This window comes from Schistocerca americana, chromosome 8 (genome assembly GCF_021461395.2).
Source record: "Schistocerca americana isolate TAMUIC-IGC-003095 chromosome 8, iqSchAmer2.1, whole genome shotgun sequence".
NCBI classification, from domain to species: domain Eukaryota; kingdom Metazoa; phylum Arthropoda; class Insecta; order Orthoptera; family Acrididae; genus Schistocerca; species Schistocerca americana.
The window spans coordinates 75,539,014-75,609,002 of record NC_060126.1 but is presented as its reverse complement, the minus strand read 5'-3'; positions in this window follow the sequence as shown (position 1 = coordinate 75,609,002).

The following is a 69,989-nucleotide window of genomic DNA, read 5'->3' as shown; positions in this document are numbered from 1 at the left end:
GCGTGAGCGGCGGGTTGCTCTGGTGTCGACACGTGGTGCTCTGGGTTGTTGTGTGGTGCCCTTTGGCCGGTGGGGGTGGTTCGCGTGTGTCTCGTTCGCGCTCGGTATCTGGTCGTGGTCGTGCTGCTCCCCCGTCTGTCGGCGGTTTTCGACGTCGTCTGTACGTTTTTGTTCGTTTGCGGCGTGCCTGCCGACGTCGTCCCGTCGCGACCTTTCAACCGAAAGTGTGGCGCCCGAAGGTGAACGAACGTAACCCTGACCTCGGCGCTTTACGCTGAGCCGAGCGAACCGAACCTAACCCGTGGTGTGGCGAGGTGAGCTCAGCCTGTGAGCCCCTAACGTCTACGTAAGGTAAGCTGTCCGGCTCACGCCTCACGTTTGAACGCTTTTTTTTTTTTTTAACCTACGTTTGACGCTTCTTAACCTAGCACTGACCCCTTAACCTAACCTAACGTGTAACCTAACCTAACCTAACCTAACCTAACGTAACCTAACCTAAGCTCTGACGCCTGACGTGTTTGAATGCTTAACCTAAGTTTGACGCTTAACCTAACCCAAGTCCCCTTAACGTAACCCACGTCCACCTAACCTAACCTAACCTAACCTAGACGTGTAAACGTAATGTGTAACGCGTAACGTGTAAGGTCGGCTGTCGTGTGTGCTGACGGCAGATTGGGTTGGTCTGTAGATTCGGATTGCGGTTTGCCTCGGTCGAGGGGTTGGGTCGGAAGCGGCGAGGGGCGGCGGCGCCTGTTGCGCAGGCGGCGTCCGTTTGCGGCGGGCAATTGTTGAGAAACGGCTGTGAATGTTGGCGGGCGAGAGGAGGAGGACGGCGCGCGATGTGGCCCGACGGCTGCGGGCCGATCGGGAAACGGCGGGAGGGCGACGGAAGGCGATGGGGCGGCGGAGGCGCGTTTGCACGGCCGTCATCGCCGCACGCCTCGGCTTGTGTGGCTGTGGCGCCGGCCGCGCTGGCCGGGCTGCCGCGGCGACGGTGTGGGAGTTTTGCCGAAGGTTTGGCCATTGTGGCGGGTCGTCGGCTGGGGCTGTGGGGGCGGCATTTGGGCGGGGGCGGCGATTCTCGGCGGGCCGACCCAGGCTGTAGCGCGCGGTAGCTGCAGTTTGGCCGTGGTTTGCGGCGCTGCCGTGGCGACTGGTTGGCGACTGTGGTGTGGCTGTGTGTAGCCCCATCCTCGGTGGTTTGAAAGGCGCGGGCGGTTGTGGCGCAGGTTTGGGGCTGCTCCGCACAGGCTGTCGGACGTTGGGCGGTAGCAAGCGCGGGAGGCGCGGCGCGGCGGCGCGCAGAGTGGCGGCCGCTCTCTCGGCCGTCCGCGCCCGCCCGCGACACTGGCTGGGCCTTGTGATTCTCTGCTCTGCTGCTGTGCTGTGCTTGCGTGCCTGCCTGCCGTCCCGCTCGCTCTCGCTCTCGCTGTGTGTTACGCGCGTCGTCGAAATGGCAGATCAGGCGGCTACGAACGAGACTGCTGCGGCACCCGCCGCCACCGGCACTACGAAGAAGGCCAAGTCTGCGTCGTCTGCGAAGAAGCCGCGCGCCAAGCCTGCGCACCCGCGCACCTCTGAGATGGTGACGGCCGCCATCAAGAGTCTGAAGGAGCGCGGCGGGTCGTCGCTGCAGGCGATCAAGAAGTACATAGCCGCGCACTACAAGCTGGACGCGGAGAAGCTGGCGCCGTTTATCAAGAAGTACCTCAAGTCGGCCGTCGTGGCGGGCGAGCTGGTGCAGACGAAGGGGAAGGGCGCGTCCGGCTCGTTCAAGCTTGCCGGCGCCGGCGGCGGGGGGGCGGCCGAGGGCGGCAAGGCTCGTGCTGGCGGTGCCAAGAAGAAGCGCGCCGCTCCGGCCAGCAAGGAGAAGAAGGGCGCCCGTGCGGCCGGCGCAAAGAAGGCTGGTGGCGTGAAGGCGGCGACCGGTCGGAAGGCGGGCGCCGCCAAGAAGGCGTCTGCGGCGTCGGCCGCTCCCGCGGGTGCGAAGAAGGCGGCTGCGGCCAAGCCGGCCAAGGCCAAGTCGCCGTCGAAGGCGAAGAAGGCCGCCAAGGTTCCGACGAAGAAGCCGAAGGCGCCGCGCCCGAAGAAGGCGACGACGCCGTCTAAGGCGAAGGCTTCGCCCAAGAAGAAGAAGTAGAGTAGAGGAGAAAGAGATGGGAGAAAGGAAGGGTTTGGCGCTTGACTCCGTCGTCCCCACCCCCCGTCGTCGTCTAGTGGCGCGCAAGAGACGCGCGGCCCAAAACGGCCCTTCTCAGGGCCATCAAAGCACGTCGGGGAAGGTTTTGATTGTCGTGTTGCGTCTGGTGTGGGTGTCTGTCTGTCTGGCGTTTCTGTATGCCCGTGGGGATGCTGTTTGCGTGCCGTGGTGGTTGGATTGCGGGGGTCGGTGGCGGGTGTGGGCGGCGGTAGCGGTAAGCGGTGTTGTTGTTGTTGTTGTCGTGGTTGATTGTCGCCGTGTTTGTGGCGGCGGCCGACGGTTGGTTTTCTGTCACGTTGTTTTGTTTGAATACGTTGGTTGGCTTGCCTGCGTTCGTTCTTCTCGGATGTCTGTCTTGTCGAGTCGTGTCTGGTCTTTGTTTTGTTTCTTTGTGTGTGTGTGTGTGTTATGTTTTGCAACGGGGGGCACGTTGAGATGTGGAAGGAGTCGGCGGGGGATTTCGGTGGCGTGTAGAGCGAGCGAGCGCGCCTGCCTGGCCGTTGGCCGTCGGAGTTGGAGTGCGGGTTTTTTTGTTTTCGAAACGAAAGCGGCGGCCGGCCAGCCACCCACCCGTGCGGTGTGACGTCGGCCGTTGGGTATTGTGCGCTTTGAGCGCCGGGGAGGGATGATGTGTGATTGTTGCGCGCTGCTAGCAGGCAGGCAGAGTGAGCGGGTGTGGCGGACGGACGGGAAGTGGTGGTTTTTGTTTTTGGGTTGCGGGGCGAGAGGCAGGCGACCGACAAAGTTTGCTCGCGACGGAGAGATGTTAGTGGCCCTGAAAAGGGCCGTTTTTGTTTGTGCGGTGCGGTGCCGCGGCGCGGTTTAGGCGCGCTCGCCGCGGATGCGGCGCGCGAGCTGGATGTCCTTGGGCATGATGGTGACGCGCTTGGCGTGGATTGCGCACAGGTTGGTGTCTTCGAAGAGGCCGACGAGGTAGGCCTCGCTGGCCTCCTGCAGGGCCATGACTGCGGAGCTCTGGAAGCGCAGGTCGGTCTTGAAGTCCTGGGCGATCTCGCGCACTAGGCGCTGGAATGGCAGCTTGCGGATGAGCAGCTCTGTGCTCTTCTGGTAGCGCCTGATTTCTCGCAGGGCGACGGTGCCCGGCCTGTAGCGGTGGGGCTTCTTGACGCCTCCGGTGGCGGGCGCGCTCTTCCTCGCCGCCTTGGTGGCGAGCTGTTTGCGCGGCGCCTTTCCGCCGGTGGACTTGCGGGCCGTTTGCTTTGTGCGGGCCATAGCGGTAGCGGTAGCGGAGCGGCGTGCGTGGAGGTTAGGTGCGGCGCGGCGTCCGGTGCTGCCTTGACAACGGGCCCGCGCGCCGCGAACCTGCACAATGGACTGAGGAAGATATCCTCGACTGAGGGCGAAGTACTAGCGCAACAAGGCGCTTCACCTTCTGGCATGACGGTTTGGCTTTCGAAATGTCATGGCGTTATTGTTCTGCTTGATTCTTTGTGCAATATTTTTTTTTTTTTTTTTTTTTTTTTTTTTTTGTTTTTAATTAAAAGAAAGAGGAAAGGATAGTAAGAGAGACAGTGAGAGAAAAGGAAAACGAACGGCCCAATTGACTGGCCGGGAATTACGATTAGTTACAGAAGAAAGGACAGAAGGAGGAATAGTGAGAGTGAGTGAAAGCGAACGGCCATTATCCTGGCCTCTTCTGCTTCGTAGCGGCGACGCGATGGCGGCGGCAGGCATTCTTGACATGGCGAATTGGGGGGAGGGGGAAAGAGAAAGAAGTCAGAGGGTGACAGTTGAAGAAGTGGAAAAAAGAAGGGCCTATCATGATTAGGCCAACATTGGGGGTAGTGTGGGGGGAAGGGGGAGGCGTGTTGGGGGAGCGAATGACATGGCATGTGGGGGGGGAATAATCTATGACGTGAGGGAGGTAGTCGGCATGAGATGAGGGGCCTGGTGCAGGCGAGGTCACGGGGGGCGAAATAAAAGGTCGGGCCATCGAGTGGTGGCTAGTCGGTGAACACGGGTGCCCAGGGAAAGGATTAAGGGATTAGGAGAGTGACGAGTTTTGTGGTAAAAGGAGTGGGCGGCGGAGAGGATGCGGGTACGAAGGAGCGGCACTTCAGCTAGGAGGTGGAGCTCGCGGGTTGGGAAGTCGAAGGGGAGGCGGAGGGCACGCCGGAGAGCCCGGTTCTGGACGGTTTGGAGTCGGCGGAGGTGGGTGGGGGCAGCATTGCCCCACACCACCACCGCGTATTCAAGGATGGGGCGAACAAGGGAGGTGTACAGTCTAACAGCAAGGTGCGTGGGGAGGGAAGAGGTTGGGTTGATGAGAGGGTAGAGCAGGCATAGCCGCCCCATTGCCTTACGACGCACCTCGTCGATGTGGGGGCGCCAGGTTAGGCGTTGGTCCAGGGTAACACCCAAGTACTTTGCAGTACGAGTCCAGGGGACTGGGGTACCAAGGACCGCCACCTGAGGGAGCCGAACGGGAATACGGCGTCGGCAGATGATAAGGGCTTGGGTCTTGGAGGGATTAAATGCCAGACGCCAGGTCCTAGCCCAGTCGGTTAGGGAATCTGTAGCCCCCTGGAGCCGCTGTTGAAGAACTGCCGCACTCCGAGAACGAGAGAAGAGTGCAGTGTCATCTGCGTAGAGAGCTAAATGTACCCTCGGCGCAGAGGGCAGATCAGCTGTGAAGAGGGAGTAGAGTAGCGGCCCAAGTACGCTGCCCTGTGGTACTCCTGCCCTGATGCGTCGTCGCGTGGATTTCCCGTCAGGGATCCTAACATGGAAGGTGCGACCTTCCAGGTATGTGGCTATTAGCCGTACATGGGACACTGGGAAGCCAAGGGAGAATAATTTGTAGAGCAGCCCTTCGTGCCAGACCGAGTCAAACGCCCTGGACACGTCGAGGAGTATGGCCCCGAAGTACTCCCTACGTTCAATGGCGTCCAGTGCCTCTTCTACTAGGCGCAGGAGTTGGTGAGTGGTGGCGTGGCCCCGCCTGAAGCCAAACTGCTCATCAGGGAGGACTCGTTCTCGGGCAATGTGGATGAGCAGTCGTTTAAGGTACAGCCTCTCGAACACCTTGGAGATGGCGGGCAAGAGGCTGATGGGGCGGTAGCTGGCAGGGGAACGAAGATCCTTCCCAGCCTTGGGTATGGCGACCACTTCAGCGTGTTTCCAGGCAGAGGGATATTGCCTGGTTGTGAGGATGTTGTTGAATGTGGCCGTCAGGATGGGAATAGAAGCTGGGGGTAATTGCTTGAGGAGGGCATTCGTCAGCTTATCGGGGCCGCCAGCTTTCTTGGATTTGAGGTACCGCAATTGCAGTGCAACCTCCTCTTCGTTAATGGGGGTGATTTCATCCTCAGGGTCCTGGACGGCAAGGAATTGAGGGAGGCGTGCCGTGACCAGGCGAATATGGTCGGGGTCAATGGGGTCATTGACCGGGGTGAAGTTGCGCGCGAAGACATCAGCCAAGGCGTTAGCCTTGGCGTCTGGTTCGGACACAAAGTCATTGCCGACCTGTAGGGGGGGGATCCGTTGCCCTCGTCTCAAAAGGCTTTTTGTGAGCCGCCAAGCAGACGGGTCACGCAGGTCAATGGCAGAGATTTTGTTCTCCCAAGCCTGATTGCGGTGGTCTTGTACCGCAGCCTTGATTTGGCGCTGTAATCTATTGATGAGGCGCTTGGTTGCCGGATTCCGAGTGAGCTGCCATTCACGGGTGGTCCGGTTTTTCTCTGTGATGAGAGCAAGGATGTGGGGGGGGAGCGGACGCAGATGATCCGGGGGCCGGTGCGGACGGGGAGGGGTCGCTGCTGTTGCAGCATCTAGCACAACGGTGGTGAGGTGGATGAGGGTACGATCTGCGTCCGTGTGATCGGCAGCAGGTAGTGTGGGTAGGGCTGCTTCGACCCGTCTCTGGTAGGACTGCCAGTCAATACCGCGGATGTCTAGGCCTTCCCTCGGCACGGTCGATGTTCCAGCGAGATCGATGGAACAGATGACCGGTCGGTGATCGGAGGCTAGAGCGATGCGGGTGGCTGCAGTGATGGGGTGGGGTAGACCTTTCACCACTGCGATGTCTAGGACATCTGGGGCACGTCCACCAGAAGGGTAAATGGTGGGGTCGTGCGGGCCGATGGTGCGGGCATGATGCCGCTCTGCGACCCGGAGGCCCGCGCGCCTCCGTGCTGCGCTTATATGCCCTCGGTTGCGCGTGGTGGGGGGAGGGCGGGCCAGAGTCTATATAGGGGGCGGCGGGCGCGCTGGGCGCAGACCGTAGCCGACTCGCCAGCCGCTGCAGCTGCTGTTTGTGCACGTTTTGCTTTGCCCGAGGAAGGAAGGATGACAGGCCGCGGCAAGGGAGGAAAGGGGCTCGGCAAGGGTGGCGCCAAGCGGCACCGCAAGGTGTTGCGCGACAACATCCAGGGCATCACGAAGCCCGCCATCCGCCGCCTGGCTCGCAGGGGCGGCGTGAAGCGCATCTCTGGTCTGATCTACGAGGAGACCCGCGGGGTGCTGAAGGTGTTCCTGGAGAACGTGATCCGCGACGCGGTGACGTACACTGAGCACGCCAAGCGCAAGACTGTGACGGCCATGGACGTGGTGTACGCCCTGAAGAGGCAGGGGCGCACCCTGTACGGTTTCGGCGGTTAGGCTGCGTCGCAGCGGGCGCTGGCCTTCCCGCGGCCGTGCTTGTGGGTGGGAGAGACTAGAAAACGGCCCTTTTCAGGGCCACCACACTGTTCGGAAGTTGAAAAGTGCGAAAGAGTCTGTGTTGTTGTTGCTGCGTGTGTGCGCTGTGTTGTTTGTTTCTTTCCGTTTGAGCGACGTGATGTGGCTGGGAGGGGAGAAGGAAAGGAAACGTGTCATGTGGCTGGCTGGCTGTGTGTGTGTGTGTGTGTGTGTGAGAGTGGAGCTGCTTCGTTTGTGTGTTTGTTATTGTGTGTCTTTGTATCGATCGCGATGGAGATGGCGGGCTGTGTGTTGTTGTGCGAGAGGCGGTGATTATTTGCTTGCGTGGTTTGGCTCTGTGCGTTAGGCGTGTGGGCATAGGCGGCCGGATCAGCTGTTTCGTTCGTGTCGACGGCCGTTGCGGCGCGCGGGAGTGGAGGGCGGTGTGTCGACACGCCTCCCTTTAACAATGGTCATTATTGCTGCCGTTGTCGTTTGGAAGGCGACTGCGACCGTGCAAAATGTGTGTGTGTGTGTGTGTGTGTTGGGCCACACGGGCTGTGTGGACGACAAGATGGCGGACGTGCGCCGGCGGCGGCTGTGCTGTGAAAGTGCAAAGTTAAAAACAAAACAAGGTGCGGCGAGGACGACTGAAATTTTGCTTTGGACGTAGGTTTGTGTGGTGGCCCTGAAAAGGGCCGATTGTTGTGGGCCGAGCCGAGCCGGCAAAGCGCGTTGCGTTCAGGGGAGCACGCGGCGCTGCGATTGCCTGGCCTCCTTTAGGCCTTCTTCTCGGTCTTCTTTGGCAGCAGGACGGCCTGGATGTTGGGCAGGACACCACCCTGTGCGATGGTGACGCCCGACAGGAGCTTGTTGAGCTCCTCGTCGTTGCGGATGGCAAGCTGCAGGTGGCGCGGGATGATGCGCGTCTTCTTGTTGTCGCGGGCCGCGTTTCCGGCCAGCTCGAGCACCTCAGCCGCGAGGTACTCCATGACGGCGGCGAGGTAGACGGGCGCCCCGGCGCCGACGCGCTCTGCGTAGTTTCCCTTGCGCAGGAGGCGGTGGATTCTGCCGACCGGGAACTGGAGCCCAGCCCTGCTTGAGCGGGACTTTGACTTGCCCTTGACTTTGCCTCCCTTTCCGCGTCCGGACATGGCGATTGGGCTAGCGACGGTGCACACGAAACGGAAACGAAAACGACCGGTGCGAGCGGCAGCGAGTCGAGCAGCGGAGTGCGTGCCGGCGCAGCTGCTGCTTCTCTCTTTTATTCCTCTACCTTTAGAGGGTGTGCTGGTGGAGGTTGTTGTCACATTAGGACATTTCCTCCTCTTTTCTTTTGTGTTGTTTTTGTTTGTTTGCTTTTGTTGGTTGCTGTTCGTTGAGAGTTTTCTTTAGTTGTTCTTTTTCTGCTACTGCAGGAGTAGCGACTTGGGTCTGTTATATCTCTGCCTATGGGGTTCGTATTGCCCAAGGGTGTTGATTAATTCGTTTTCTGACTTCCGCGCCGTGGCGTAGAACACTTCTGCCAGGGCGCGGAATCTTGTGGTGATTGGCTCTATGTCTGCGGCTTCGTGCAAATCTGCCGTGGGGAAGCGCGTGGGGACGTGTAGGGCTCGTCTTAACGCTCTGTTTTGAGTCTTTTGTAAGCGATCTATCGTCGATCTGGCTGCGTAGCCCCATACAGGGCACGCATATTCCAGTATCGGTCGAATTAGACTTCGATAGATCGCTACTCCTGTTGCGGGGTCGAGGGAACTGGTGCTGTTCAAGACAGGGTACAGAATCTGCATCCTGGCGTGAGCCTTTCTGCGAAGCTCCTCTATGTGGCACTTCCATGTCAGGCGTCTGTCAAGTGTGACACCGAGGTACTTCGCAGAATTTCTCCATGGCAAATTCTGCCCCTGCAATCTCAGCAGTTGGTATGGTCTTCTTGGGGGTCGGCGTTTCCCATAGCGTCTGGTGAGCAGCATGGCTTGTGTTTTCTCAGAGTTAATTGAGATGCGCCACTGCTTTGCCCAGTTTTCCGTCCTGTTTAGGGCGGTTTGCAGACGCCTTGTAACCAGGTTCCTGTTTGTCGAGCAGGAGAAGAATGCAGTGTCGTCTGCGTACTGTGCAGTGTTTACATGCTGAGTCGTAGGGATGTCAGCAGTGTAGACACTGTAGAGGACGGGTCCCAGGACTGAGCCCTGGGGCACGCCTGCACTGATTCTTCTCCTGGTCGACAGGGATCCATCGATCTTGACTGAGAAAGTCCTACCGGAGAGATAGTTTTTAACGATTTTGACTATCTTTCCGGGGAAGCCTAGGGTGTACATCTTGTGTAGTATCATAGTGTGCCAGACTGAGTCAAAGGCTTTTGCTACGTCTAATAAGACAAGCCCGCAGTAGCCCTTTCGGTTGAAGCTGTCCGTGGCTGCTTCAACCACCCTCATGATTTGCTGTGGGGCGGAGTGTCTTTGCCTAAATCCGAACTGGAATTTCGGCAGGATCTGCTCTCTTGTGATATAGTCCTGTATGGGGGTTAGTAGGAGGCGCTCGTAAAGTTTACTGAGGGTAGGCAGTAGACTAATTGGTCTGTAATGTTGCGGGAGCACCGGGTCTTTTCCTGGTTTCGCGATCGCAATGACAGCCGGCGCAGCAGGGGTGGGGGTGCTTTATGGGCTCGGGTGCGGCGGCCGGTTGCGCGCGCGCCCCATTGGTCGGCGGCCGCAACAGGGCGAGCTGGTAAAGGTGCGGCGGCGGCTGGCGGCGGGTGCCACTGTGTGGGGAGACGCTGACTAGAGCGGAGCGCTTGCTACTGGTGTTGCTGCTGCCGTACGTTCGTTCGAGATGCCGCCCAAGACTAGCGGGAAGGCCGCCAAGAAGGCTGGCAAGGCGCAGAAGAACATTTCGAAGGGCGACAAGAAGAAGAAGCGCAAGAGGAAGGAGAGCTATGCCATCTACATCTACAAGGTGCTGAAGCAGGTGCACCCTGACACGGGCATCTCGTCGAAGGCGATGAGCATCATGAACAGCTTCGTGAACGACATTTTCGAGCGCATTGCGGCCGAGGCTTCTCGCCTGGCGCACTACAACAAGCGCTCGACCATCACGTCCCGCGAGATCCAGACCGCTGTGCGGCTGTTGCTGCCTGGCGAGCTGGCCAAGCACGCCGTGAGCGAGGGCACGAAGGCGGTGACCAAGTACACGAGCTCCAAGTAAGGAGGTGGCTCTGGAATGGAAGGATGGAGAAGGCTCCTCCGTTGCGAGAGCGGCAAAACGGCCCTTTTCAGGGCCACCAACTTGCCTTTTGCGGGAAGGGCGGAATTGTTGTTGTTGTTTGTGTGGACGGCTGTGATGTATGTGTGCATTTTGATTGTGGGTGGGGGGGGGGGGGGGGGGGGCGCGTCAAAGCGTGTTGCGGGGTACGGCCACGAGGTTGGTCGCCGTGGCGTGGAATGGTGGCACGCCTCGTTGGAGTGGTTTTTGACCCATTGGTGTTGGGGTGTGTGTGTGTGTTACCTGTCTGCGAGGGGGGACAGTGCGATCGGCGACTTTTGTGTCGCCGTAACGACGGCCGTTTGCGGGTTTGTTTTTTGCACATCATACATGGCGAGGGTGAAATGTGAAATGTTTTTGTTTGGTTGTTTTTGCCGCCCACTATTCCCTTTGCTGTACGCCGAGTTTGACAATGGTGCGACGCAACTGCAGCGTGGAGGTGTGTGAGTGACGTTGAAATGAACGTGCCATTAAGACGCATTCTTGTTGTTTTGTACTGTACGTGTACGGCGACACGCACGATGATGTACCATTCGACTCTGATTTTTGATAGCCGTGTCTGACTGATTGCGTACGACGCACGCACACCGATGTCGTCATTCAAGATGCACGCGTGTCCAGTGCAGTACAGTAAGCGCGACGCTAGACGACGACGACGGCGGCGGCGGTCGTCGTTTGTTTGGCGAATGTCTGTACACGTGTTTGTCTGTGTCCATCCGGTATGTATGTATTTGTTTGTTTGAAAGTGTTTTGTGTGTCGGTGACGTGGTCCGATCCGTCGCCCCCTGAGTAACTGTCGATCGGCGCGATAGACCGGCGTCACGCAACTGAACCGAAGTCTTGGGCACACCCGTCATACTGTTGTACACCGTCGCGCTGAGAACGGTAACGAAAGGTTGACTTTGATCGGTCGAATGTCTGGGCAGAACGTGAGGAATGAGGCAAGAGTGCAAGGAGGAAAGGACAGAGGGGGGGCAAAAGAGAGAGGAAGGGAAAAAGGGGAGAAACGCATTCGTAGAGCAACGGAACGTTCCCGCGTCGGAGGCGTATTGGAGCCGCACTGAAATGCGTTTAACGGCGGCGCGGCTGCAAGTGTCTGCCGTGGTGAACGTTACCTTTGACGGCTGCATTGGGCTTTGCCTTTGCTTTCGCTTTCGCTTTCGCTTTCGCTTTCGCTTTCGCTTTCCCGGATGTACGTAACGTTTGTTGATATGGTTCTGAGGAAGAGTGTATGACAGTGCCGTGCCGTCCATGTTCGTGTGCCCTCCCATTGTGTGTATGCTATTGTCTGTGTACTTGAATGATGTATGTAGGTGTTGGTGGACATGTTGTACCAGTGGGGGGAAATGGATCGTCGATAGTTGCCGTCACTCTGTCACGGTCGAGATGACGCACCCTCCGTACAGAAAGGTGTCGAGAAAGTGTGTGTGTGTGTGCGTCCGTGAATTGGCAGTGTTTGGAGGTGGGCGTGCCCTGCATGTGGCCCGGAAGGCTGTTCGTTTGGCGGTAGTGTTGTGTGGACAGGGGAGGGGCATGCGTAACGCTGCTGGCATGGCATTTCGGGAGATGGGAGGGGGCAAACGAGGAAACGAGGAGCGGCGGCCAAAGACGGGACGGGGAGGGGCGCGGTGTGGGTGGCTTGCGCCTGTGCTCGGCGTTGTGGTTTGTGCAAAAGAGGAGGAGAAAAACAATGAGTTGCCAGGGAGGGGAGCGGTGTTGTGGTGTAGCCGCAGACGCGGCTGTCAGTGAACGTGGCGAGACGGACGGATATGCGCGGAGGGGCGGGGGCGGCGCATTTCGCCGGTGCCGTGCCGTGCCTGAAAGCCGCGTGGTCGCTGTGTTGTTGGTGGCGTGGGGGCGAGGAGAGTACCGTACGGGTGTGCTTGTGCGCCGGAAATGGCACACTGCGCCTGCCCGTCTTGGAGGCTGATGGCTGTGGTGTGGAAATGGGGCGCGGTGATGTTGAAGCAGTTGAAGAACAGAAAAGAAACCAAGAAAACGGAAGGCGTGATGCGGCGGTGGTGGTGAGAGCGGGAAAAACAAAACAAAAAAAAAACAACAAAAAAAAAAGAAGGAAAAACAACAAGAAACAAAAAAGAACACAAAACGTCTATCAATATTAAAATGTAAATGGAAATGGAAATGGACCCAGGTATAACCTCCCTGCACAAATAGCAGAGAGTCCGATGATAATAAAAATGTGCCAGAAGAATGTTAACGTCCCTACAAAACAAACCCAACGATAAGATTAATGAAAGAATGAACCGTATGTAACATTGCAACAGACATAATGAAACGTGATAAATTGTATAAGGGCAGCAGCGTTGACCTTTGGCCCTGTATTCAGAATAAAAAGAGCCAAAGATCGTTACCCCAATGAAAAAGACACTGAAACACGTATGTAATGTAACATAGCAGCGATGGCGAGACATTGTAGCATCTGTGACCAGAGAGTTTGCGCTGGACCGCGCGAGTGTTGCGAGCGGTTCTCAGTCAGTCAGTCAGTCAGTCAGTCAGTCGTTGCGAGTCTGTAGCTCTGTCTAGTTGAGGGCTGTACTCTGTCAGTAGTCGTCGCGTGCAGTACGCTAATAGTCGTCATGCAGAGCGGTCGGTCAGTAGTAGCAGCCGAGTGCGGTTGTGTGATGTAGGCGGTCGGCAACACTGGTCAAGATGGTGAATAAGGTATACTGTTAATTAATATAATCATTAGATAATGAAGAATTTTATTTATTGTAATTATTCTCCAACAAGTTCCCCAATAATAATTTCTATTTCAAAAGCATTTTTCAAACATTTAATTTTTTTATTGAACTAAAGAGTTCGTTGCACTTCACATTTCATTCCACTTCTTTGAAGAAAAATTTCACTAGAATCACAAAAAAAAGAGAATATTATTATTTGCAATGCAGTTCCTCCAAGCGCTGCGCAACAACAAGAGCAGAAATGTGACATCCATTTATTCTGAGGTAAGACTTTAATTCTGATTGTTTTGCACAGGGCCAAAGACCGATATTTCGGTTTAATTGAAGTTTCCTGTCGCTGAACGGACTTTAAATGTTGTGAAGAATTTATATTTGAGTCAGATTGCGAATGTCACATTTTTGTTGCCATTTTCAATACCTCTCATTGTGGGCGAGGTTACAATTAGCGCAATGTCCATTAGCGTCCGTAAATAACATTGTCCATTAGTTTAAATTTAGCGGGGAGGTTACAACACACACAAAAAAAAAAAAAAAAAAAAAAAACAAAACAAAAAAAAAATTGCATTTATATCCGCCCCTCAATTGTAGATACCCCTTACACAGCTGTGTGCAATGAATGAGTGCTGGCTGGTAATTAATTGCACTCCTTGGAGGGAAATGCCATAGGAAGTAGTCTTTAAAAAGTGAATGTTTTTCGTTAAAAGACAAGAGTTACTTTAGAAAAAAGTAATAGTGGGGCTTTTGTTGTTGAACAAAATAAGTACAATGAACATACGTTATCAGATTTGCGCAATGCAGCTTCACACTACCTTTTGATTATAACACAATATACTATACATCGTCCCGAACCGTGACCAGAGTCGCGAGACGAGCAGAGCACGCCGCCGACGCCCGCTCAGTACAACCGTCCACCCGCTACTACTGTCGACCGACTACTACCTCTCCCGACTCGCGCTACAATATATATAACAACTGTTCCTGGCGACCCGGTGCGTGCCACTACTGTCGTCTGGCGCGGTCCAAGCGCCGACTAGCAACGATAAATAACTCTCTGGTCAGACAGAGATGCTGTCATGCCTCGCCATCGCTCTGGTAATGAATACGTACGTGTTGCAGCGTGCGTACCACCGGAACACGCAGTGGCGGAGCCAAAGACTGTGTTGTCGAGGTCGAGTGCGAGCGGGAAGAGAGGCAGCGCCGGCACGGAGATGCAAGCGAGCGCGAGACGCACGGGGGCTGCGGCGTGGCGCGTTTGCGGTCGGCGCCTTTGGTGGCAACGGCCGGGACAAGCAGCGGTGTATGGTGTGGTGCGGGGCGGACAGGGGCGGCGGTGGACGGGGAGGAGGCGGCGCGACGACGGCATGGGGGCGAAAACGGGACGGGGGACGGCGGATGTTGAGAGGCGTCACGCGCGGACAGGACACAGAGACACACAGATTGGAAAGGGAGGGTGCGCGGTAGTAGTTGGGAATGTGCGTACCGTGCGGGATGGGAGTGGGCGAGGAACACGGTCGTGGCCCCTGTTTTGGGTGCGTGTGGTGACGTCGGTGTGTTGTGGGAAGGGAAGGTGCTGTGGCGGCGGCGCGTAATGGGCGTAGGCCGAAAAGAGAAAGGAACGTGGGCAGTGTGTTGGCAAGCGTCGGTTCGACTGCGACGTTGATGGGCAGGGCAGGGCAAGGTTAATGGTGGTAGGAGTAGGCTTGTGGGCGCAAAAAATCTGCCGCTGCAGGCGGTGCCGTAACCGCCATGGCGGGAAGGAGAGAGGGCCAAAGAAAGAAAGAAAGAAAGAAAGAAAGAAAGGAAGAAAGAAGAAAACAAAAAAAACAAAGAAAAGGAGGGGGGGGCGAAAGTGGAGAGGCGGTGGTGTGAGAAGGGCGGGGGCGGAAGGAAGGCAGGAAGGACAAGAGGCGAGGCGACGGCTTGCTTTGTGTACCGGTCGGTCTCTGGCTATGCTTCGTTTTCTGCAGCAGGGTCGGTGCGCGGCGTGGCTCGCGGCAGTGGGAACGCCTGGCGGCTGGACGGCCAGCAATGCGGTTGGATGGGCGGCCACAGCACCGCACCTGTGCCCGAGGAGGAGACGCTGGCGGCGGGCCCTGAGGTGAGGCCGGCTCGGCTGGGGCTGTGGATGTGTAGGTGTGCGCCGCTGCTGCAACAACGAGTAAAAACGCGAGAAGAAGGGGTGGCGGTAGAGAGGAAAAAAAAAAAAAGGTCGTGTTGTGTTGATGCGCAGGCAGACGCGTACAGAGAGACGAGCCCGGTCTGCAGCAGGGTGTGGCCGTGCCGAGTGCAGAGCAGCGGCGGCCCGGTTCGGTTCGGTTCGGCCCGGCCCGGCGGGCCGCGCTGTTGTCGCGGACGTGAGCGCCCCCTGGCGGGTGGCCGGAGGCGGCGCGGCGTGTTGGACGTGTGGCTGGTGGCAGTGCACAATTTGCGAGTGGCTGGCGGTGTGGTGTGGCGGTTGGCGCGTCGGGCGGCGGAGAGAGAGAGGGAGGAGAGGTATGTGTTGCGGGCGCCCTTTGCTGCGCTGCGTCGTTGCGTGTGCCGTACAGGGCGGGCGCTTGTCGACTGTGTGGGCGGTGTGGCGAATTGGCGTGAAACGGCTGCCGAGAGGTGTGTGGTAGCGAGCCGGTCGGTGTCAGTGCGAAGGGGAATGTGCGTGCGTTTGGCGGTTTCGGTGTGCTTTTTGCGGCGTGAGAGTGGGAATTAGTGGGGCCGGCTGTTGTGTTGGTTCCTTGTGTCTTGTGTCGCGTAGCTTGATGGCAACGTGGAAGGACGCCGGTTTCGTTTCGAGCCGTGCGTGTGGTTGTCGACGTTGACTGGTTGGCGTGTGCCGATGCACGTGCATGTGTGGGTCGCGAGTGCGTTTTTGGCTGGCTGTGTGTGTGTGTGTGTGTGTGTGTGTGTGTGTGTGTGTGTTTTGGGGGGGAAGGGGGAGGCGGTGGTGGAAGTGCAGTCGTTGCCACGGGCGTCGTCGGGTGGGGCTGGGGCTGTGCGTCGTGGCGGAAAGGTGGTAGGTTGCGGGAAGCGAGCCCGTCGTTGACGGTGTCGCGTGAGTTGTGAATCGAGTGGGGCGCGGGGCGCGGGACAGGAGCAGCGTGCCGCTGCGTCGTGGTCGTCAGCAGAGGCTGTGCGTGTGCTTGTCCTTTTTGTGGGCGGTTCGTGCGAGGCGTTTTTGTTTTGTGTTGCCCTAGTTGTTAGTTTATTTTGTTTGTGTTTGTTATTTTGAGACGACGACTGGTTGGTGGCGTGCGCGCGAAGTGGCGGTGTGCGCTTCCCGTGTCGTTTGTGTTGTTTTGTTTTTGTTGTGTTTTTTTGTTTTTGTGTGTTTTTTTTTTTTTTGCACTGGGCCCCGGGGGGGTGGGTGGGTGGGTGGGTGGGTGCGTGTGTGTCGATTGCCGGCTGGCGAAAGGTGCGCCATCGGCGGGGTGGGTCGCCGGCACAAGTAGAGGCGGCGGCGTTGTTGCTGTTGTTGTGTGGTGTTTGTTTTGTTCGGCTGTGTCGGCGAGCTGTGTTGCGGTGCGTGTGAATGGTGGTGCAAAAGTGCTGGCGTTGGGGCTGCGGCTGCGACGGCGGCGAGCCGCGGGCGCGCATGATAGTGATGTTGTGAACAGCGGCTGTGTACGGTAGTGGTGTTGTTGTAGCACGACGTGCATCCGGGCCGGCGCGGAAAGCGCAGTTGCGGGCGGTTGCCCTTCGGTGCCAGCCATGTCGCGTGAGCGGCGGGTTGCTCTGGTGTCGACACGTGGTGCTCTGGGTTGTTGTGTGGTGCCCTTTGGCCGGTGGGGGTGGTTCGCGTGTGTCTCGTTCGCGCTCGGTATCTGGTCGTGGTCGTGCTGCTCCCCCGTCTGTCGGCGGTTTTCGACGTCGTCTGTACGTTTTTGTTCGTTTGCGGCGTGCCTGCCGACGTCGTCCCGTCGCGACCTTTCAACCGAAAGTGTGGCGCCCGAAGGTGAACGAACGTAACCCTGACCTCGGCGCTTTACGCTGAGCCGAGCGAACCGAACCTAACCCGTGGTGTGGCGAGGTGAGCTCAGCCTGTGAGCCCCTAACGTCTACGTAAGGTAAGCTGTCCGGCTCACGCCTCACGTTTGAACGCTTTTTTTTTTTTTTAACCTACGTTTGACGCTTCTTAACCTAGCACTGACCCCTTAACCTAACGTGTAACCTAACCTAACCTAACCTAACCTAGCCTGTGACGCCTGACGTGTTTGAATGCTTAACCTAAGTTTGACGCTTAACCTAACCCAAGTCCCCTTAACCTAACCCACGTCCACCTAACCTAACCTAACCTAACCTAACCTAACCTAGACGTGTAAACGTAATGTGTAACGCGTAACGTGTAAGGTCGGCTGTCGTGTGTGCTGACGGCAGATTGGGTTGGTCTGTAGATTCGGATTGCGGTTTGCCTCGGTCGAGGGGTTGGGTCGGAAGCGGCGAGGGGCGGCGGCGCCTGTTGCGCAGGCGGCGTCCGTTTGCGGCGGGCAATTGTTGAGAAACGGCTGTGAATGTTGGCGGGCGAGAGGAGGAGGACGGCGCGCGATGTGGCCCGACGGCTGCGGGCCGATCGGGAAACGGCGGGAGGGCGACGGAAGGCGATGGGGCGGCGGAGGCGCGTTTGCACGGCCGTCATCGCCGCACGCCTCGGCTTGTGTGGCTGTGGCGCCGGCCGCGCTGGCCGGGCTGCCGCGGCGACGGTGTGGGAGTTTTGCCGAAGGTTTGGCCATTGTGGCGGGTCGTCGGCTGGGGCTGTGGGGGCGGCATTTGGGCGGGGGCGGCGATTCTCGGCGGGCCGACCCAGGCTGTAGCGCGCGGTAGCTGCAGTTTGGCCGTGGTTTGCGGCGCTGCCGTGGCGACTGGTTGGCGACTGTGGTGTGGCTGTGTGTAGCCCCATCCTCGGTGGTTTGAAAGGCGCGGGCGGTTGTGGCGCAGGTTTGGGGCTGCTCCGCACAGGCTGTCGGACGTTGGGCGGTAGCAAGCGCGGGAGGCGCGGCGCGGCGGCGCGCAGAGTGGCGGCCGCTCTCTCGGCCGTCCGCGCCCGCCCGCGACACTGGCTGGGCCTTGTGATTCTCTGCTCTGCTGCTGTGCTGTGCTTGCGTGCCTGCCTGCCGTCCCGCTCGCTCTCGCTCTCGCTGTGTGTTACGCGCGTCGTCGAAATGGCAGATCAGGCGGCTACGAACGAGACTGCTGCGGCACCCGCCGCCACCGGCACTACGAAGAAGGCCAAGTCTGCGTCGTCTGCGAAGAAGCCGCGCGCCAAGCCTGCGCACCCGCGCACCTCTGAGATGGTGACGGCCGCCATCAAGAGTCTGAAGGAGCGCGGCGGGTCGTCGCTGCAGGCGATCAAGAAGTACATAGCCGCGCACTACAAGCTGGACGCGGAGAAGCTGGCGCCGTTTATCAAGAAGTACCTCAAGTCGGCCGTCGTGGCGGGCGAGCTGGTGCAGACGAAGGGGAAGGGCGCGTCCGGCTCGTTCAAGCTTGCCGGCGCCGGCGGCGGGGGGGCGGCCGAGGGCGGCAAGGCTCGTGCTGGCGGTGCCAAGAAGAAGCGCGCCGCTCCGGCCAGCAAGGAGAAGAAGGGCGCCCGTGCGGCCGGCGCAAAGAAGGCTGGTGGCGTGAAGGCGGCGACCGGTCGGAAGGCGGGCGCCGCCAAGAAGGCGTCTGCGGCGTCGGCCGCTCCCGCGGGTGCGAAGAAGGCGGCTGCGGCCAAGCCGGCCAAGGCCAAGTCGCCGTCGAAGGCGAAGAAGGCCGCCAAGGTTCCGACGAAGAAGCCGAAGGCGCCGCGCCCGAAGAAGGCGACGACGCCGTCTAAGGCGAAGGCTTCGCCCAAGAAGAAGAAGTAGAGTAGAGGAGAAAGAGATGGGAGAAAGGAAGGGTTTGGCGCTTGACTCCGTCGTCCCCACCCCCCGTCGTCGTCTAGTGGCGCGCAAGAGACGCGCGGCCCAAAACGGCCCTTCTCAGGGCCATCAAAGCACGTCGGGGAAGGTTTTGATTGTCGTGTTGCGTCTGGTGTGGGTGTCTGTCTGTCTGGCGTTTCTGTATGCCCGTGGGGATGCTGTTTGCGTGCCGTGGTGGTTGGATTGCGGGGGTCGGTGGCGGGTGTGGGCGGCGGTAGCGGTAAGCGGTGTTGTTGTTGTTGTTGTCGTGGTTGATTGTCGCCGTGTTTGTGGCGGCGGCCGACGGTTGGTTTTCTGTCACGTTGTTTTGTTTGAATACGTTGGTTGGCTTGCCTGCGTTCGTTCTTCTCGGATGTCTGTCTTGTCGAGTCGTGTCTGGTCTTTGTTTTGTTTCTTTGTGTGTGTGTGTGTGTTATGTTTTGCAACGGGGGGCACGTTGAGATGTGGAAGGAGTCGGCGGGGGATTTCGGTGGCGTGTAGAGCGAGCGAGCGCGCCTGCCTGGCCGTTGGCCGTCGGAGTTGGAGTGCGGGTTTTTTTGTTTTCGAAACGAAAGCGGCGGCCGGCCAGCCACCCACCCGTGCGGTGTGACGTCGGCCGTTGGGTATTGTGCGCTTTGAGCGCCGGGGAGGGATGATGTGTGATTGTTGCGCGCTGCTAGCAGGCAGGCAGAGTGAGCGGGTGTGGCGGACGGACGGGAAGTGGTGGTTTTTGTTTTTGGGTTGCGGGGCGAGAGGCAGGCGACCGACAAAGTTTGCTCGCGACGGAGAGATGTTAGTGGCCCTGAAAAGGGCCGTTTTTGTTTGTGCGGTGCGGTGCCGCGGCGCGGTTTAGGCGCGCTCGCCGCGGATGCGGCGCGCGAGCTGGATGTCCTTGGGCATGATGGTGACGCGCTTGGCGTGGATTGCGCACAGGTTGGTGTCTTCGAAGAGGCCGACGAGGTAGGCCTCGCTGGCCTCCTGCAGGGCCATGACTGCGGAGCTCTGGAAGCGCAGGTCGGTCTTGAAGTCCTGGGCGATCTCGCGCACTAGGCGCTGGAATGGCAGCTTGCGGATGAGCAGCTCTGTGCTCTTCTGGTAGCGCCTGATTTCTCGCAGGGCGACGGTGCCCGGCCTGTAGCGGTGGGGCTTCTTGACGCCTCCGGTGGCGGGCGCGCTCTTCCTCGCCGCCTTGGTGGCGAGCTGTTTGCGCGGCGCCTTTCCGCCGGTGGACTTGCGGGCCGTTTGCTTTGTGCGGGCCATAGCGGTAGCGGTAGCGGAGCGGCGTGCGTGGAGGTTAGGTGCGGCGCGGCGTCCGGTGCTGCCTTGACAACGGGCCCGCGCGCCTCCGTGCTGCGCTTATATGCCCTCGGTTGCGCGTGGTGGGGGGAGGGCGGGCCAGAGTCTATATAGGGGGGCGGCGGGCGCGCTGGGCGCCCCCCAAATCAGAGGAACTCGCAAAGCAAGAGAACAAAACCGAGCCTTACCACGGAAAAAGCATGTCTCTGACAGTGCAAAATCTTGCAGCAGAAGAAACCCAAAAATCATTTTGCTATGCACTAAAGGCGTTAAACGTGGCACAGTACATAACCGACGTAGTGGTACATCGAAACAGGTCCGCCACTATACATAGCACACACCAAGATATTAAAAACAGAATCGATAAGTTCCTGTCTCACCACCGCCCAGAAGCCAGCTGCACTATCAGAGAATACCGCACGCCGAAAGGCCAAAAGGCCAACTCTAAACCATGCATGTGCGTGGTAATTAAAAACATTGACTTCGATGTTACCACGGCGGAGATCGAAGAAGAACTCACCTCAATGGGGTACAGTTTCGAGCGCGCGGTTCGCATAAGATCACGAAACACGTCGGAGCTCACACCCAACATTAGGGTACTGACCAGGGAGCAAAATACGGTGGACAAACTTCTGAGCGAGCACTTTAGAATTCATATGCGATCGTATAAAGTAGAACCGCCACACCTGCCTCCTCCACAACCAGCTCACTGTGCTAAGTGTTTCAGCTATGAACACACAGCCGACAAATGCAACCAGTCGCCAAAGTGCGCCAGATGCGCTGGGGCGCATTTCGCAAGCGAATGCAACTCGAAAGAGGAAAGGGTTAAATGCGCGAACTGCGAAGGCGACCATCACCCCATGGACCTCAAATGCCCGAAAAGGCCAGCAGCACCCACAACCCTAGAAACTACTCTAACAATAAAGTGCATAGACAAACCGGCACAAGAGGAGTTGCAAACACCCACGAACGACCAGTACGTCAAAACAGACGACCTAATAAGGGCGATCACAACAGCAATGATCAACATCGTACCGGACAGGAAATCAAAGGTAGTGGAAGCAATGAAAGAGGTGTCTAAAACTTTCTTTGGCAGAAAGCTCGAAACAGTCCCAGTAGGAAACAAAATACACTTCCATCTGCAGCCCACGAAGACGACAACAGATTCCCGCCACAACGGGCCAGTTGAAGAGGCGCCAAGCACATCTACACAAAGTAGAACACAACCACCTGCAATAAGGGAAGCCACGACTCCAGCCACTCGCAATAGTGAACCAACAACGCAAGAACATACAACACGCAGCTCAGACAGCCAACAAACGTCTCTTTCCGTGCAGGATGCGCCAGCGCACAAACCAAGGCCGTCACAATTGTAACCAGGGCACACACTAGACAGAAGACACACTCAGGATGGAGGACATACACGAAGACGACATAAACATTGGCTTCGTCAACGCCAATGGCTTCAGGACGAAGCACCCAATGTTGGAAATGCTAGCCACCAAGGAGAAACTAGCCATCCTAGGTGTCCTTGAAACGAGGACAACGAGCTACCCGCTACGCATACTTGACTTCGTCACACACGAACTGAAAGCCATTCCCGTACCCAGAAGCACTCCCAAAGGCGGCGTGGCAGTTTTCCACAACAAGAAAACCCCAGCTATAAGGGTCGAATTACCGCCACAGTTCTCCCATGTCCAAGCTATCCACCTAAAGCTACAAACACGTGCAAGGAAATTCCTACACTTAATTACCGTATATATCCCACCTGGCGACGAAATCCCTACTGAATTCCTTCTATACATCAGAAACTTAGGCGACTTCGTAATCATGGGGGATTTCAACGCAAGGTCGGAAGCATTTGGAGACACCAACAACAACAGGAACGGAAGAGCATTAACAACGCACCTGGAAGATATCGAAAACGGGGTAAGACTGCCCTACAACAAACCAACATTTATCAACCACCAGGGAACTTCCATTCCTGACCACTTCATTTGCGCAAAATCCATATATACGCACTTCAGCCCTCCATGGGCAGGGGACAGCACGGGGTCAGATCATCTGCCGCTAATAACACGAACGCACCTAATGCACTCACCACTTAACAACAAAAACAGAAAAACCATAATCGACATTAAACAGCTAAACGTTCAAAAATACGAAAAGGAACTCAAGGAGAGCCTACCACCAGCTAAAGAAATCGCAAGCGTTGAAGAGCTGGAACAATATAACAACAACATCATACAGGCAATCACGAATGCGACAACAAACAACGCGCCGATCAAAGTCATTAAACCCAACGCAGACAGAATACCGCAGAGAATACTAAGCACAATTAAAGAAAAAAGACGCATCTACAAGCTCTTCAAACAAACAGCTGACTGCGAATATAAACGGGAATGGAACAGATTAAACAATTTGGTCAGGCAGCAGCTAAAAGAGTTCAGAGCAGACAAGTGGGCAGAAATAAGCAAGAACCTAGATCACAGGCAAACAAATAGATACTGGCAAGCCTTTAGAAAAGTAACAGGAATCCACCACAAATCAGATCCACCCCTTTACCATGAAGGAAATATTATAACAGACGATAAACAAAAAGCTAATATATTTAGAGAAGTTCTAGACGAAGTACACAGTTTCCCAACCGACCCAAAATTCGACCTAAGACACGAAAGAGAGATCACCCTCGAATTAGATAAACTGCAAAAAACCGTCATTACACCGACAGAAGCCGAAGCAGCGCTAACGGCAGAGATTTCAGACTCAGAAGTGGAGGAAGCCATCCTGAAAGGAAAAAACAGCGCCCCAGGAAAAGATGGCATCAAAAGACTCCAGATACGATTGGCCCCAAGAGAAAAGATAATAACCTGTCTAAAGACCTTATACAATGCGACGTTGAAAATAGGCAACATCCCATTACACTGGAAACAAGCGAAAATAGTAATGCTCCCTAAACCAGGGAAACCACCCAATGACCCAAGATCTTATCGGCCCATCACCCTACTTCCTGTAATAGGAAAAGCTTTCGAGACAATAATCAAGAACAGACTAATCGCCTTTACGGATACAAACCACCTAATACCTGACTGCCAATCAGGATTCAGAAAGAATCACGCCACCATAGACCCAATAGTACAGCTATGTAGCGGCGTCACAAGAGGCCTAAACCTCCTGGACTGTGCGGCTGCCATATTTCTAGACATTGAAAGGGCGTTCGACAAAGTGTGGCACAAGGGCCTATACTACAAGCTCCTGAAAATGGGAGTACCAGTGAAAATCACCACACTCTTGTCGAACATCCTCGAAAATCGCCCATCCAAATTCGTCGTCAACGATGCAGAGTCAGACCCATTTACGCCAAAAGCGGGAGTCCCACAGGGAGCCATCATATCTCCCCTGCTATATACACTGTACACGGCAGACATCCCACTACCCAACAAGTGGAACGAGGGTCTGACACTGTACGCTGACGACACAGCATACTGGTGCCATACACCAACAACACAAGATAGCAACAGACAAACTCAAAACTACCTATCCCTTCTAGAAAGCTGGCTCAGCCAATGGAAAATTAAGCCTAACGCAAATAAGACACAACTTATTCTGTTCAAACACAAACGAAACCACACGCGCAAACAGAACCAAGAAGACTGCAGGTTACAACTATGGGGACAAACTATAAAAGCGAAAGACACCGCAAGATACCTGGGCATTACACTCGACAAATATATGTCATGGGAGGCACACTCAAGAGACATCACGATAAAAGCTAAAACAAGACTCAACCTACTCCGCCTACTCAGAGGCAGAACAAACGGAGCCAAAAGGGATACAATGATATACACCTACAAAGCTTTTATCCGCCCCATACTGGAATATGCCGCTCCGGTATGGATGGCGAACAAAACAGTGACTCGGAGATTAATGGCAACAGAAAGGAAAATATTAAGGACAACAGGCCAGATGAACTCCAGGACACGAAACGAAGTAGTATACAGGAACGCACAAGTGTACCCCCTAAGGAAGAGATGGCTAGAATTAACCGCTAAAATCGGCACCAACAGATTACGCAATAGAACAGCCACAACAGACATTCTCATAAGAAATTACCCCGTTTTTAGATACCCACAAACAAAATACCCCTATCCGCCAACAGTAATCAAAACAAGCATTAAGACAATTGATCCGAATTCAGCAACAAACTTCACTGATGACGACATACAACAGGACATGATAAAACACCTACAAGACGAAGAATCAGAAGAGGAAGACAACACATAAAAAGAGCACGAAAATCACGACCACACACTAACAAGACAACAAAGAAGAGAAAACAACAAATCACAAGAAAGAGAACTTTCAACAGATCCTTGCTGAGGTTTTAGGGAGGTTTCCCTCAGCACACGGGCAAATGCCAGGATCTCAATACCCTCCCACGCGACAGAAAGCGATAGCTTATGACACGAGAGAGTCAGAACTAGATTAGGAACCCCAAACCCCAAATCTCAAAATAAAAAGTGCCACCACAGCATACCTTAAGTTAACATAAGGCACCAAAGAGCAATAGGCTCTCCATGTGCCCGCCTCACTCCCTCAGGGTGAGGAATGAAAGATGAAAAAAAAAAAAAAAAAAAAAAAAAAAAAAAAAAAAAAAAAAACCGTAGCCGACTCGCCAGCCGCTGCAGCTGCTGTTTGTGCACGTTTTGCTTTGCCCGAGGAAGGAAGGATGACAGGCCGCGGCAAGGGAGGAAAGGGGCTCGGCAAGGGTGGCGCCAAGCGGCACCGCAAGGTGTTGCGCGACAACATCCAGGGCATCACGAAGCCCGCCATCCGCCGCCTGGCTCGCAGGGGCGGCGTGAAGCGCATCTCTGGTCTGATCTACGAGGAGACCCGCGGGGTGCTGAAGGTGTTCCTGGAGAACGTGATCCGCGACGCGGTGACGTACACTGAGCACGCCAAGCGCAAGACTGTGACGGCCATGGACGTGGTGTACGCCCTGAAGAGGCAGGGGCGCACCCTGTACGGTTTCGGCGGTTAGGCTGCGTCGCAGCGGGCGCTGGCCTTCCCGCGGCCGTGCTTGTGGGTGGGAGAGACTAGAAAACGGCCCTTTTCAGGGCCACCACACTGTTCGGAAGTTGAAAAGTGCGAAAGAGTCTGTGTTGTTGTTGCTGCGTGTGTGCGCTGTGTTGTTTGTTTCTTTCCGTTTGAGCGACGTGATGTGGCTGGGAGGGGAGAAGGAAAGGAAACGTGTCATGTGGCTGGCTGGCTGTGTGTGTGTGTGTGTGTGTGTGTGAGAGTGGAGCTGCTTCGTTTGTGTGTTTGTTATTGTGTGTCTTTGTATCGATCGCGATGGAGATGGCGGGCTGTGCGTTGTTGTGCGAGAGGCGGTGATTATTTGCTTGCGTGGTTTGGCTCTGTGTGTTAGGCGTGTGGGCATAGGCGGCCGGATCAGCTGTTTCGTTCGTGTCGACGGCCGTTGCGGCGCGCGGGAGTGGAGGGCGGTGTGTCGACACGCCTCCCTTTAACAATGGTCATTATTGCTGCCGTTGTCGTTTGGAAGGCGACTGCGACCGTGCAAAATGTGTGTGTGTGTGTGTGTGTGTTGGGCCACACGGGCTGTGTGGACGACAAGATGGCGGACGTGCGCCGGCGGCGGCTGTGCTGTGAAAGTGCAAAGTTAAAAACAAAACAAGGTGCGGCGAGGACGACTGAAATTTTGCTTTGGACGTAGGTTTGTGTGGTGGCCCTGAAAAGGGCCGATTGTTGTGGGCCGAGCCGAGCCGGCAAAGCGCGTTGCGTGCAGGGGAGCACGCGGCGCTGCGATTGCCTGGCCTCCTTTAGGCCTTCTTCTCGGTCTTCTTTGGCAGCAGGACGGCCTGGATGTTGGGCAGGACACCACCCTGTGCGATGGTGACGCCCGACAGGAGCTTGTTGAGCTCCTCGTCGTTGCGGATGGCAAGCTGCAGGTGGCGCGGGATGATGCGCGTCTTCTTGTTGTCGCGGGCCGCGTTTCCGGCCAGCTTGAGCACCTCAGCCGCGAGGTACTCCATGACGGCGGCGAGGTAGACGGGCGCCCCGGCGCCGACGCGCTCTGCGTAGTTTCCCTTGCGCAGGAGGCGGTGGATTCTGCCGACCGGGAACTGGAGCCCAGCCCTGCTTGAGCGGGACTTTGACTTGCCCTTGACTTTGCCTCCCTTTCCGCGTCCGGACATGGCGATTGGGCTAGCGACGGTGCACACGAAACGGAAACGAAAACGACCGGTGCGAGCGGCAGCGAGTCGAGCAGCGGAGTGCGTGCCGGCGCAGCAGGGGTGGGGGTGCTTTATGGGCTCGGGTGCGGCGGCCGGTTGCGCGCGCGCCCCATTGGTCGGCGGCCGCAACAGGGCGAGCTGGTAAAGGTGCGGCGGCGGCTGGCGGCGGGTGCCACTGTGTGGGGAGACGCTGACTAGAGCGGAGCGCTTGCTACTGGTGTTGCTGCTGCCGTACGTTCGTTCGAGATGCCGCCCAAGACTAGCGGGAAGGCCGCCAAGAAGGCTGGCAAGGCGCAGAAGAACATTTCGAAGGGCGACAAGAAGAAGAAGCGCAAGAGGAAGGAGAGCTATGCCATCTACATCTACAAGGTGCTGAAGCAGGTGCACCCTGACACGGGCATCTCGTCGAAGGCGATGAGCATCATGAACAGCTTCGTGAACGACATTTTCGAGCGCATTGCGGCCGAGGCTTCTCGCCTGGCGCACTACAACAAGCGCTCGACCATCACGTCCCGCGAGATCCAGACCGCTGTGCGGCTGTTGCTGCCTGGCGAGCTGGCCAAGCACGCCGTGAGCGAGGGCACGAAGGCGGTGACCAAGTACACGAGCTCCAAGTAAGGAGGTGGCTCTGGAATGGAAGGATGGAGAAGGCTCCTCCGTTGCGAGAGCGGCAAAACGGCCCTTTTCAGGGCCACCAACTTGCCTTTTGCGGGAAGGGCGGAATTGTTGTTGTTGTTTGTGTGGACGGCTGTGATGTATGTGTGCATTTTGATTGTGGGTGGGGGGGGGGGGCGCGTCAAAGCGTGTTGCGGGGTACGGCCACGAGGTTGGTCGCCGTGGCGTGGAATGGTGGCACGCCTCGTTGGAGTGGTTTTTGACCCATTGGTGTTGGGGTGTGTGTGTGTGTTACCTGTCTGCGAGGGGGGACAGTGCGATCGGCGACTTTTGTGTCGCCGTAACGACGGCCGTTTGCGGGTTTGTTTTTTGCACATCATACATGGCGAGGGTGAAATGTGAAATGTTTTTGTTTGGTTGTTTTTGCCGCCCACTATTCCCTTTGCTGTACGCCGAGTTTGACAATGGTGCGACGCAACTGCAGCGTGGAGGTGTGTGAGTGACGTTGAAATGAACGTGCCATTAAGACGCATTGTTGTTGTATTGTACTGTACGTGTACGGCGACGCGCACGATGATGTACCATTCGACTCTGATTTTTGATAGCCGTGTCTGACTGATTGCGTACGACGCACGCACACCGATGTCGTCATTCAAGATGCACGCGTGTCCAGTGCAGTACAGTAAGCGCGACGCTAGACGACGACGACGGCGGCGGCGGTCGTCGTTTGTTTGGCGAATGTCTGTACACGTGTTTGTCTGTGTCCATCCGGTATGTATGTATTTGTTTGTTTGAAAGTGTTTTGTGTGTCGGTGACGTGGTCCGATCCGTCGCCCCCTGAGTAACTGTCGATCGGCGCGATAGACCGGCGTCACGCAACTGAACCGAAGTCTTGGGCACACCCGTCATACTGTTGTACACCGTCGCGCTGAGAACGGTAACGAAAGGTTGACTTTGATCGGTCGAATGTCTGGGCAGAACGTGAGGAATGAGGCAAGAGTGCAAGGAGGAAAGGACAGAGGGGGGGCAAAAGAGAGAGGAAGGGAAAAAGGGGAGAAACGCATTCGTAGAGCAACGGAACGTTCCCGCGTCGGAGGCGTATTGGAGCCGCACTGAAATGCGTTTAACGGCGGCGCGGCTGCAAGTGTCTGCCGTGGTGAACGTTACCTTTGACGGCTGCATTGGGCTTTGCCTTTGCTTTCGCTTTCGCTTTCGCTTTCGCTTTCGCTTTCCCGGATGTACGTAACGTTTGTTGATATGGTTCTGAGGAAGAGTGTATGACAGTGCCGTGCCGTCCATGTTCGTGTGCCCTCCCATTGTGTGTATGCTATTGTCTGTGTACTTGAATGATGTATGTAGGTGTTGGTGGACATGTTGTACCAGTGGGGGGAAATGGATCGTCGATAGTTGCCGTCACTCTGTCACGGTCGAGATGACGCACCCTCCGTACAGAAAGGTGTCGAGAAAGTGTGTGTGTGTGTGCATCCGTGAATTGGCAGTGTTTGGAGGTGGGCGTGCCCTGCATGTGGCCCGGAAGGCTGTTCGTTTGGCGGTAGTGTTGTGTGGACAGGGGAGGGGCATGCGTAACGCTGCTGGCATGGCATTTCGGGAGATGGGAGGGGGCAAACGAGGAAACGAGGAGCGGCGGCCAAAGACGGGACGGGGAGGGGCGCGGTGTGGGTGGCTTGCGCCTGTGCTCGGCGTTGTGGTTTGTGCAAAAGAGGAGGAGAAAAACAATGAGTTGCCAGGGAGGGGAGCGGTGTTGTGGTGTAGCCGCAGACGCGGCTGTCAGTGAACGTGGCGAGACGGACGGATATGCGCGGAGGGGCGGGGGCGGCGCATTTCGCCGGTGCCGTGCCGTGCCTGAAAGCCGCGTGGTCGCTGTGTTGTTGGTGGCGTGGGGGCGAGGAGAGTACCGTACGGGTGTGCTTGTGCGCCGGAAATGGCACACTGCGCCTGCCCGTCTTGGAGGCTGATGGCTGTGGTGTGGAAATGGGGCGCGGTGATGTTGAAGCAGTTGAAGAACAGAAAAGAAACCAAGAAAACGGAAGGCGTGATGCGGCGGTGGTGGTGAGAGCGGGAAAAACAAAACAAAAAAAAAACAACAAAAAAAAAAAGAAGGAAAAACAACAAGAAACAAAAAAGAACACAAAACGTCAATCAATATTAAAATGTAAATGGAAATGGAAATGGACCCAGGTATAACCTCCCTGCACAAATAGCAGAGAGTCCGATGATAATAAAAATGTGCCAGAAGAATGTTAACGTCCCTACAAAACAAACCCAACGATAAGATTAATGAAAGAATGAACCGTATGTAACATTGCAACAGACATAATGAAACGTGATAAATTGTATAAGGGCAGCAGCGTTGACCTTTGGCCCTGTATTCAGAATAAAAAGAGCCAAAGATCGTTACCCCAATGAAAAAGACACTGAAACACGTATGTAATGTAACATAGCAGCGATGGCGAGACATTGTAGCATCTGTGACCAGAGAGTTTGCGCTGGACCGCGCGAGTGTTGCGAGCGGTTCTCAGTCAGTCAGTCAGTCAGTCAGTCAGTCGTTGCGAGTCTGTAGCTCTGTCTAGTTGAGGGCTGTACTCTGTCAGTAGTCGTCGCGTGCAGTACGCTAATAGTCGTCATGCAGAGCGGTCGGTCAGTAGTAGCAGCCGAGTGCGGTTGTGTGATGTAGGCGGTCGGCAACACTGGTCAAGATGGTGAATAAGGTATACTGTTAATTAATATAATCATTAGATAATGAAGAATTTTATTTATTGTAATTATTCTCCAACAAGTTCCCCAATAATAATTTCTATTTCAAAAGCATTTTTCAAACATTTAATTTTTTTATTGAACTAAAGAGTTCGTTGCACTTCACATTTCATTCCACTTCTTTGAAGAAAAATTTCACTAGAATCACAAAAAAAAGAGAATATTATTATTTGCAATGCAGTTCCTCCAAGCGCTGCGCAACAACAAGAGCAGAAATGTGACATCCATTTATTCTGAGGTAAGACTTTAATTCTGATTGTTTTGCACAGGGCCAAAGACCGATATTTCGGTTTAATTGAAGTTTCCTGTCGCTGAACGGACTTTAAATGTTGTGAAGAATTTATATTTGAGTCAGATTGCGAATGTCACATTTTTGTTGCCATTTTCAATACCTCTCATTGTGGGCGAGGTTACAATTAGCGCAATGTCCATTAGCGTCCGTAAATAACATTGTCCATTAGTTTAAATTTTGCGGGGAGGTTACAACACACACAAAAAAAAAAAAAAAAAAAAAAAAAAAACAAAACAAAAAAAAAATTGCATTTATATCCGCCCCTCAATTGTAGATACCCCTTACACAGCTGTGTGCAATGAATGAGTGCTGGCTGGTAATTAATTGCACTCCTTGGAGGGAAATGCCATAGGAAGTAGTCTTTAAAAAGTGAATGTTTTTCGTTAAAAGACAAGAGTTACTTTAGAAAAAAGTAATAGTGGGGCTTTTGTTGTTGAACAAAATAAGTACAATGAACATACGTTATCAGATTTGCGCAATGCAGCTTCACACTACCTTTTGATTATAACACAATATACTATACATCGTCCCGAACCGTGACCAGAGTCGCGAGACGAGCAGAGCACGCCGCCGACGCCCGCTCAGTACAACCGTCCACCCGCTACTACTGTCGACCGACTACTACCTCTCCCGACTCGCGCTACAATATATATAACAACTGTTCCTGGCGACCCGGTGCGTGCCACTACTGTCGTCTGGCGCGGTCCAAGCGCCGACTAGCAACGATAAATAACTCTCTGGTCAGACAGAGATGCTGTCATGCCTCGCCATCGCTCTGGTAATGAATACGTACGTGTTGCAGCGTGCGTACCACCGGAACACGCAGTGGCGGAGCCAAAGACTGTGTTGTCGAGGTCGAGTGCGAGCGGGAAGAGAGGCAGCGCCGGCACGGAGATGCAAGCGAGCGCGAGACGCACGGGGGCTGCGGCGTGGCGCGTTTGCGGTCGGCGCCTTTGGTGGCAACGGCCGGGACAAGCAGCGGTGTATGGTGTGGTGCGGGGCGGACAGGGGCGGCGGTGGACGGGGAGGAGGCGGCGCGACGACGGCATGGGGGCGAAAACGGGACGGGGGACGGCGGATGTTGAGAGGCGTCACGCGCGGACAGGACACAGAGACACACGGATTGGAAAGGGAGGGTGCGCGGTAGTAGTTGGGAATGTGCGTACCGTGCGGGATGGGAGTGGGCGAGGAAGGGCGGGGGCGGAAGGAAGGCAGGAAGGACAAGAGGCGAGGCGACGGCTTGCTTTGTGTACCGGTCGGTCTCTGGCTATGCTTCGTTTTCTGCAGCAGGGTCGGTGCGCGGCGTGGCTCGCGGCAGTGGGAACGCCTGGCGGCTGGACGGCCAGCAATGCGGTTGGATGGGCGGCCACAGCACCGCACCTGTGCCCGAGGAGGAGACGCTGGCGGCGGGCCCTGAGGTGAGGCCGGCTCGGCTGGGGCTGTGGATGTGTAGGTGTGCGCCGCTGCTGCAACAACGAGTAAAAACGCGAGAAGAAGGGGTGGCGGTAGAGAGGAAAAAAAAAAAAAAGGTCGTGTTGTGTTGATGCGCAGGCAGACGCGTACAGAGAGACGAGCCCGGTCTGCAGCAGGGTGTGGCCGTGCCGAGTGCAGAGCAGCGGCGGCCCGATTCGGTTCGGTTCGGCCCGGCCCGGCGGGCCGCGCTGTTGTCGCGGACGTGAGCGCCCCCTGGCGGGTGGCCGGAGGCGGCGCGGCGTGTTGGACGTGTGGCTGGTGGCAGTGCACAATTTGCGAGTGGCTGGCGGTGTGGTGTGGCGGTTGGCGCGTCGGGCGGCGGAGAGAGAGAGGGAGGAGAGGTATGTGTTGCGGGCGCCCTTTGCTGCGCTGCGTCGTTGCGTGTGCCGTACAGGGCGGGCGCTTGTCGACTGTGTGGGCGGTGTGGCGAATTGGCGTGAAACGGCTGCCGAGAGGTGTGTGGTAGCGAGCCGGTCGGTGTCAGTGCGAAGGGGAATGTGCGTGCGTTTGGCGGTTTCGGTGTGCTTTTTGCGGCGTGAGAGTGGGAATTAGTGGGGCCGGCTGTTGTGTTGGTTCCTTGTGTCTTGTGTCGCGTAGCTTGATGGCAACGTGGAAGGACGCCGGTTTCGTTTCGAGCCGTGCGTGTGGTTGTCGACGTTGACTGGTTGGCGTGTGCCGATGCACGTGCATGTGTGGGTCGCGAGTGCGTTTTTGGCTGGCTGTGTGTGTGTGTGTGTGTGTGTGTGTGTGTGTGTGTTTTGGGGGGGAAGGGGGAGGCGGTGGTGGAAGTGCAGTCGTTGCCACGGGCGTCGTCGGGTGGGGCTGGGGCTGTGCGTCGTGGCGGAAAGGTGGTAGGTTGCGGGAAGCGAGCCCGTCGTTGACGGTGTCGCGTGAGTTGTGAATCGAGTGGGGCGCGGGGCGCGGGACAGGAGCAGCGTGCCGCTGCGTCGTGGTCGTCAGCAGAGGCTGTGCGTGTGCTTGTCCTTTTTGTGGGCGGTTCGTGCGAGGCGTTTTTGTTTTGTGTTGCCCTAGTTGTTAGTTTATTTTGTTTGTGTTTGTTATTTTGAGACGACGACTGGTTGGTGGCGTGCGCGCGAAGTGGCGGTGTGCGCTTCCCGTGTCGTTTGTGTTGTTTTGTTTTTGTTGTGTTTTTTTGTTTTTGTGTGTTTTTTTTTTTTGCACTGGGCCCCGGGGGGGTGGGTGGGTGGGTGGGTGAGTGCGTGTGTGTCGATTGCCGGCTGGCGAAAGGTGCGCCATCGGCGGGGTGGGTCGCCGGCACAAGTAGAGGCGGCGGCGTTGTTGCTGTTGTTGTGTGGTGTTTGTTTTGTTCGGCTGTGTCGGCGAGCTGTGTTGCGGTGCGTGTGAATGGTGGTGCAAAAGTGCTGGCGTTGGGGCTGCGGCTGCGACGGCGGCGAGCTGCGGGCGCGCATGATAGTGATGTTGTGAACAGCGGCTGTGTACGGTAGTGGTGTTGTTGTAGCACGACGTGCATCCGGGCCGGCGCGGAAAGCGCAGTTGCGGGCGGTTGCCCTTCGGTGCCAGCCATGTCGCGTGAGCGGCGGGTTGCTCTGGTGTCGACACGTGGTGCTCTGGGTTGTTGTGTGGTGCCCTTTGGCCGGTGGGGGTGGTTCGCGTGTGTCTCGTTCGCGCTCGGTATCTGGTCGTGGTCGTGCTGCTCCCCCGTCTGTCGGCGGTTTTCGACGTCGTCTGTACGTTTTTGTTCGTTTGCGGCGTCCCTGCCGACGTCGTCCCGTCGCGACCTTTCAACCGAAAGTGTGGCGCCCGAAGGTGAACGAACGTAACCCTGACCTCGGCGCTTTACGCTGAGCCGAGCGAACCGAACCTAACCCGTGGTGTGGCGAGGTGAGCTCAGCCTGTGAGCCCCTAACGTCTACGTAAGGTAAGCTGTCCGGCTCACGCCTCACGTTTGAACGCTTTTTTTTTTTTTTAACCTACGTTTGACGCTTCTTAACCTAGCACTGACCCCTTAACCTAACGTGTAACCTAACCTAACCTAACCTAACCTAGCCTGTGACGCCTGACGTGTTTGAATGCTTAACCTAAGTTTGACGCTTAACCTAACCCAAGTCCCCTTAACCTAACCCACGTCCACCTAACCTAACCTAACCTAACCTAACCTAACCTAGACGTGTAAACGTAATGTGTAACGCGTAACGTGTAAGGTCGGCTGTCGTGTGTGCTGACGGCAGATTGGGTTGGTCTGTAGATTCGGATTGCGGTTTGCCTCGGTCGAGGGGTTGGGTCGGAAGCGGCGAGGGGCGGCGGCGCCTGTTGCGCAGGCGGCGTCCGTTTGCGGCGGGCAATTGTTGAGAAACGGCTGTGAATGTTGGCGGGCGAGAGGAGGAGGACGGCGCGCGATGTGGCCCGACGGCTGCGGGCCGATCGGGAAACGGCGGGAGGGCGACGGAAGGCGATGGGGCGGCGGAGGCGCGTTTGAACGGCCGTCATCGCCGCTCGCCTCGGCTTGTGTGGCTGTGGCGCCGGCCGCGCTGGCCGGGCTGCCGCGGCGACGGTGTGGGAGTTTTGCCGAAGGTTTGGCCATTGTGGCGGGTCGTCGGCTGGGGCTGTGGGGGCGGCATTTGGGCGGGGGCGGCGATTCTCGGCGGGCCGACCCAGGCTGTAGCGCGCGGTAGCTGCAGTTTGGCCGTGGTTTGCGGCGCTGCCGTGGCGACTGGTTGGCGACTGTGGTGTGGCTGTGTGTAGCCCCATCCTCGGTGGTTTGAAAGGCGCGGGCGGTTGTGGCGCAGGTTTGGGGCTGCTCCGCACAGGCTGTCGGACGTTGGGCGGTAGCAAGCGCGGGAGGCGCGGCGCGGCGGCGCGCAGAGTGGCGGCCGCTCTCTCGGCCGTCCGCGCCCGCCCGCGACACTGGCTGGGCCTTGTGATTCTCTGCTCTTATGATCATCAAGGGCGCTCGCCTGCACGTCACGGCCGGTACGCGGCCAAAGATGTCCTCCGACCACGTACCGGTCATATTTGACCTCGACGCCGACGCTCTCCCAAGACAGCGGAGAGGGCTCGACATACGAGACATTAGCTGGGACGAGTTCCGCAACGCCGTCGCCGATTCCCTTGAGGCCACACCGGACGCGGCGGAACAAGGAGCAGACGCAGCACTTCAACACATCAGGCAGTCGATAGTTGACGCCGCGGCAGCGGCCACGCCTGTCAGAGACGACGCCAACATCGACTGCCGGCCACACCCTCTGCCACGACACATCCGGGAGGCTATAGCGCAAAAGAACCGACTACAGCGCGAGTGGCAGAGGACAAGAAATCGAGCCACAAAGCGAGAATTAAATAGATTGTGCCGGCATATCAAGGCTGATGTCGACACGCACCGCAATCAGGAGTGGGCGCGCAAGGTGGCGCAACTAAACATCGAAGACGGCTCGGCGTGGAAAGCCGTAAAATGCTACCTGCGCCGTATGCAACGGATTCCGCCGCTGCAAGTGGGAGCCGAATTCGTGAGCGAGCCGAACGCGAAGGCAGAAGCCCTAGCGGACGCGTTCGCCGCGAATTTCACTCCGGTCGACGACCCGATAGACGCCGCCCACATCCAGATGGTAGAAGAACGCCTCCCCGTCTTCCTCGATGCGGAGTATGACGAGGTAGAAGACGCCATTCCGCCGATAACAGCAGACGAAGTCAAGCTGCAACTTCGCCACCTAAATGCTAAAAAAGCAGGTGGACCAGATGACGTAACGAACTTAATGCTGAAGCAGCTACCAGACACGGCAGCCGACGTCCTCGCGTCAACCTTCAACCAGGTGCTGCTCAGCAAACAGTTCCCGTCGTGCTGGAAGCATGCTGAAATAGTAGCCCTCCCCAAGCCAGGGAAGGACATTCGAAGGGCGAAAAACTACAGGCCAATCAGCCTGCTTCCGGCACTTTCGAAAATATTCGAACGCCTGTATCTGGTCCGCCTGCGGGCGCTCATCGAGGCAGAACAACTCCTACCAAAAGAACAGTTTGGCTTCAGGAGTCAACACGCCACGACACACCAGCTGCTGCGCCTAACAGAGGAGGCGTTCGGTGCCATCGACCGACGCGAGTATTTCGGCGCTCTCCTGCTCGACGTGTCGCGTGCCTTCGACTCCGTGTGGCATCGGGGCCTCCTGTTCAAACTATTTGACCTGGGCGTCCCGGTGTCGCACGTGAAGCTCTTACAGAGCTACCTCGAGGGCAGAACGTTCCACGTCAGAGCAGATAGTGGAATCTCCACGGAGCGTCGTATACTCGCGGGTGTACCTCAAGGCTCGGTCGTTGGGCCGACGCTCTACTCTCTGTACACGGCCGACCCACCGCGCACAGCCCACGTCAACCTGGCGCTGTATGCGGACGACACAGCTGTGTACAGCCGCAGCAGATGCGTCGAGGCGTTGCAGCGGAAACTTCAGACGGCCACCGACGCCCTCACTGACTGGGCGAAAAAATGGCGCCTGGCCTACAATGGGGAGAAGTCCCAGGCCATCATCATTGCGACGAGACACGTCAAGGACGACGCGCCCACAGTCTCGGTCCGAGGCGTCCCGGTCCCGTGGAACGGTACTGCGAAGTACCTGGGCGTCACACTGGACCGGCGCCTCACCTGGAGGCCACACGTGGAGAGCATCAGGGGCAAAGCACTGGGTAGACTAAGACTCCTCTACCCACTGCTAAACCCCACTACGACGCTGCCTACCTGCGTCGGCCTCACGCTATATAAGTCCGTAATTCGACCTCTCCTCGAATACGCGGCGGTAGTGTGGGGCAACACGGCGCAAACTAACCTGGAGCGGCTGCAAAAACTGCAGAACAGGGCTCTCAGGTTAGCTCTTCACCTCCCAAGGGACTTCCCGACGGAGGACACTCACGTGGTCGCAGACATCGTACCGCTACGCAGGCGGTTCGAAGAAGCGGCCACAAACTTCTAAAACAAAGCGGGTACATCCACCAACCCGCTGATAAGGAATCTGGGACAACGTCCACACTGGCGACGCACACTCCGCTGGCCGGACCTGCTGAGACGGCCAGCAGACGTTGCCGCCCTACCAGATTAGAAGACATTGCTACGTAACAAGTAGCGCCTAGCCACATCTGCTGCGGAAAAAAAAAAAAAAAAAAAAAAAAAAAAAAAAAAAAAAAAAAAAAACCGCAGCAAGCATCAATTATCAAATTGCCCACGAAGCAGGGCAGCATAGACACCCAAAAGCTTCTCTCTAAGAAAAACCTGGAAGGACACTGATGTCCCACTTGTTGAAGGAAGGGTAGAGCGATTCTACCAGAACTTCACCCACACACCAGTAGTGTCAACCTAGAGGACACTACACCATGATGCGACAGCCATTCTCTGCTCTGCTGCTGTGCTGTGCTTGCGTGCCTGCCTGCCGTCCCGCTCGCTCTCGCTCTCGCTGTGTGTTACGCGCGTCGTCGAAATGGCAGATCAGGCGGCTACGAACGAGACTGCTGCGGCACCCGCCGCCACCGGCACTACGAAGAAGGCCAAGTCTGCGTCGTCTGCGAAGAAGCCGCGCGCCAAGCCTGCGCACCCGCGCACCTCTGAGATGGTGACGGCCGCCATCAAGAGTCTGAAGGAGCGCGGCGGGTCGTCGCTGCAGGCGATCAAGAAGTACATAGCCGCGCACTACAAGCTGGACGCGGAGAAGCTGGCGCCGTTTATCAAGAAGTACCTCAAGTCGGCCGTCGTGGCGGGCGAGCTGGTGCAGACGAAGGGGAAGGGCGCGTCCGGCTCGTTCAAGCTTGCCGGCGCCGGCGGCGGGGGGGCGGCCGAGGGCGGCAAGGCTCGTGCTGGCGGTGCCAAGAAGAAGCGCGCCGCTCCGGCCAGCAAGGAGAAGAAGGGCGCCCGTGCGGCCGGCGCAAAGAAGGCTGGTGGCGTGAAGGCGGCGACCGGTCGGAAGGCGGGCGCTGCCAAGAAGGCGTCTGCGGCGTCGGCCGCTCCCGCGGGTGCGAAGAAGGCGGCTGCGGCCAAGCCGGCCAAGGCCAAGTCGCCGTCGAAGGCGAAGAAGGCCGCCAAGGTTCCGACGAAGAAGCCGAAGGCGCCGCGCCCGAAGAAGGCGACGACGCCGTCTAAGGCGAAGGCTTCGCCCAAGAAGAAGAAGTAGAGTAGAGGAGAAAGAGATGGGAGAAAGGAAGGGTTTGGCGCTTGACTCCGTCGTCCCCACCCCCCGTCGTCGTCTAGTGGCGCGCAAGAGACGCGCGGCCCAAAACGGCCCTTCTCAGGGCCATCAAAGCACGTCGGGGAAGGTTTTGATTGTCGTGTTGCGTCTGGTGTGGGTGTCTGTCTGTCTGGCGTTTCTGTATGCCCGTGGGGATGCTGTTTGCGTGCCGTGGTGGTTGGATTGCGGGGGTCGGTGGCGGGTGTGGGCGGCGGTAGCGGTAAGCGGTGTTGTTGTTGTTGTTGTCGTGGTTGATTGTCGCCGTGTTTGTGGCGGCGGCCGACGGTTGGTTTTCTGTCACGTTGTTTTGTTTGAATACGTTGGTTGGCTTGCCTGCGTTCGTTCTTCTCGGATGTCTGTCTTGTCGAGTCGTGTCTGGTCTTTGTTTTGTTTCTTTGTGTGTGTGTGTGTGTTATGTTTTGCAACGGGGGGCACGTTGAGATGTGGAAGGAGTCGGCGGGGGATTTCGGTGGCGTGTAGAGCGAGCGAGCGCGCCTGCCTGGCCGTTGGCCGTCGGAGTTGGAGTGCGGGTTTTTTTGTTTTCGAAACGAAAGCGGCGGCCGGCCAGCCACCCACCCGTGCGGTGTGACGTCGGCCGTTGGGTATTGTGCGCTTTGAGCGCCGGGGAGGGATGATGTGTGATTGTTGCGCGCTGCTAGCAGGCAGGCAGAGTGAGCGGGTGTGGCGGACGGACGGGAAGTGGTGGTTTTTGTTTTTGGGTTGCGGGGCGAGAGGCAGGCGACCGACAAAGTTTGCTCGCGACGGAGAGATGTTAGTGGCCCTGAAAAGGGCCGTTTTTGTTTGTGCGGTGCGGTGCCGCGGCGCGGTTTAGGCGCGCTCGCCGCGGATGCGGCGCGCGAGCTGGATGTCCTTGGGCATGATGGTGACGCGCTTGGCGTGGATTGCGCACAGGTTGGTGTCTTCGAAGAGGCCGACGAGGTAGGCCTCGCTGGCCTCCTGCAGGGCCATGACTGCGGAGCTCTGGAAGCGCAGGTCGGTCTTGAAGTCCTGGGCGATCTCGCGCACTAGGCGCTGGAATGGCAGCTTGCGGATGAGCAGCTCTGTGCTCTTCTGGTAGCGCCTGATTTCTCGCAGGGCGACGGTGCCCGGCCTGTAGCGGTGGGGCTTCTTGACGCCTCCGGTGGCGGGCGCGCTCTTCCTCGCCGCCTTGGTGGCGAGCTGTTTGCGCGGCGCCTTTCCGCCGGTGGACTTGCGGGCCGTTTGCTTTGTGCGGGCCATAGCGGTAGCGGTAGCGGAGCGGCGTGCGTGGAGGTTAGGTGCGGCGCGGCGTCCGGTGCTGCCTTGACAACGGGCCCGCGCGCCTCCGTGCTGCGCTTATATGCCCTCGGTTGCGCGTGGTGGGGGGAGGGCGGGCCAGAGTCTATATAGGGGGGCGGCGGGCGCGCTGGGCGCAGACCGTAGCCGACTCGCCAGCCGCTGCAGCTGCTGTTTGTGCACGTTTTGCTTTGCCCGAGGAAGGAAGGATGACAGGCCGCGGCAAGGGAGGAAAGGGGCTCGGCAAGGGTGGCGCCAAGCGGCACCGCAAGGTGTTGCGCGACAACATCCAGGGCATCACGAAGCCCGCCATCCGCCGCCTGGCTCGCAGGGGCGGCGTGAAGCGCATCTCTGGTCTGATCTACGAGGAGACCCGCGGGGTGCTGAAGGTGTTCCTGGAGAACGTGATCCGCGACGCGGTGACGTACACTGAGCACGCCAAGCGCAAGACTGTGACGGCCATGGACGTGGTGTACGCCCTGAAGAGGCAGGGGCGCACCCTGTACGGTTTCGGCGGTTAGGCTGCGTCGCAGCGGGCGCTGGCCTTCCCGCGGCCGTGCTTGTGGGTGGGAGAGACTAGAAAACGGCCCTTTTCAGGGCCACCACACTGTTCGGAAGTTGAAAAGTGCGAAAGAGTCTGTGTTGTTGTTGCTGCGTGTGTGCGCTGTGTTGTTTGTTTCTTTCCGTTTGAGCGACGTGATGTGGCTGGGAGGGGAGAAGGAAAGGAAACGTGTCATGTGGCTGGCTGGCTGTGTGTGTGTGTGTGTGTGTGTGTGAGAGTGGAGCTGCTTCGTTTGTGTGTTTGTTATTGTGTGTCTTTGTATCGATCGCGATGGAGATGGCGGGCTGTGTGTTGTTGTGCGAGAGGCGGTGATTATTTGCTTGCGTGGTTTGGCTCTGTGTGTTAGGCGTGTGGGCATAGGCGGCCGGATCAGCTGTTTCGTTCGTGTCGACGGCCGTTGCGGCGCGCGGGAGTGGAGGGCGGTGTGTCGACACGCCTCCCTTTAACAATGGTCATTATTGCTGCCGTTGTCGTTTGGAAGGCGACTGCGACCGTGCAAAATGTGTGTGTGTGTGTGTGTGTTGGGCCACACGGGCTGTGTGGACGACAAGATGGCGGACGTGCGCCGGCGGCGGCTGTGCTGTGAAAGTGCAAAGTTAAAAACAAAACAAGGTGCGGCGAGGACGACTGAAATTTTGCTTTGGACGTAGGTTTGTGTGGTGGCCCTGAAAAGGGCCGATTGTTGTGGGCCGAGCCGAGCCGGCAAAGCGTGTTGCGTGCAGGGGAGCACGCGGCGCTGCGATTGCCTGGCCTCCTTTAGGCCTTCTTCTCGGTCTTCTTTGGCAGCAGGACGGCCTGGATGTTGGGCAGGACACCACCCTGTGCGATGGTGACGCCCGACAGGAGCTTGTTGAGCTCCTCGTCGTTGCGGATGGCAAGCTGCAGGTGGCGCGGGATGATGCGCGTCTTCTTGTTGTCGCGGGCCGCGTTTCCGGCCAGCTCGAGCACCTCAGCCGCGAGGTACTCCATGACGGCGGCGAGGTAGACGGGCGCCCCGGCGCCGACGCGCTCTGCGTAGTTTCCCTTGCGCAGGAGGCGGTGGATTCTGCCGACCGGGAACTGGAGCCCAGCCCTGCTTGAGCGGGACTTTGACTTGCCCTTGACTTTGCCTCCCTTTCCGCGTCCGGACATGGCGATTGGGCTAGCGACGGTGCACACGAAACGGAAACGAAAACGACCGGTGCGAGCGGCAGCGAGTCGAGCAGCGGAGTGCGTGCCGGCGCAGCACGCGCGCTCGCACCTTTTGTACCCTGGCCTTCAGGGTGACTAGTGGTGAAGTTTTTGTCCTTGGACATTTACTTCGAATTGGGAATGTGTGATTGTTGTGTTGTGTCTTAACTTTTGCGGTATGTCTTGTGTGTTTATGTGCGTATTTGCTACTTAACTTGTACTGCCTGATCTATGGCGGTTTTTGGGTGATGATGTTGGCGAGTTGATGGGGGCTGAGAGAGGGTGATGTGATGGTGGGCGAGTGTGTGTTCAGTCAAAGAATATTGACCTGGGAGTTTTGTGACGCTTGATGGTGGGGTCATATTGACCCAGTGAATTGATGAGGGGGTTTGTTGACCTGCTGGCTGTTTCGTAGAACGCTTTAGCCAGGTCAGCAAAGCGCTGTTGTAGTCGAATTACGTCCGCAGACGCGTGTAGGTCGTCTGTGGGGAATCGGGAGGGGAGGTGTAAGGCTCGTTTGAGGGCCCTATTTTGAACCCTTTGGAGTTTGAGTATGTGCGTCTTGGCCGCATAGCCCCATACTGGGCACGCGTATTCCATTATGGGGCGTATGAGGGTGCAGTAGACGCGTACTCCTAGGTCTGCTGTTAGCGCACTACTGGTATTAAGGACTGGGTATAGTACGCTCAAGCGAGCGCTGGCTCGGCGGCGCAGGTCATCGATGTGCGCCTGCCATGTCAGCCTCTTATCTAAGGTCACCCCTAGATACTTTGCGGTGTTTCGCCAAGGGAGTTCTTGGCCGTTTAATCTTAGATTTAAGGGTGGTCGCCTGCGTGGTCCTCGCGGTCCTAATCGGCGCGTAATCACAATTGCCTGCGTTTTCCCGCTGTTTATTGTGATGCGCCACCTTTTGGACCATTCCTCTGTGGCGTTGAGAACTCTTTGGAGGCGTCTTGTGACCAGATCCCTGTTTGGGTTGCGGGTGAAAAATGCTGTGTCATCTGCATATTGTGCAGTGTGCACCAGGGGTGAGGTGGGTGTGTCTGCCGTGTACAGGCTGTACAGGACAGGCCCTAGCACCGATCCCTGGGGCACCCCTGCACGTATGCGTCTTTTTGTTGACAGGGAGTTGTCAACCCTGACGGAAAATGTCCTATTCGAGAGATAGCTTTTCAGCAGCTTTACTATCGTCCCGGGGAAGCCTTGTGTGTATAGTTTGTACAATAACCCATTGTGCCATACGGAATCGAAGGCCTTGGCTACATCAAGTAGCACTATCCCACAGTAGCTTCTGCGGTTGAAGGCCTCGGTGGCTGCTTCAACAACTCTCATGATCTGTTGGGGGGCGGAGTGTTTCTGCCTGAATCCAAACTGGAAATCAGGCAGAACTTGCTCTCTGGAGATGTGTTGCTCAATAGGTGTGATTAGGAGGCGCTCGTAGATTTTACTGAGAGTGGGCAGAAGACTAATCGGTCTGTAGTGCTGTGGGAATAATGGGTCCTTACCGGGTTTAGCTATCGCGACCACCTCCGCGTGTTTCCAGCACGCTGGAAACTCGCGGGATCGAGTAATCTCGTTGAAGACGTTCGCGATGTGTGTGATTGCCAGTGGCGGGAGGTTCTTAACTAACTGGTTTGTGAGCCGGTCGTGGCCTGGGGCCTTTTTGTTGGGCAGGGACCTAATGACTTTTGCCACGTCTTCTGGGGCGAAAAGTGGAGTGTGTTCATTCTCGTCGTCTTCAGCTGCAAGGAATACTGCAAGCTGCTGACGGACTATGATTTCGTGGTCCTCGTCCTGCGCCTCTGCTGGTTGAAACTGTTGTTCGAACGAGTCGGCGAGCGCGTTGGCCTTGTCGACAGGGCTGAAGACAAGGCTTCCACGCTCGCCGTGCAGAGGTGGCATACGCGCGCGTGTACGTGTGAATTGCTTGGTAGCTTGCCATAGGCTGTTGTCGTCTACTTTGAGGGCTGATAGGCGGGCAGACCATTGCTGGTTGCGGTGCTCATTGAGTGCTACTTTCAACTCTCTCTGTAGACGGTTGAGCAGCCTCCTAGTTGCCGGATTTCTTGTTATTTTCCATTCTTTTGCGACCCTGTTTTTGTGCCTAATTTGCGCAAGCAGGTGCTCCGGGAGTTGTATTTGAGGAGGAGGGCCTTCCCGCTGCCGGGGTGTGGCCTCCTCAGCAGCCTGCAGGATCGTGTTGGTAAGGTCTTTAAGCGCCTGTTCTGCAGTATCTGCAGTTGGAGGCGGGGCGCGAGCTATTTCAGAAGCGACATTTACCTGAAAGTGCTCCCAGTTCGTGTGCTTATACGACACCTGGTGTTGTGGGAGAGCTACCCTTTCTCCCACGTCGACCTCGATTATAACTGGGTTGTGATCGGAGGACATTCTATTTATTGTTCTCGCAGTCACGAAGCCTGTTATTCTCCTTGTGAGAGCTATGTCAAGGACGTCTGGCCGGCCTCCGTTTTTAGGGAAGTGTGTCGGCTCTTCTGGGCCCCAGACGTCGAACTGGTGGTCTCGCGCGAGTCGCTGCAGTTGACGACCGGCTCTGGTCGTGAGTCTAGAATGCCAGTCTGCGTGTTTTGCATTGAGGTCTCCTCCTATTAGGAGCTTGCCTCTGATTTGTGCTAGTGCGGGAATGTCGTCCTCATCTAAGGTTGGGGTCGGTTGGCGGTAAGCTGCAACGACTGTGAGGGGGCCTGTAACTGTGGCTATTTCCACAGCTACCGTTTCTAACGAGCGGGTAGCTGGGGGGAATATCTGGTGATGGGGGATCCCTCTCTTTGCGTATATGGCCACCCCGCCTCCTGCGGTTGGCCTGTCTCGTCTGTAACTGTTATAGTTTGGGACTGCCGCTTTTACTCCCGGTTTTAGGTGTGTTTCTGACATCATGCAAACGTCGATATTAAGCTCCTTCATGAGCTCTCGGAACTCCATGACTTGGTTGAAGATGCCGTCTGCGTTAAAGACGCACATTTTCAGACCTTGGATATGGGGGCGTCTATCCATGTTTGGCTGTTGTTGTTGCTTGGGAAGTCGCTGAGGGATGCGACTGCTTAACTGCTGCTTGTAGGGCGGCGAGGATCTGTGCATTTTGCTGCTGAATCTCCCGCATCATCTGCGCGAGGAGATTCAGAGTTTGGGACATGACTCCCAGCACAGGATCGTCTGTGGAGGGCGAGGGCGCAGCTTCGCTCAGACTTTGAGTGACAGGATGTCTGCCAGCGGTCTGACGGTCCGCGCCCTCTGCCCGCCGCAGACTGGTCTTTGGGGCAGGGGTTAGGACTTCCCTAGGGCATTCTCCGTCGTCAGGGATCTGGTCAAGGAGAGGAGTGTCCTGGGTTGTTTCCGGGGAGCGTCGGCCGCAAGATTCCGGTCCCATCTCGGCCGGCAGAGGGGCGCTACTGCGCGCCTCAGTGTCGGCCGCGATGTTTGCGAACGTCGCGGCGGCCGTCACCTCACGCGATTTGCCTCTGTAGGGCGGCCTATCTCGTCTTGTGATTTCAGGTCGGTTTGGGGGTTTAGCTTGGGGTTTGTTTGGGGGTGCATTCGAGCCTCGCCAGCGTTGGGCGTAGTTCTTATGAACCCTGCATCCCAGGTAGCTGGCGGTGTGCCCTTCGCCGCATAGCGCACACTTTATTCTTGGGTCTTCTATTTTAATTTGACAGGTCCTGGAGTCGTGTCCCTCCGCACACTTCCTGCATCGTACAGGCATGTCGCAGTGTGAGGCCACGTGTCCCAGTCCCTGGCACCTAAAGCATTGTTGAGACCGATTTTTCTTTTTTAGCAGCTCGGTGGTTATGGGTATCTGCAGGACACTCCTCATAGGCTTTTTGTTTATCGGTATGTCTGGCATTACGGCGAGGTAGAGGGGCCACTTGTTATTTGAACCGGGTGGTTTCATTTGTGTGACTGTCTTAACATCGAAATTTTGGCGGATCAGGTCTTCCTTTATCGCTGAGGGCGATAGTTTGCGCGGTAGGTCGCGGATAACTATATTTAGGTTCCTGATCCTTTCGGTCGGGAAAGTGTAGTGCGGTATTTTCTTATCTCTCAGGAGTTGTTTTACCGCCATGTATTCATCCATGGAGTGGAGGGTGAGCTTTATTTTATCGCCCCCTGCCGGTTTGGCTTCGAATCTATCACCTACTGAGCTCTTCACTAGATCATAGAGCTCCTTGTAATCCTTGTCAAATTCAGCGACGATTGGGGGGAGGTATGCTCGTTTCTGCGAGCCCACTGGTTGTTGGGGTGGCGCTTCATTGGTCGTGGGTTCGTCGTCTATGGCGGAAAAACGGTTAGATGTTGGTGCAGCCTCCGTGGCCGGCGGGGGTGTGGGTTGGCGGATGGTTTTTCTGGCTAGTTGGAAGCCGTCACCTTCACCGCTAGTAGCGGTTTCCCCTATCTCGTTTTCCTGCTCCTGCCTGGACTCATCGATAACCAGAGGGCTATCTGATTCGGAATCGTGTTCCTTTTGTTTGTTCTCAGCTTCCGGAGATTGGCTGGAAGCTTTGAGTCGCTTTACGAGGTTTTTACGCCTGCCTCGGTTCTTTTTCTGGGTCCTGGAAAGTTTAACTTTAGGGGACGGTGGGAGGGTGGATTTGAGGTTGGGAGTGGTTTTGCGGGCAGGTTTGGGTTGGGCTTTGGAAGAGGGTTTCGGGAGAATTTTTACTGGGAGACGATTCCCTTTTTCACGCCTGCGGGACGCAAGATAAGGGAGGAGGTTATTCTGTGCGTTTTCTAGTAGTAGTCTGTCAACGTCTGGATTTGGGGAATTAGTGGCGCTGCTCATACTGACAATGAAAGACGTAGTGCTGGTTTGTTGTTTGATGGCGTTAGGCGCCCTATTGATCTCGTTGGGGGCGGAAGTGGAAGCAAAGTCGAGGGCTGCCTTGGGTATGCCAGACGCCGCCTTCGTTGCCGACACCGTTAGGTTTCCGGCGGCTGTGCTTGGCCCTAACAAACTGGCAGGCGCGGGACACTGGCCAGTGACCAGGCCCTGACCTGCAGAGTCCCTAACACTCGGGGGAGCAGAGCATGGCTCTGCGGCAGCAGAAGTACCCGAACCGCCCGGAAAAGCGGCCCGCGACATCGAGGAGACGACATCGACGCCGCCAGCAGCGAGCTGCTGGGACCCCGAATCGTCACCGCAGATTGAAACCGCACACGACAATTTGCTCATCGTGCAGCCTGACCGTGCTGCGCTTCGACGTGTGCACCCGTCAACGCTTTAATAAAAGCGAAGCCGAAGAAGCACCTGGATTGTCACCCGTGCAAGCGGGGGCCTATGGCTTTGCGTAACAGACGCACGGAGACTAGCTCAACGTTCGACTGCCGCTCGGCGAGTGCCGGCGCAGCAGGGGTGGGGGTGCTTTATGGGCTCGGGTGCGGCGGCCGGTTGCGCGCGCGCCCCATTGGTCGGCGGCCGCAACAGGGCGAGCTGGTAAAGGTGCGGCGGCGGCTGGCGGCGGGTGCCACTGTGTGGGGAGACGCTGACTAGAGCGGAGCGCTTGCTACTGGTGTTGCTGCTGCCGTACGTTCGTTCGAGATGCCGCCCAAGACTAGCGGGAAGGCCGCCAAGAAGGCTGGCAAGGCGCAGAAGAACATTTCGAAGGGCGACAAGAAGAAGAAGCGCAAGAGGAAGGAGAGCTATGCCATCTACATCTACAAGGTGCTGAAGCAGGTGCACCCTGACACGGGCATCTCGTCGAAGGCGATGAGCATCATGAACAGCTTCGTGAACGACATTTTCGAGCGCATTGCGGCCGAGGCTTCTCGCCTGGCGCACTACAACAAGCGCTCGACCATCACGTCCCGCGAGATCCAGACCGCTGTGCGGCTGTTGCTGCCTGGCGAGCTGGCCAAGCACGCCGTGAGCGAGGGCACGAAGGCGGTGACCAAGTACACGAGCTCCAAGTAAGGAGGTGGCTCTGGAATGGAAGGATGGAGAAGGCTCCTCCGTTGCGAGAGCGGCAAAACGGCCCTTTTCAGGGCCACCAACTTGCCTTTTGCGGGAAGGGCGGAATTGTTGTTGTTGTTTGTGTGGACGGCTGTGATGTATGTGTGCATTTTGATTGTGGGTGGGGGGGGGGGGGGCGCGTCAAAGCGTGTTGCGGGGTACGGCCACGAGGTTGGTCGCCGTGGCGTGGAATGGTGGCACGCCTCGTTTGAGTGGTTTTTGACCCATTGGTGTTGGGGTGTGTGTGTGTGTTACCTGTCTGCGAGGGGGGACAGTGCGATCGGCGACTTTTGTGTCGCCGTAACGACGGCCGTTTGCGGGTTTGTTTTTTGCACATCATACATGGCGAGGGTGAAATGTGAAATGTTTTTGTTTGGTTGTTTTTGCCGCCCACTATTCCCTTTGCTGTACGCCGAGTTTGACAATGGTGCGACGCAACTGCAGCGTGGAGGTGTGTGAGTGACGTTGAAATGAACGTGCCATTAAGACGCATTGTTGTTGTATTGTACTGTACGTGTACGGCGACACGCACGATGATGTACCATTCGACTCTGATTTTTGATAGCCGTGTCTGACTGATTGCGTACGACGCACGCACACCGATGTCGTCATTCAAGATGCACGCGTGTCCAGTGCAGTATAGTAAGCGCGACGCTAGACGACGACGACGGCGGCGGCGGTCGTCGTTTGTTTGGCGAATGTCTGTACACGTGTTTGTCTGTGTCCATCCGGTATGTATGTATTTGTTTGTTTGAAAGTGTTTTGTGTGTCGGTGACGTGGTCCGATCCGTCGCCCCCTGAGTAACTGTCGATCGGCGCGATAGACCGGCGTCACGCAACTGAACCGAAGTCTTGGGCACACCCGTCATACTGTTGTACACCGTCGCGCTGAGAACGGTAACGAAAGGTTGACTTTGATCGGTCGAATGTCTGGGCAGAACGTGAGGAATGAGGCAAGAGTGCAAGGAGGAAAGGACAGAGGGGGGGCAAAAGAGAGAGGAAGGGAAAAAGGGGAGAAACGCATTCGTAGAGCAACGGAACGTTCCCGCGTCGGAGGCGTATTGGAGCCGCACTGAAATGCGTTTAACGGCGGCGCGGCTGCAAGTGTCTGCCGTGGTGAACGTTACCTTTGACGGCTGCATTGGGCTTTGCCTTTGCTTTCGCTTTCGCTTTCGCTTTCGCTTTCGCTTTCGCTTTCCCGGATGTACGTAACGTTTGTTGATATGGTTCTGAGGAAGAGTGTATGACAGTGCCGTGCCGTCCATGTTCGTGTGCCCTCCCATTGTGTGTATGCTATTGTCTGTGTACTTGAATGATGTATGTAGGTGTTGGTGGACATGTTGTACCAGTGGGGGGAAATGGATCGTCGATAGTTGCCGTCACTCTGTCACGGTCGAGATGACGCACCCTCCGTACAGAAAGGTGTCGAGAAAGTGTGTGTGTGTGTGCGTCCGTGAATTGGCAGTGTTTGGAGGTGGGCGTGCCCTGCATGTGGCCCGGAAGGCTGTTCGTTTGGCGGTAGTGTTGTGTGGACAGGGGAGGGGCATGCGTAACGCTGCTGGCATGGCATTTCGGGAGATGGGAGGGGGCAAACGAGGAAACGAGGAGCGGCGGCCAAAGACGGGACGGGGAGGGGCGCGGTGTGGGTGGCTTGCGCCTGTGCTCGGCGTTGTGGTTTGTGCAAAAGAGGAGGAGAAAAACAATGAGTTGCCAGGGAGGGGAGCGGTGTTGTGGTGTAGCCGCAGACGCGGCTGTCAGTGAACGTGGCGAGACGGACGGATATGCGCGGAGGGGCGGGGGCGGCGCATTTCGCCGGTGCCGTGCCGTGCCTGAAAGCCGCGTGGTCGCTGTGTTGTTGGTGGCGTGGGGGCGAGGAGAGTACCGTACGGGTGTGCTTGTGCGCCGGAAATGGCACACTGCGCCTGCCCGTCTTGGAGGCTGATGGCTGTGGTGTGGAAATGGGGCGCGGTGATGTTGAAGCAGTTGAAGAACAGAAAAGAAACCAAGAAAACGGAAGGCGTGATGCGGCGGTGGTGGTGAGAGCGGGAAAAACAAAACAAAAAAAAAACAACAAAAAAAAAAAGAAGGAAAAACAACAAGAAACAAAAAAGAACACAAAACGTCTATCAATATTAAAATGTAAATGGAAATGGAAATGGACCCAGGTATAACCTCCCTGCACAAATAGCAGAGAGTCCGATGATAATAAAAATGTGCCAGAAGAATGTTAACGTCCCTACAAAACAAACCCAACGATAAGATTAATGAAAGAATGAACCGTATGTAACATTGCAACAGACATAATGAAACGTGATAAATTGTATAAGGGCAGCAGCGTTGACCTTTGGCCCTGTATTCAGAATAAAAAGAGCCAAAGATCGTTACCCCAATGAAAAAGACACTGAAACACGTATGTAATGTAACATAGCAGCGATGGCGAGACATTGTAGCATCTGTGACCAGAGAGTTTGCGCTGGACCGCGCGAGTGTTGCGAGCGGTTCTCAGTCAGTCAGTCAGTCAGTCAGTCAGTCGTTGCGAGTCTGTAGCTCTGTCTAGTTGAGGGCTGTACTCTGTCAGTAGTCGTCGCGTGCAGTACGCTAATAGTCGTCATGCAGAGCGGTCGGTCAGTAGTAGCAGCCGAGTGCGGTTGTGTGATGTAGGCGGTCGGCAACACTGGTCAAGATGGTGAATAAGGTATACTGTTAATTAATATAATCATTAGATAATGAAGAATTTTATTTATTGTAATTATTCTCCAACAAGTTCCCCAATAATAATTTCTATTTCAAAAGCATTTTTCAAACATTTAATTTTTTTATTGAACTAAAGAGTTCGTTGCACTTCACATTTCATTCCACTTCTTTGAAGAAAAATTTCACTAGAATCACAAAAAAAAGAGAATATTATTATTTGCAATGCAGTTCCTCCAAGCGCTGCGCAACAACAAGAGCAGAAATGTGACATCCATTTATTCTGAGGTAAGACTTTAATTCTGATTGTTTTGCACAGGGCCAAAGACCGATATTTCGGTTTAATTGAAGTTTCCTGTCGCTGAACGGACTTTAAATGTTGTGAAGAATTTATATTTGAGTCAGATTGCGAATGTCACATTTTTGTTGCCATTTTCAATACCTCTCATTGTGGGCGAGGTTACAATTAGCGCAATGTCCATTAGCGTCCGTAAATAACATTGTCCATTAGTTTAAATTTTGCGGGGAGGTTACAACACACACAAAAAAAAAAAAAAAAAAAAAAAAAAACAAAACAAAAAAAAAATTGCATTTATATCCGCCCCTCAATTGTAGATACCCCTTACACAGCTGTGTGCAATGAATGAGTGCTGGCTGGTAATTAATTGCACTCCTTGGAGGGAAATGCCATAGGAAGTAGTCTTTAAAAAGTGAATGTTTTTCGTTAAAAGACAAGAGTTACTTTAGAAAAAAGTAATAGTGGGGCTTTTGTTGTTGAACAAAATAAGTACAATGAACATACGTTATCAGATTTGCGCAATGCAGCTTCACACTACCTTTTGATTATAACACAATATACTATACATCGTCCCGAACCGTGACCAGAGTCGCGAGACGAGCAGAGCACGCCGCCGACGCCCGCTCAGTACAACCGTCCACCCGCTACTACTGTCGACCGACTACTACCTCTCCCGACTCGCGCTACAATATATATAACAACTGTTCCTGGCGACCCGGTGCGTGCCACTACTGTCGTCTGGCGCGGTCCAAGCGCCGACTAGCAACGATAAATAACTCTCTGGTCAGACAGAGATGCTGTCATGCCTCGCCATCGCTCTGGTAATGAATACGTACGTGTTGCAGCGTGCGTACCACCGGAACACGCAGTGGCGGAGCCAAAGACTGTGTTGTCGAGGTCGAGTGCGAGCGGGAAGAGAGGCAGCGCCGGCACGGAGATGCAAGCGAGCGCGAGACGCACGGGGGCTGCGGCGTGGCGCGTTTGCGGTCGGCGCCTTTGGTGGCAACGGCCGGGACAAGCAGCGGTGTATGGTGTGGTGCGGGGCGGACAGGGGCGGCGGTGGACGGGGAGGAGGCGGCGCGACGACGGCATGGGGGCGAAAACGGGACGGGGGACGGCGGATGTTGAGAGGCGTCACGCGCGGACAGGACACAGAGACACACAGATTGGAAAGGGAGGGTGCGCGGTAGTAGTTGGGAATGTGCGTACCGTGCGGGATGGGAGTGGGCGAGGAACACGGTCGTGGCCCCTGTTTTGGGTGCGTGTGGTGACGTCGGTGTGTTGTGGGAAGGGAAGGTGCTGTGGCGGCGGCGCGTAATGGGCGTAGGCCGAAAAGAGAAAGGAACGTGGGCAGTGTGTTGGCAAGCGTCGGTTCGACTGCGACGTTGATGGGCAGGGCAGGGCAAGGTTAATGGTGGTAGGAGTAGGCTTGTGGGCGCAAAAAATCTGCCGCTGCAGGCGGTGCCGTAACCGCCATGGCGGGAAGGAGAGAGGGCCAAAGAAAGAAAGAAAGAAAGAAAGAAAGAAAGGAAGAAAGAAGAAAACAAAAAAAAAAAAAAAAGGAGGGGGGGGCGAAAGTGGAGAGGCGGTGGTGTGAGAAGGGCGGGGGCGGAAGGAAGGCAGGAAGGACAAGAGGCGAGGCGACGGCTTGCTTTGTGTACCGGTCGGTCTCTGGCTATGCTTCGTTTTCTGCAGCAGGGTCGGTGCGCGGCGTGGCTCGCGGCAGTGGGAACGCCTGGCGGCTGGACGGCCAGCAATGCGGTTGGATGGGCGGCCACAGCACCGCACCTGTGCCCGAGGAGGAGACGCTGGCGGCGGGCCCTGAGGTGAGGCCGGCTCGGCTGGGGCTGTGGATGTGTAGGTGTGCGCCGCTGCTGCAACAACGAGTAAAAACGCGAGAAGAAGGGGTGGCGGTAGAGAGGAAAAAAAAAAAAAAGGTCGTGTTGTGTTGATGCGCAGGCAGACGCGTACAGAGAGACGAGCCCGGTCTGCAGCAGGGTGTGGCCGTGCCGAGTGCAGAGCAGCGGCGGCCCGGTTCGGTTCGGTTCGGCCCGGCCCGGCGGGCCGCGCTGTTGTCGCGGACGTGAGCGCCCCCTGGCGGGTGGCCGGAGGCGGCGCGGCGTGTTGGACGTGTGGCTGGTGGCAGTGCACAATTTGCGAGTGGCTGGCGGTGTGGTGTGGCGGTTGGCGCGTCGGGCGGCGGAGAGAGAGAGGGAGGAGAGGTATGTGTTGCGGGCGCCCTTTGCTGCGCTGCGTCGTTGCGTGTGCCGTACAGGGCGGGCGCTTGTCGACTGTGTGGGCGGTGTGGCGAATTGGCGTGAAACGGCTGCCGAGAGGTGTGTGGTAGCGAGCCGGTCGGTGTCAGTGCGAAGGGGAATGTGCGTGCGTTTGGCGGTTTCGGTGTGCTTTTTGCGGCGTGAGAGTGGGAATTAGTGGGGCCGGCTGTTGTGTTGGTTCCTTGTGTCTTGTGTCGCGTAGCTTGATGGCAACGTGGAAGGACGCCGGTTTCGTTTCGAGCCGTGCGTGTGGTTGTCGACGTTGACTGGTTGGCGTGTGCCGATGCACGTGCATGTGTGGGTCGCGAGTGCGTTTTTGGCTGGCTGTGTGTGTGTGTGTGTGTGTGTGTGTGTGTGTGTTTTGGGGGGGAAGGGGGAGGCGGTGGTGGAAGTGCAGTCGTTGCCACGGGCGTCGTCGGGTGGGGCTGGGGCTGTGCGTCGTGGCGGAAAGGTGGTAGGTTGCGGGAAGCGAGCCCGTCGTTGACGGTGTCGCGTGAGTTGTGAATCGAGTGGGGCGCGGGGCGCGGGACAGGAGCAGCGTGCCGCTGCGTCGTGGTCGTCAGCAGAGGCTGTGCGTGTGCTTGTCCTTTTTGTGGGCGGTTCGTGCGAGGCGTTTTTGTTTTGTGTTGCCCTAGTTGTTAGTTTATTTTGTTTGTGTTTGTTATTTTGAGACGACGACTGGTTGGTGGCGTGCGCGCGAAGTGGCGGTGTGCGCTTCCCGTGTCGTTTGTGTTGTTTTGTTTTTGTTGTGTTTTTTTGTTTTTGTGTGTTTTTTTTTTTTTTTGCACTGGGCCCCGGGGGGGTGGGTGGGTGGGTGGGTGGGTGCCTGTGTGTCGATTGCCGGCTGGCGAAAGGTGCGCCATCGGCGGGGTGGGTCGCCGGCACAAGTAGAGGCGGCGGCGTTGTTGCTGTTGTTGTGTGGTGTTTGTTTTGTTCGGCTGTGTCGGCGAGCTGTGTTGCGGTGCGTGTGAATGGTGGTGCAAAAGTGCTGGCGTTGGGGCTGCGGCTGCGACGGCGGCGAGCCGCGGGCGCGCATGATAGTGATGTTGTGAACAGCGGCTGTGTACGGTAGTGGTGTTGTTGTAGCACGACGTGCATCCGGGCCGGCGCGGAAAGCGCAGTTGCGGGCGGTTGCCCTTCGGTGCCAGCCATGTCGCGTGAGCGGCGGGTTGCTCTGGTGTCGACACGTGGTGCTCTGGGTTGTTGTGTGGTGCCCTTTGGCCGGTGGGGGTGGTTCGCGTGTGTCTCGTTCGCGCTCGGTATCTGGTCGTGGTCGTGCTGCTCCCCCGTCTGTCGGCGGTTTTCGACGTCGTCTGTACGTTTTTGTTCGTTTGCGGCGTGCCTGCCGACGTCGTCCCGTCGCGACCTTTCAACCGAAAGTGTGGCGCCCGAAGGTGAACGAACGTAACCCTGACCTCGGCGCTTTACGCTGAGCCGAGCGAACCGAACCTAACCCGTGGTGTGGCGAGGTGAGCTCAGCCTGTGAGCCCCTAACGTCTACGTAAGGTAAGCTGTCCGGCTCACGCCTCACGTTTGAACGCTTTTTTTTTTTTTAACCTACGTTTGACGCTTCTTAACCTAGCACTGACCCCTTAACCTAACGTGTAACCTAACCTAACCTAACCTAACCTAGCCTGTGACGCCTGACGTGTTTGAATGCTTAACCTAAGTTTGACGCTTAACCTAACCCAAGTCCCCTTAACCTAACCCACGTCCACCTAACCTAACCTAACCTAACCTAACCTAACCTAGACGTGTAAACGTAATGTGTAACGCGTAACGTGTAAGGTCGGCTGTCGTGTGTGCTGACGGCAGATTGGGTTGGTCTGTAGATTCGGATTGCGGTTTGCCTCGGTCGAGGGGTTGGGTCGGAAGCGGCGAGGGGCGGCGGCGCCTGTTGCGCAGGCGGCGTCCGTTTGCGGCGGGCAATTGTTGAGAAACGGCTGTGAATGTTGGCGGGCGAGAGGAGGAGGACGGCGCGCGATGTGGCCCGACGGCTGCGGGCCGATCGGGAAACGGCGGGAGGGCGACGGAAGGCGATGGGGCGGCGGAGGCGCGTTTGCACGGCCGTCATCGCCGCACGCCTCGGCTTGTGTGGCTGTGGCGCCGGCCGCGCTGGCCGGGCTGCCGCGGCGACGGTGTGGGAGTTTTGCCGAAGGTTTGGCCATTGTGGCGGGTCGTCGGCTGGGGCTGTGGGGGCGGCATTTGGGCGGGGGCGGCGATTCTCGGCGGGCCGACCCAGGCTGTAGCGCGCGGTAGCTGCAGTTTGGCCGTGGTTTGCGGCGCTGCCGTGGCGACTGGTTGGCGACTGTGGTGTGGCTGTGTGTAGCCCCATCCTCGGTGGTTTGAAAGGCGCGGGCGGTTGTGGCGCAGGTTTGGGGCTGCTCCGCACAGGCTGTCGGACGTTGGGCGGTAGCAAGCGCGCCCATCCGCCAGTCGTATGTCCCAATAAGAGGAGAATAACACAGGATTTACCTGACGGCATTGCCTGCATTCGTCAGAGGAGAGAGATTGGGTTGAACTTCTTTATTTGTGGTATGGCAGCAGGGTATGCGGGATTATAAAAAGTGAATCATAGGGACGGAGCTGCAAGCAGCGTCCGCTTAGGGCACTCCCGGTGTCTCATCTGTCGAGGAGTGCAACAGGCCGCTGATAGCGGTCGCGAACATCTTGAGGAGCACCAATGTCTCGAATGAGGGGATTGGCAGAGGCATGCGACCGTCGGTAAAAACGGTCGGCAGTCTGCTGGATGCGGAGCATCACGTCCAATTCATCAGCTGCTTGGTGTAGGTAGCCATGCGGGAACTGCGGGTGGACATGGAAGACCCGCCGAAGAATCTTATTCTGTTGCGCCTGTAGACGCTGGATATGCGTGGGGGCTGCATTGCCCCAAGCCTCACATGCATAGTCAACAATCGGCCGAATAAATAATCGGAAGATGAGGAGGCCATTCCGGATGGAGAGGTCAGACCCCTCATTAAGGAAAGGGTACAGTGCGCCCATCCGCTGGTGGACTTTGGCTCGGACGGCGTCGATATGCGGCTGCCAGAGTAGGCGATCGTCCATGATGACGCCCAGGTACCGGACAGTCTTCTGCCAGGGGAGAGCGGTCCCGTAAAGGTGAAGTGGCGGGGCCGGCATCGTTGTCTTCCTCGTAAAGACGATGGCCTGTGTCTTCAGGGGGTTGAACCGGATGCGCCAGCGAGCTGCCCAGATCTCCAGATCGTCGCACGCCCTCTGCAACCGGGAATGCATGGCTGCATGCCACCGGCTCCTGGTGTAGAGCATAGTATCATCGGCGTAGACGGCTTTCTCCACACGGGGCGACGTCGGAAGGTCCGATGTAAAGATAGTGTAAAGGACGGGGCCCAGGACAGAGCCCTGCGGCACCCCAGCGACGATGGGCCTGGCAGTGGAGAGGGCTGCTTCAACGCGGACAGCGAAAGTGCGGTGCCGCAGATACGATGCAATGAGGCGCACGTATGCCCGGGGAAACCCAAGGTGGGCCATCTTCCAAAGAAGGCCAGTGTGCCAAACACTGTCAAATGCCTTGGTGACATCAAGAAGAACCGCTCCACAGTATTCCCGGTTATTGAAGGCGCGAGTGATGTACTCCACAACACGTACAATCTGCTGGGTCGTGGAGTGGCCGCGGCGGAAGCCGAACTGTTCCGGGGGGAGGATTTCCCGAAGATCCAGGATGGCCCGGAGTCGCTGAAGAAGTAGCCGCTCAAACAACTTGCTGAGGTGTGGAAGCAAACTGATAGGCCGGTAGGATTTTGGGTCTTTCCGATCCTTGCCCGGCTTGGGAACAGCAATAACGATGGAGTGCTTCCACGCTGCAGGGTAGGTGCGAGTCCGCAGAACCCAATTGAAGATGGCAGTGAGACGAACAACTGCCAGGAGCGGCAGGTTCTTAAGGACCCGGCCAGTAATGTTATCAACACCGGGAGCCTTGGACGCCGGGAGAGCCCTGATGCCCGCACGGACTTCAGCCACGGAAATAGGCGGGATGTCGTCGTGGTCCTCCTCCTCGTCCCCATGGAGGATGGTCTGCACCTCGGTGTCAACCTGGGCGACGTGCAACTGGTCCACACCATCTTGAAGGGGTGTAAAATTCTCCTGAAAGATGTCCGCAAGGAGATTCGCCTTATCCGCATGTAGATAGGCCGTCCCAGTCGGTGTTGCAAGAGGGGGTATCCGTGTCCTGCGTTTCGTAAAAAAGCGGACCGCATTCCAGTGCATGGGGTCGGGGGTGAACGCCTGCAATTTCGCAGCCCAGCGTCGATTCTTATGCTGGACAATCGCCGCCTTGATGTCACGGCGCAGGCTGTTGATTTGGCGCTTCAGCTGTGGGTCCCGGGTCACACGCCAATCCTTGCAGAGGCGGTTACGAGTGCGGATGTCCTGGAGGATTTCCGCCGGGAGAGCGGAAGATGCGAATGTGCTGGGGCGCTGGCGGGGTGTCGCTCCCTCCAGAGCGGCGGTGAGAGTATCAGCGAACTGGTCGACAGAGGCCTCGTGAACGCCGACGCCATCCACTTGTCGCTGCAGGGCTGCAGTAACTCGTCGCTGGAAGCAGGGCCAATCCGTGTGGTTGAAATTGAGGTGGCCCTGACTCTGCGCCGGGGCGACGTCCAGTTGAAAGAGAACGGGCAGATGGTCGGAGTTCAGTTCGTGAAGGACTTCAGCAGTCAGGAACTGATTAAGTCCCCGAGTAATGGCGATGTCAAGAATGTCGGGCCTCCCTCTGCTAGGATAACACGTCGGCTCCACGGGCCCACAGACATACGCGTTCACCTCTTCAGTGGCCTGGAGTAGAAGGCGCCCATTACGATTGGTGACCAATGAATTCCAGGCCGCATGTTTGCAATTAAGGTCACCTGCGATGAAATATTTGCCTGGAGTCCGCAGAAGGAGACGGGCATCATCGATGAGGAGCTGGCGGCGAGGGCTCCGGTAGACAGCCATAAACGTGACCGGTCCAGTGGCTGTTTCAACCTGGACAGCAGTGACTTCTATAGACCCGATGGCAGGCGGTTGAATTTCACAATGCGGGATGGAGGAGCGGATGAAGATCGCCGTGCCACCCCCTTGCGTCGGTCTGTCGGTCCGAAAGCAGCGGTAATTTGCGATGTTGGAGCGGATGCCTGGTTTGAGAAACGTCTCATTCACCAGGCATATGTCCACGTCATGTTCAAACAAGAACTGCCGGAGCTCCTCAAGGTCGTAGGTGAGGTTGGCGGCGTTATAAGCCACGATGCGGAAATCATCCAAGCGGCGGCGTCTAGGCATGCTGGGCTACTGAAGTGTCTGCAGTAGGAGCCGGAAGGCTGCGTGAGATCGTCGCCTCCACCGTGGCGGCGATGGTTGCAGGCAGGTTGACGATGGCATTGGTCAACTCGGTCACCATCGTGGTCAGATGCTGCAGCAGCTGGAAAACGTCGTGGAGCCCAACAGTAGGCACCGCAGTGGGTGAAGGAGAAGCTGGCAGGCGGTCCTGGCGCGGAAGAGGCGGCGGGACGCTTGGCACCTCGGCAGCTGCAGTAGCCCGTGGGTGGGAGACGCCCTTCAGTGCATCGGCCACTGTGACACCGGGCTGGATCCTCGCGGACCGGCGTTCCATGAGGGAGGGCCACGTACGGTTGTCATTGGCCGGCCGTGTGGGCGGCGGTTGGCGCCGCCGGCGGGTATCAGCACGTCGGGAAGGCGGGACGGGAGGAAGACCCCGCTGCCGACGGCTAGCCTCCTTATGCTTCGCGCAGGAACGAAAATTGGCAGGATGACTGCCTCCACACAGGCCACAGATGGGCGGCTCATCCTTGCTTCGTGGACAAAGGCGGCTGTCGTGGCCAGCACCACACTTGACGCACATAGGCGGCATAGTGCAGTGACGGGCCACGTGGTTGAACCCTTGGCACCGGAAGCATTGGACCGGGCCACGGGACTTCCGCAGACGTTCCACAGTGACGGAGAGGTCGTAAATCCTGGTTAGCTGGAATATTTCCCGATGCCGAGGAGTGTCCTGCAGGACGACGACGCGGTGGCCAGTAAGCTGATTGGTCCCGGGCATACGATGGTAATCCACCACCGTCGCGACGAAGCCGAGGTCCTCCAGTTCTTCCTTCAGTTCGTCATGGGTGAGAGACGCCGGAATGTGCTTCAACAGCGCCTTCAGAGTCGGCGGACGGACCGCTGGATAGGTATACATGGGGATACCCTCTCGCCCAACCATATCCATTACAGTCACATAATCCTCAGTACAGGAGAGGTTGAGTTTGAGGGTATCACCCCCTGTCTGCTTGGCAGTAAACGACTGCTTACAATGGTCCTTTAACCACGTGTGCAGTTGCTTGTAGGAGTTCTTAAACTGCAACACAATGGGCGGCACCTTCCGCTGCAGCTGAGGCTGGGACGGTTGCTGCTGCGCCCCCTGCTGTTGCTGTTGCTGCTGGGGCGGTGGAACGTCGTCCGCGCCGTCTTGGATGACGTCGTAGCGGTTAGACGTTGGCACCGCGTCCGTGTCAGGCCGCCGCTGCGGCTGCTTCGAGACCTTCTTCTTTGGTGGCTTCCGGAAACCGTCATCTGCCCCGGTGGCGGCGTCGCCGGTACGCTTACGACTATGCTGCTGGTGGCCGTCGTCATCTTCACCCGAAGAGTCATGAGTGCAATCCATACCGAGATCCAAAGTCCTTGCACAGGTCGTCAACAGATCGTTTTCACGGAGGCGTTGCCTGGTCATCATAGGTGGGGGGCCGGATGAGGCCGCCGACGAAGTATTCTCCGCCGGACGGCGATCCGCCACACCCTCAGCCGGAGTAGCGTCCGTAGACATAACGAGCTCTCGCGCGACACGTCCGCTCTCGTCGGAAGACTAACTCCGAATGGGTAGCAAGCGCGGGAGGCGCGGCGCGGCGGCGCGCAGAGTGGCGGCCGCTCTCTCGGCCGTCCGCGCCCGCCCGCGACACTGGCTGGGCCTTGTGATTCTCTGCTCTGCTGCTGTGCTGTGCTTGCGTGCCCTCCTGCCGTCCCGCTCGCTCTCGCTCTCGCTGTGTGTTACGCGCGTCGTCGAAATGGCAGATCAGGCGGCTACGAACGAGACTGCTGCGGCACCCGCCGCCACCGGCACTACGAAGAAGGCCAAGTCTGCGTCGTCTGCGAAGAAGCCGCGCGCCAAGCCTGCGCACCCGCGCACCTCTGAGATGGTGACGGCCGCCATCAAGAGTCTGAAGGAGCGCGGCGGGTCGTCGCTGCAGGCGATCAAGAAGTACATAGCCGCGCACTACAAGCTGGACGCGGAGAAGCTGGCGCCGTTTATCAAGAAGTACCTCAAGTCGGCCGTCGTGGCGGGCGAGCTGGTGCAGACGAAGGGGAAGGGCGCGTCCGGCTCGTTCAAGCTTGCCGGCGCCGGCGGCGGGGGGGCGGCCGAGGGCGGCAAGGCTCGTGCTGGCGGTGCCAAGAAGAAGCGCGCCGCTCCGGCCAGCAAGGAGAAGAAGGGCGCCCGTGCGGCCGGCGCAAAGAAGGCTGGTGGCGTGAAGGCGGCGACCGGTCGGAAGGCGGGCGCCGCCAAGAAGGCGTCTGCGGCGTCGGCCGCTCCCGCGGGTGCGAAGAAGGCGGCTGCGGCCAAGCCGGCCAAGGCCAAGTCGCCGTCGAAGGCGAAGAAGGCCGCCAAGGTTCCGACGAAGAAGCCGAAGGCGCCGCGCCCGAAGAAGGCGACGACGCCGTCTAAGGCGAAGGCTTCGCCCAAGAAGAAGAAGTAGAGTAGAGGAGAAAGAGATGGGAGAAAGGAAGGGTTTGGCGCTTGACTCCGTCGTCCCCACCCCCCGTCGTCGTCTAGTGGCGCGCAAGAGACGCGCGGCCCAAAACGGCCCTTCTCAGGGCCATCAAAGCACGTCGGGGAAGGTTTTGATTGTCGTGTTGCGTCTGGTGTGGGTGTCTGTCTGTCTGGCGTTTCTGTATGCCCGTGGGGATGCTGTTTGCGTGCCGTGGTGGTTGGATTGCGGGGGTCGGTGGCGGGTGTGGGCGGCGGTAGCGGTAAGCGGTGTTGTTGTTGTTGTTGTCGTGGTTGATTGTCGCCGTGTTTGTGGCGGCGGCCGACGGTTGGTTTTCTGTCACGTTGTTTTGTTTGAATACGTTGGTTGGCTTGCCTGCGTTCGTTCTTCTCGGATGTCTGTCTTGTCGAGTCGTGTCTGGTCTTTGTTTTGTTTCTTTGTGTGTGTGTGTGTGTTATGTTTTGCAACGGGGGGCACGTTGAGATGTGGAAGGAGTCGGCGGGGGATTTCGGTGGCGTGTAGAGCGAGCGAGCGCGCCTGCCTGGCCGTTGGCCGTCGGAGTTGGAGTGCGGGTTTTTTTGTTTTCGAAACGAAAGCGGCGGCCGGCCAGCCACCCACCCGTGCGGTGTGACGTCGGCCGTTGGGTATTGTGCGCTTTGAGCGCCGGGGAGGGATGATGTGTGATTGTTGCGCGCTGCTAGCAGGCAGGCAGAGTGAGCGGGTGTGGCGGACGGACGGGAAGTGGTGGTTTTTGTTTTTGGGTTGCGGGGCGAGAGGCAGGCGACCGACAAAGTTTGATCGCGACGGAGAGATGTTAGTGGCCCTGAAAAGGGCCGTTTTTGTTTGTGCGGTGCGGTGCCGCGGCGCGGTTTAGGCGCGCTCGCCGCGGATGCGGCGCGCGAGCTGGATGTCCTTGGGCATGATGGTGACGCGCTTGGCGTGGATTGCGCACAGGTTGGTGTCTTCGAAGAGGCCGACGAGGTAGGCCTCGCTGGCCTCCTGCAGGGCCATGACTGCGGAGCTCTGGAAGCGCAGGTCGGTCTTGAAGTCCTGGGCGATCTCGCGCACTAGGCGCTGGAATGGCAGCTTGCGGATGAGCAGCTCTGTGCTCTTCTGGTAGCGCCTGATTTCTCGCAGGGCGACGGTGCCCGGCCTGTAGCGGTGGGGCTTCTTGACGCCTCCGGTGGCGGGCGCGCTCTTCCTCGCCGCCTTGGTGGCGAGCTGTTTGCGCGGCGCCTTTCCGCCGGTGGACTTGCGGGCCGTTTGCTTTGTGCGGGCCATAGCGGTAGCGGTAGCGGAGCGGCGTGCGTGGAGGTTAGGTGCGGCGCGGCGTCCGGTGCTGCCTTGACAACGGGCCCGCGCGCCTCCGTGCTGCGCTTATATGCCCTCGGTTGCGCGTGGTGGGGGGAGGGCGGGCCAGAGTCTATATAGGGGGGCGGCGGGCGCGCTGGGCGCAGACCGTAGCCGACTCGCCAGCCGCTGCAGCTGCTGTTTGTGCACGTTTTGCTTTGCCCGAGGAAGGAAGGATGACAGGCCGCGGCAAGGGAGGAAAGGGGCTCGGCAAGGGTGGCGCCAAGCGGCACCGCAAGGTGTTGCGCGACAACATCCAGGGCATCACGAAGCCCGCCATCCGCCGCCTGGCTCGCAGGGGCGGCGTGAAGCGCATCTCTGGTCTGATCTACGAGGAGACCCGCGGGGTGCTGAAGGTGTTCCTGGAGAACGTGATCCGCGACGCGGTGACGTACACTGAGCACGCCAAGCGCAAGACTGTGACGGCCATGGACGTGGTGTACGCCCTGAAGAGGCAGGGGCGCACCCTGTACGGTTTCGGCGGTTAGGCTGCGTCGCAGCGGGCGCTGGCCTTCCCGCGGCCGTGCTTGTGGGTGGGAGAGACTAGAAAACGGCCCTTTTCAGGGCCACCACACTGTTCGGAAGTTGAAAAGTGCGAAAGAGTCTGTGTTGTTGTTGCTGCGTGTGTGCGCTGTGTTGTTTGTTTCTTTCCGTTTGAGCGACGTGATGTGGCTGGGAGGGGAGAAGGAAAGGAAACGTGTCATGTGGCTGGCTGGCTGTGTGTGTGTGTGTGTGTGTGTGTGAGAGTGGAGCTGCTTCGTTTGTGTGTTTGTTATTGTGTGTCTTTGTATCGATCGCGATGGAGATGGCGGGCTGTGTGTTGTTGTGCGAGAGGCGGTGATTATTTGCTTGCGTGGTTTGGCTCTGTGTGTTAGGCGTGTGGGCATAGGCGGCCGGATCAGCTGTTTCGTTCGTGTCGACGGCCGTTGCGGCGCGCGGGAGTGGAGGGCGGTGTGTCGACACGCCTCCCTTTAACAATGGTCATTATTGCTGCCGTTGTCGTTTGGAAGGCGACTGCGACCGTGCAAAATGTGTGTGTGTGTGTGTGTGTTGGGCCACACGGGCTGTGTGGACGACAAGATGGCGGACGTGCGCCGGCGGCGGCTGTGCTGTGAAAGTGCAAAGTTAAAAACAAAACAAGGTGCGGCGAGGACGACTGAAATTTTGCTTTGGACGTAGGTTTGTGTGGTGGCCCTGAAAAGGGCCGATTGTTGTGGGCCGAGCCGAGCCGGCAAAGCGCGTTGCGTGCAGGGGAGCACGCGGCGCTGCGATTGCCTGGCCTCCTTTAGGCCTTCTTCTCGGTCTTCTTTGGCAGCAGGACGGCCTGGATGTTGGGCAGGACACCACCCTGTGCGATGGTGACGCCCGACAGGAGCTTGTTGAGCTCCTCGTCGTTGCGGATGGCAAGCTGCAGGTGGCGCGGGATGATGCGCGTCTTCTTGTTGTCGCGGGCCGCGTTTCCGGCCAGCTCGAGCACCTCAGCCGCGAGGTACTCCATGACGGCGGCGAGGTAGACGGGCGCCCCGGCGCCGACGCGCTCTGCGTAGTTTCCCTTGCGCAGGAGGCGGTGGATTCTGCCGACCGGGAACTGGAGCCCAGCCCTGCTTGAGCGGGACTTTGACTTGCCCTTGACTTTGCCTCCCTTTCCGCGTCCGGACATGGCGATTGGGCTAGCGACGGTGCACACGAAACGGAAACGAAAACGACCGGTGCGAGCGGCAGCGAGTCGAGCAGCGGAGTGCGTGCCGGCGCAGCAGCCGCCTACTGCATTTGAGCTTCCTCACTTTTAAGGAGAGCGTATGTAATGGAGGGTGTTGTCCTTCTGGACATTTCCTCCTCTGTGCTGTGTGGGTAGATGGTCGATGTAGTTTGGTATGTCTTTTTTTGGTGCAGTGTGTTTTGTGATTCAGTGCTGCCTTTTAGGCTGTTTTAATTTATTGTCATAGTCATAGGTCGTCTGTGTCTGTCCAGTGATGTGTCGTATTGTCCCAGGTTTTTGATGAGTCTGTTGTCTGATCTGGCCGAGTTCTCGTAGAAGCTTTCGGCCAGTTCTTTGAAACGCTCATGGAGCGTTGGAATTCCCGCTGCTTCGTGTAGGTCAGCAGTGGGGAAGCGGAAGGAAAGGTGTAGCGCCCTTTTGAGTGCACGGTTTTGCACTGACTGGAGTTTGCGGAGGTGCCAGTGCGCCGCATACCCCCAGACTGGGCAAGCGTACTCCATTATCGGTCGTATTAACGAGCAGTATGTTCTAACTCCTATGTCAGCCGCTAGGGTGCTGTGGGTGTTTAGGATAGGATACAACATCTGCATCCTACCACTAGCTTTCCGGCGCAAGTCCTCGATGTGAGCCCTCCAGGTGAGCCTGGTGTCAAGAGTGACTCCAAGGTACCTGGCGGTACGTCGCCATGGAAGTTCTTGGCCGTTCAGCTTGAGCAGTAGCGGCTGACGTGCGGGAGCCCGCTTGCCCAGTTTCCGGGTGATCATAATGGCTTGGGTTTTTGTTTCATTGAGAGTGATGCGCCACTTTTTAGCCCAGCGGCCGGTCTCGTCCAGCGCAGTTTGCAATCTTCGCGTAACCCTGTCTCTGTTCGGGTTACGCGTGAAGAACGCTGTGTCGTCGGCGTACTGGGCAGTGTGCACCAGCGGTACGGTCGGGAGGTCGGCAGTGTACAGGTTGTACAGTACCGGGCCCAGTACCGACCCCTGGGGCACGCCTGCCCTGATGCGCCGCTTTGTGGAGAGCGACGACTCGATCCTAACGGAGAAAGTCCTTTTGGAGAGATAGCTCGCGAGTAGCTTCACTATCGGACCTGGGAAGCCTTGGGAGTATAGCTTGTAGAGAAGCCCGGTGTGCCAGACAGAGTCAAAGGCAGCGGCTACGTCAAGTAGCACTACCCCGCAGTAACTTTTGCGATTGAAGCTTTCGGTAGCTGCTTCGACGACCCTCATTAGTTGCTGGGGCGCGGAGTGTTCCTGCCGGAAACCGAACTGAAAGTCCGGCAGGATTTGTTGTGTGCTGACGTGGTCGAGAATGGGGATGAGTAGCAGGCGTTCGTAAATTTTGCTAAGGGTTGGCAAAAGGCTGATAGGTCGGTGGTTCTGCGGGATAACCGGGTCTTTACCGGGTTTCGCGATCGCGACGACTTCTGCGTGTTTCCAGCACCTTGGAAACTTGCGAGAACGCGTGATCTCATTGAAGATATTTGCGATGTGGGCTACGGCAGGGGGTGGGAGGTGTTTCACTACTACGTTGTTGAGCTGGTCGTGGCCTGGGGCTCTTTTGTTGGGTAGGGACCTGATTACTCTGTTCACGTCGTCGGGTGTGAAGAGCGGTGTGTTTTCTTCGTCGTCGTCGGCATCGTCCGCCGCGAGGAATGTGGCGAGCTGACGTCGAACGACGGCTTCATGGTCCCTGTCCTGCGCCTCTGCGGGGCGGAACTGTTTTTCAAAGGCATCTGCCAGGGCATTTGCCTTATCTGCGGTGCTAAAGACAAGTCCGCGCTCGCCGTGCAGAGGTGGCAGTCTGGCGCGTCTTTTGGTGATCTGCTTGGTCGCCTGCCAGAGGCTATTGTCGTCCACGCGTAGGGCCGAAAGTCGCGCCGACCATTGCTGGTTGCGGTGCTCAGTGAGTGCGACCTTGAGCTCTCTTTGTAGGCGGTTCAGTAGCCTCCTAGTTACGGGGTTCTTTGTGAGCTTCCACTCTTTGGCGATCCTGTTTTTGTTTCTAATTTGGGCAAGCAGGTGCGGCGGGAGTTGCTTAACTGGGGGAGGGCCGTCCGGAGGCCGTGGTGTGGCCTCCTTTGCTGCTTGCAGGATCGTGCTGGTGAGATCTTTAAGCGCCTGTTCTGCAGAATCTGCAGTTGGAGGCGGGGCCTGGGCAATTACTGAAGTTACGTCAACTTTGAATTGCTCCCAGTTAGTGCGCTTGTATGAGGTGTGTTGTTGCTGGAGAGGTACCCAGTCTCCTATGTCGACCTCGAGAATCACGGGATTGTGATCGGAAGACATTCGGTTAACCGATTGCGCGGTCACAAATCCCGTTATTCTTTTGGTGAGCGCTATGTCGAGGACGTCCGCCCTTCCCCCGTTTCTGGGGAAGTGGGTGGGCTCCTCTGGACCCCATATGTGAAAGTGGTGGGTGCGCGCGAGTCGTTGCAGTTGACGACCAGCTCTGTTTGAGTTTCGCGAGTGCCAGTCTGCGTGCTTGGCGTTCAGGTCGCCGCCAATGAAGAGTTTTCCTCTGATTTCTCCTAGGGCTGCTATGTCGTCCTCTTCCAGAGTGTAGGAGGGAGGGCGATATGCTGCAACGACAGTGAGGGGCCCTGTGACAGTGGCAATCTCTATTGCCGCTGTTTCTATTTGCCTAGTTGCTGGTGGGTGGACCTGATGATGGGGGATTCCTCGTTTGACGTATGTTGCTACCCCGCCTCCAGCGGTGGGCCGGTCGGTCCTATAGCAGTTGTAGTTGGGTACCGACACCCTTACACCCGGTTTTAGGTGTGTCTCGGCCACCATACATACGTCTATGTTTTCATCGCGTAGGAACTCGCGGAACTCGTTGTTTTGTCCGACGATACCGTTTGCGTTGAAGACGCACATTCTGAGTCCTTGGATGTGGGGTCGTCTATCCATCACTTGGGGGAGGATTTCTCTGCTGTAGTCGCATTGTTATGCGACCCTTGGAGCACCAAATTGATGGCGGTTAGAATTTGGGCGTTCTGTTGCCTGATTTCGTGGAGCAGTTGCGTTAGGAGGCCTAACGTTTGCTCCACAACTCCTGACGGCCGTAGGGCATTTGCACTCTCTTCAGAAGTGCTGGGCTGAGGGCCTTGTGACGAGCACTCAGCTGCCGCTACTGGCTGCAGACTGGACTTACGAGTTTTAGGGGAGGAGGCTTCCCTGGACGTTTCTCCGTTAGCGGGGATCGGCTGCTGGGCTAAATGTATTGTGGGAGTCGTTTGTTGACTCCTGTCAGTACCTGCCACTGTCGCGTAGCTTGCGCTACCTCGCGGTCTCGAACGGGTAGTTGTTGGTCGCGTATGTGGATTGGCCGGCGCTCTCGAGTGCGTAGGTGGATTGGCCGGCGCTCTCGAGTTCGTAGGACCGCCGCCACGGTTGGTTTTCTGTGAGGCGGGGGGCTTGGTGCCTTGTGCGCGTAGGCGGTACTCTTTTTGTACACGGCAGCCTTGGTAGAAGGCGCCGTGTCCAGATTCGCCGCATAGGGCGCACTTGCTTTTCGGATCGCCTCTCTCTAAGGAGCACTCGGATGTGGGGTGCCCTTCTGCGCATTTCATGCACCGAGTTGGCATGTCGCAGTGCTTGGCAACGTGCCCTAATCCTTGGCAGTTGTAGCACTGCACGTTGCCACTTTTCCTGCGTAGTGGTTCGACTGTGACAGGCACTGACAGGACGTGTGTAATGTGTTTCTGCCTGTTTTGAGGGGTGTCAGGTAAATTGGTTTGATACAGTGGCCATTTGTTACCACTGTATACTTCCCTCATGTGGGTGACGCTATTAACTTCGAAGCCCTGCCTCTGCAGGTCCTTCTTAATAGCGTCAGTGCCAACTTTGCGGGGTAAGTCCCTTATTACCAGCTTCATCAGTCGCTGCTTGGCTGTGGGGAAGGTGTAGTGGGGGACTTTATGTTCAGAGAGCAGGGCCTTCACAGCAGTGTAATCGTCCAGCTCTCTGAACATGAGTTTGATTTTGTCCCCTCCGGCGGACTTAGCAGTAAACTGCTTCTCGCCTAAGCAGTTACTGACGAGGGAGTGAAGCTCCTCGTAGTTGTTGCTGAATTCGGCGATTATGGGGGGGAGTCTGTGTCTTTGTGTGTGTGTGGGTTGTGGCGCATCACCACTCGCGGTCGCGGGTACCGCTTCGTCCTCGTCAGACAGCGGCAGGAACTTATTGCTTGTGGAAGCAATGCCTCTCGCCTGCTGAGTGACGGGTAAGCGGGCGGTTTTCCGCGCTTTCTGAAAACCATCGCCATCGGTGCCTGATGTTTGGGGCTCGGTAGTGTCTGCGGAGGTGGTCGCGCGGGATTCGTCGATGACGAGGGGGCAGTCTGACTCGTCTCCGCTCCCTGAGGGGGAGGGAGTACGTGCCTTGGTGGTGGGCGGTGGAATTGATGACGCTTTTTTGGTTTGTTTGCGCCTGACAGTGGTTTTGTGCTTTCTGGCACTTTTTACCACGTCTTTGATGCGCTTGGGTGGGGCAGATGGGTGTTGGGACGTGGTTTGATCAGGAGGAGAGGGTTTAGGAGCGGGAGCGGTCTTTTTGGGTAGGGCTATGGGGTTTGGTTTAGGGAGGATACTGACCGGTAGGTGTTTCCTTTGCGCAGGGGTGAGGTGCTGCGCCAGCGCTTGTGCCTGCCCTGTGCTGATCATCAGGGTGGCCATAGACATCCTACCGCTGGTGGGTGGAAGAGAAGAACTTCTTTTTGATGTATATTCCCCGTTTGCATGTCGCACGCAAGTAAGGGAAGCAAAGTCGATGGCTGCCGTGGGACTACCAGTCGCCGCCTTTGTTGCCGTCACCGTTAGGTTTCCGGCGGCAGAACTTGGTCCTATCTCACTAACAGGCGCGGGACACTGGCCAGAGGCCAGGCCCTGACCTGTGAATGCCCTAACGCTCGGGGGAGCAGAGCTATTCTCTGCGGCAGCTGAAGCGCTCGAGCCAACCGGAAAAGCGACCGGCGGAAACGAAGAGACGGCGTCGTTGCCACCAGCAGCAGGCTGCTGGGGCCCCAAGGCGCCACTGCAACTTGGCATCGCAATCGAAGAATCGCTCGACATCGGCAATCTGCTGTGAGTGCTCGTTTACGCCTTAATAAAGGCGCATCCGAAAGACACCCCTGGTTTGTCACCCGTACAAGCGGGGGCCTATGGCTTCGCGTAACAGACTGACGGAGACTTGCTCAACGCCCGACTGCCGCTCGGGTGTTGCTGCTGCCGTACGTTCGTTCGAGATGCCGCCCAAGACTAGCGGGAAGGCCGCCAAGAAGGCTGGCAAGGCGCAGAAGAACATTTCGAAGGGCGACAAGAAGAAGAAGCGCAAGAGGAAGGAGAGCTATGCCATCTACATCTACAAGGTGCTGAAGCAGGTGCACCCTGACACGGGCATCTCGTCGAAGGCGATGAGCATCATGAACAGCTTCGTGAACGACATTTTCGAGCGCATTGCGGCCGAGGCTTCTCGCCTGGCGCACTACAACAAGCGCTCGACCATCACGTCCCGCGAGATCCAGACCGCTGTGCGGCTGTTGCTGCCTGGCGAGCTGGCCAAGCACGCCGTGAGCGAGGGCACGAAGGCGGTGACCAAGTACACGAGCTCCAAGTAAGGAGGTGGCTCTGGAATGGAAGGATGGAGAAGGCTCCTCCGTTGCGAGAGCGGCAAAACGGCCCTTTTCAGGGCCACCAACTTGCCTTTTGCGGGAAGGGCGGAATTGTTGTTGTTGTTTGTGTGGACGGCTGTGATGTATGTGTGCATTTTGATTGTGGGTGGGGGGGGGGGCGCGTCAAAGCGTGTTGCGGGGTACGGCCACGAGGTTGGTCGCCGTGGCGTGGAATGGTGGCACGCCTCGTTGGAGTGGTTTTTGACCCATTGGTGTTGGGGTGTGTGTGTGTGTTACCTGTCTGCGAGGGGGGACAGTGCGATCGGCGACTTTTGTGTCGCCGTAACGACGGCCGTTTGCGGGTTTGTTTTTTGCACATCATACATGGCGAGGGTGAAATGTGAAATGTTTTTGTTTGGTTGTTTTTGCCGCCCACTATTCCCTTTGCTGTACGCCGAGTTTGACAATGGTGCGACGCAACTGCAGCGTGGAGGTGTGTGAGTGACGTTGAAATGAACGTGCCATTAAGACGCATTGTTGTTGTATTGTACTGTACGTGTACGGCGACACGCACGATGATGTACCATTCGACTCTGATTTTTGATAGCCGTGTCTGACTGATTGCGTACGACGCACGCACACCGATGTCGTCATTCAAGATGCACGCGTGTCCAGTGCAGTACAGTAAGCGCGACGCTAGACGACGACGACGGCGGCGGCGGCGGCGGTCGTCGTTTGTTTGGCGAATGTCTGTACACGTGTTTGTCTGTGTCCATCCGGTATGTATTTGTTTGTTTGAAAGTGTTTTGTGTGTCGGTGACGTGGTCCGATCCGTCGCCCCCTGAGTAACTGTCGATCGGCGCGATAGACCGGCGTCACGCAACTGAACCGAAGTCTTGGGCACACCCGTCATACTGTTGTACACCGTCGCGCTGAGAACGGTAACGAAAGGTTGACTTTGATCGGTCGAATGTCTGGGCAGAACGTGAGGAATGAGGCAAGAGTGCAAGGAGGAAAGGACAGAGGGGGGGCAAAAGAGAGAGGAAGGGAAAAAGGGGAGAAACGCATTCGTAGAGCAACGGAACGTTCCCGTGTCGGAGGCGTATTGGAGCCGCACTGAAATGCGTTTAACGGCGGCGCGGCTGCAAGTGTCTGCCGTGGTGAACGTTACCTTTGACGGCTGCATTGGGCTTTGCCTTTGCTTTCGCTTTCGCTTTCGCTTTCGCTTTCGCTTTCGCTTTCCCGGATGTACGTAACGTTTGTTGATATGGTTCTGAGGAAGAGTGTATGACAGTGCCGTGCCGTCCATGTTCGTGTGCCCTCCCATTGTGTGTATGCTATTGTCTGTGTACTTGAATGATGTATGTAGGTGTTGGTGGACATGTTGTACCAGTGGGGGGAAATGGATCGTCGATAGTTGCCGTCACTCTGTCACGGTCGAGATGACGCACCCTCCGTACAGAAAGGTGTCGAGAAAGTGTGTGTGTGTGTGTGCGTCCGTGAATTGGCAGTGTTTGGAGGTGGGCGTGCCCTGCATGTGGCCCGGAAGGCTGTTCGTTTGGCGGTAGTGTTGTGTGGACAGGGGAGGGGCATGCGTAACGCTGCTGGCATGGCATTTCGGGAGATGGGAGGGGGCAAACGAGGAAACGAGGAGCGGCGGCCAAAGACGGGACGGGGAGGGGCGCGGTGTGGGTGGCTTGCGCCTGTGCTCGGCGTTGTGGTTTGTGCAAAAGAGGAGGAGAAAAACAATG